Source organism: Salvia hispanica, chromosome 6 (assembly GCF_029641045.1).
Source record: "Salvia hispanica isolate PSC_SH4W2 chromosome 6, Shi_PSC_v1, whole genome shotgun sequence".
NCBI classification, from domain to species: domain Eukaryota; kingdom Viridiplantae; phylum Streptophyta; class Magnoliopsida; order Lamiales; family Lamiaceae; genus Salvia; species Salvia hispanica.
The window spans coordinates 19,475,041-19,543,549 of record NC_142697.1 but is presented as its reverse complement, the minus strand read 5'-3'; the positions used below and the strand labels follow the sequence as shown (position 1 = coordinate 19,543,549).

At 36.0% G+C, this 68,509-nt stretch overlaps 11 protein-coding genes and 1 non-coding gene across 19 annotated transcripts; 5 read left to right on the top strand and 7 right to left on the bottom strand.

The window, feature by feature from the left end:
- The first annotated feature begins 7,066 nt into the window (after positions 1-7,066).
- On the top strand, positions 7,067-10,207 carry LOC125207785 (protein terminal ear1-like). Its single transcript, XM_048107266.2, has 5 exons — positions 7,067-7,938; positions 8,229-8,838; positions 9,052-9,171; positions 9,334-9,475; positions 9,558-10,207. The coding sequence occupies exons 1-5, from the start codon at positions 7,341-7,343 to the stop codon at positions 9,864-9,866; spliced, it is 1,779 nt and encodes a 592-aa protein (XP_047963223.1). The 5' UTR covers positions 7,067-7,340; the 3' UTR covers positions 9,867-10,207.
- Positions 10,208-16,709: 6,502 nt separating this feature from the next.
- TRNAT-UGU (transfer RNA threonine (anticodon UGU)) lies at positions 16,710-16,781 on the bottom strand. The gene has a single exon. It is a non-coding gene; the product is annotated as a tRNA-Thr (tRNA).
- An 11,258-nt stretch (positions 16,782-28,039) lies between these two features.
- LOC125208067 (protein SIEVE ELEMENT OCCLUSION B-like) lies at positions 28,040-31,003 on the bottom strand. The gene is made up of 7 exons (XM_048107615.2): positions 30,590-31,003; positions 30,351-30,506; positions 29,839-30,287; positions 29,646-29,755; positions 29,433-29,575; positions 28,875-29,354; positions 28,040-28,809 (listed from the first exon to the last, which is right to left on the bottom strand). Exons 1-7 carry the CDS (start codon positions 30,932-30,934, stop codon positions 28,180-28,182), a joined length of 2,313 nt encoding a protein of 770 aa, XP_047963572.1. The 5' UTR covers positions 30,935-31,003; the 3' UTR covers positions 28,040-28,179.
- Positions 31,004-33,251: 2,248 nt separating this feature from the next.
- Positions 33,252-35,806, top strand: LOC125203724 (proteasome subunit beta type-7-A). The gene is made up of 8 exons (XM_048102141.2): positions 33,252-33,475; positions 34,280-34,421; positions 34,541-34,637; positions 34,726-34,795; positions 34,879-34,983; positions 35,067-35,165; positions 35,268-35,355; positions 35,484-35,806. Exons 1-8 carry the CDS (start codon positions 33,332-33,334, stop codon positions 35,558-35,560), a joined length of 822 nt encoding a protein of 273 aa, XP_047958098.1. The 5' UTR covers positions 33,252-33,331; the 3' UTR covers positions 35,561-35,806.
- A 1,098-nt stretch (positions 35,807-36,904) lies between these two features.
- LOC125206052 (paramyosin) lies at positions 36,905-41,420 on the top strand. The gene is made up of 5 exons (XM_048105335.2): positions 36,905-38,551; positions 38,703-38,779; positions 39,679-39,790; positions 39,949-40,065; positions 40,878-41,420. Exons 1-5 carry the CDS (start codon positions 37,178-37,180, stop codon positions 41,232-41,234), a joined length of 2,037 nt encoding a protein of 678 aa, XP_047961292.1. The 5' UTR covers positions 36,905-37,177; the 3' UTR covers positions 41,235-41,420.
- A 189-nt stretch (positions 41,421-41,609) lies between these two features.
- LOC125208250 (uncharacterized) lies at positions 41,610-43,804 on the bottom strand. Of its 2 annotated transcripts, XM_089060554.1 has the most exons (3): positions 43,763-43,804; positions 43,586-43,658; positions 41,610-42,860 (listed from the first exon to the last, which is right to left on the bottom strand). In XM_089060554.1, the coding sequence occupies exons 2-3, from the start codon at positions 43,586-43,588 to the stop codon at positions 41,799-41,801; spliced, it is 1,065 nt and encodes a 354-aa protein (XP_088916680.1). In that variant the 5' UTR covers positions 43,589-43,658; positions 43,763-43,804; the 3' UTR covers positions 41,610-41,798. The 2 variants fall into 2 exon arrangements, with proteins under 2 accessions (XP_088916680.1, XP_047963789.1); XM_048107832.2 differs by lacking the exons at positions 43,586-43,658; positions 43,763-43,804 and having other exon boundaries at positions 41,610-42,815.
- On the bottom strand, positions 43,285-46,651 carry LOC125208249 (Pentatricopeptide repeat (PPR-like) superfamily protein). The gene is made up of 3 exons (XM_089060553.1): positions 44,523-46,651; positions 43,763-43,933; positions 43,285-43,658 (listed from the first exon to the last, which is right to left on the bottom strand). Exon 1 carries the CDS (start codon positions 46,378-46,380, stop codon positions 44,836-44,838), a length of 1,545 nt encoding a protein of 514 aa, XP_088916679.1. The 5' UTR covers positions 46,381-46,651; the 3' UTR covers positions 43,285-43,658; positions 43,763-43,933; positions 44,523-44,835.
- Positions 46,652-47,317: 666 nt separating this feature from the next.
- LOC125205928 (coilin) lies at positions 47,318-54,187 on the bottom strand. 5 transcript variants are annotated; one of them, XM_048105144.2, is made up of 17 exons: positions 53,891-54,187; positions 53,264-53,328; positions 53,016-53,155; positions 52,784-52,934; positions 52,533-52,691; positions 51,436-51,505; positions 51,025-51,126; positions 50,876-50,941; positions 50,747-50,812; positions 50,284-50,659; positions 49,729-49,760; positions 48,899-49,093; positions 48,709-48,780; positions 48,475-48,621; positions 48,133-48,298; positions 47,979-48,026; positions 47,318-47,911 (listed from the first exon to the last, which is right to left on the bottom strand). In XM_048105144.2, exons 1-17 carry the CDS (start codon positions 54,083-54,085, stop codon positions 47,586-47,588), a joined length of 2,376 nt encoding a protein of 791 aa, XP_047961101.1. In that variant the 5' UTR covers positions 54,086-54,187; the 3' UTR covers positions 47,318-47,585. The 5 variants fall into 5 exon arrangements, with proteins under 5 accessions (XP_047961101.1, XP_047961097.1, XP_047961099.1 ...); XM_048105140.2 differs by having other exon boundaries at positions 52,784-53,155; XM_048105142.2 differs by having other exon boundaries at positions 50,284-50,653; positions 52,784-53,155.
- Positions 54,188-55,261: 1,074 nt separating this feature from the next.
- LOC125207789 (Ribosomal protein S21 family protein) lies at positions 55,262-56,778 on the bottom strand. Its single transcript, XM_048107272.2, has 2 exons — positions 56,447-56,778; positions 55,262-55,512 (listed from the first exon to the last, which is right to left on the bottom strand). Exons 1-2 carry the CDS (start codon positions 56,734-56,736, stop codon positions 55,503-55,505), a joined length of 300 nt encoding a protein of 99 aa, XP_047963229.1. The 5' UTR covers positions 56,737-56,778; the 3' UTR covers positions 55,262-55,502.
- Positions 56,779-56,896: 118 nt separating this feature from the next.
- Positions 56,897-58,629, top strand: LOC125207788 (Mitochondrial import inner membrane translocase subunit Tim17/Tim22/Tim23 family protein). Its single transcript, XM_048107270.2, has 5 exons — positions 56,897-57,052; positions 57,339-57,507; positions 57,585-57,775; positions 57,876-57,948; positions 58,237-58,629. Exons 2-5 carry the CDS (start codon positions 57,348-57,350, stop codon positions 58,320-58,322), a joined length of 510 nt encoding a protein of 169 aa, XP_047963227.1. The 5' UTR covers positions 56,897-57,052; positions 57,339-57,347; the 3' UTR covers positions 58,323-58,629.
- Positions 58,630-61,278: 2,649 nt separating this feature from the next.
- LOC125203118 (alpha-L-fucosidase 3-like) lies at positions 61,279-63,031 on the top strand. Its single transcript, XM_048101405.2, has 5 exons — positions 61,279-61,582; positions 61,799-62,008; positions 62,088-62,257; positions 62,387-62,657; positions 62,749-63,031. The coding sequence occupies exons 1-5, from the start codon at positions 61,294-61,296 to the stop codon at positions 63,006-63,008; spliced, it is 1,200 nt and encodes a 399-aa protein (XP_047957362.2). The 5' UTR covers positions 61,279-61,293; the 3' UTR covers positions 63,009-63,031.
- Positions 63,032-63,104: 73 nt separating this feature from the next.
- Positions 63,105-65,061, bottom strand: LOC125203117 (putative protein phosphatase 2C 14). Of its 3 annotated transcripts, none has more exons than XM_048101403.2 (5): positions 64,645-65,056; positions 64,387-64,563; positions 63,973-64,143; positions 63,712-63,891; positions 63,105-63,642 (listed from the first exon to the last, which is right to left on the bottom strand). In XM_048101403.2, the coding sequence occupies exons 1-5, from the start codon at positions 64,909-64,911 to the stop codon at positions 63,241-63,243; spliced, it is 1,197 nt and encodes a 398-aa protein (XP_047957360.1). In that variant the 5' UTR covers positions 64,912-65,056; the 3' UTR covers positions 63,105-63,240. The 3 variants fall into 3 exon arrangements, with proteins under 3 accessions (XP_047957360.1, XP_047957361.1, XP_088918183.1); XM_048101404.2 differs by having other exon boundaries at positions 64,387-64,554; positions 64,645-65,052; XM_089062057.1 differs by having other exon boundaries at positions 63,321-63,637; positions 64,645-65,061.
- Positions 65,062-68,509: the final 3,448 nt, after the last annotated feature.

The following is a 68,509-nucleotide window of genomic DNA, read 5'->3' as shown; positions in this document are numbered from 1 at the left end:
TTTAGGTAATGCATTACGTACGAGCTTTCGTGTAATACAAATTATAGATTGTTGTAATGTAAGAATGTCGTGAGTTAAATAAGATAACGTTATAATAATACTATTCTCTCCGTCCCACTTCAGAAGCCGTATTTGTGTTCGGCACGAGTTTTAAGAAATAGAAAGTAAAGTTGATGAAAAAAGATAGTGGAATGTTAGTCATATTTTTATATATTCCCTCCGTCTGCGAATAGGAGTCTCGTTTCTTTTTGGCACGTGTTTTAAGAAATGTTAAGAAAAGTGAGTGGAAGAAAGTTAGTGGAATAGGGGTTCTACTTGTACATATTAATTTTAAATGATATGTGAGGGGAATGAGTTAGTGGAATATGAGGCCTATTTACCATTTATGATAACTATGAACCGGGACTCCTATTCGTGGACGGACCAAAATGAAAAAATGGGACTCCTATTCTCGGACGGAGTGATTATTAATTTTATAATTAAATGTGAGTGGAAACATGTTAGTAAATTTTGAGGTCTATTACCATTTATGGAATATTCCATTCGAAATTCCTATAGTGGAACACCTAAAAATAGTAAACCGGAGCTGCTAAAATGGAACGTAGAGAATACTATTTTTTAAGAAAATAATATAATATTCAACCGAAAAATAGACAAAAATAAAGACTTACCTTATTACTATAATATACTCCATCCGTCCCACTCAAGAGTCCAAATTCTTGAGTAGCATGAGATTTTAGAAGAGTTGTTTCGTACAGTAAGTAGAGAGAAGAAATGGAGTTGAATATTTTAATAAGGAAAGATGGGAGAGTGATTTATTACCAAATATAGAAAGTGGGACTAACTAAAAGGAAATGTAGACATCTTGAGTGGGACAGAGAGAAAACTGTGAATTTAGATCAGTGTGATGCAAATCGCTGGCTGAAAAATAGGATTTAGAGAAAACCAAAATATTATCCATGCATGTAGTTTTCGTAAATAAGGAAAAAACTGAATGCAAAATGAGTCGTGTAACGAATATTTTAGATCAGTGTATTAGCGGGTACCCGATCCCGAAATTCCCAAAATCTCATACCCGATACCCGACCCGATTTTTATTTCGGATACCCGGATATCCGACTCTGGTATCCAGTCCCGAAAAAAGTATCCAGTCCCTATTGAGATTGTGACTTTTTTAAAAAAAATTAACTACAAAATTTTAGAATTTATTTCATATTATTTAGTTAGAATAGGGGCAGTACCTAAGAGGCATGCACCTGGTTGGACTAGAGCTGGTTTTGATGCGGATGGCAGAGGTTGAGAGTGAACACATTCCTTACCAAATTGTGGCACTTGACTATTTTTTAAAACCCATTTCTCGTATATTTTATTGGACTAAATCTAGCAGGTTACCTTGACACAAACTAACAGGTTATAATCTATGTTCCCTTGAATCTTGATCATGAAATATTTGATTTATCCAACATGAATACACTTGTCCATATTTCACAAAAAAACTATCACAATAACATCCTCCCTAATAAACATTAGAATTCAATAATTCAAAAGTTCAATCATTCATCCATAATAACCTATCACAATTCATAAATCTAAATCACTAATATCTTACTTATATGCTAATAAGTATTGACTAAAAGATAATTAAAAAATTAAATTACATTTAATTATAATAAAAATATAGTTTATTAATTTTAAAAAATAAATCGGATATTTCGGGTATACCCATCGGGTATCGGATAATTCGATCCCGATCATCCAAAATTCTTACTACCCGATCCCGATCCGATATCCGAAAAATCGGGTTTCAGGTATCCAATTATCCGACATTTTCGGGTTCGAATATCGGGTATCTAATACCCGATATCCATTTTAACACCCCTAGGCGTTACCATGGTTGTCACGTCGTAGATTCTATTGCATCTGATCGATATAATTAATGGACGAAATAAAACATAAGTATATGTTTAAAAATATTTTATTTTTGAGTCACATTCCGACTGTATTATAGACATATCATTCCTACAGACAGTGTGCTTAATCAAAGACGAAATCTGATACATTGGATCAATAAATTCGAGATTAAATATCTACTACATCATTTTGTACTATCAGATTTAGGTCATTACACTGGTACAATAGAAATGATAATTTTTGGTTAACTAATTCAGTTAAGAAAAAATAAAAAATTAAGAATTAAAATAAACATTTCTTGATTTGGTCTCCAATAAATAATTTTGATTCTCGCCTAGTTTATAACGTGGGACTTGGGAGAATGAGTTATTACAAAATATTCTATAAATATGCAAACAACAAACTAAAATCTTGACCATTAGATTTTAATATTTGATGTCAACTGATGATAAATAATGTCAACAAAAAATGTCATATAAATGTCAACACATTCGTATATTTAAATATCGGTTGCCATTGTGTTAACTTTTTTTATTAACATTATTTGTCATTTTTTGACATTAAATTAAAAATCTAATCATCTTAATTTTATTAGTTTGTAATTTGCAATTAATATACATCAATATATGGATATAGATATATGTGTTGTTAATGATTATCTATATGTGTGTGTGCTTGCATGTCAATGATTGTGTATATATGTATGTCTGAACGTTTGCATGTGAATGATTTTGATTTTTGAAGGAAGAAAACAAGGAAATAGATAAACTAAGAAGATATGTCAAAAAAAGAGATGTGGAATGGTCAAATGCCTTGCCCACATTAAAAAGAGTAGTAGCAGTATTACAACTCTTTAATTACTGCTGCTTCACTTTAATCTTCATTACTCAGTCCTGCTACAATTATTAGTATTATCCATGAAAAATTACTCCGGTAAAGTTTTCAGATATATCCTCTACTATACGAGATATTCTAACTTCATAATATCTCAACACGTGGACGACCAGGGTTTCACTGCCCCTTATGATTTACTAGTAAATTATTACTCCTATTATTTAGTACTTACTACTTATATGCAGATATGCTCTATAATTTTTCAAATTATATTAAAATTTTCTTATTTAGTTAATAATTTATAACTTAATTATTGAATAAATAATATTAAATACTTAAATGTGTAGAATCCTAAAATTTGAAAAAGAAACTTAAAAAAAATGGGAAATAAAATTTTTAGAAAGTTGTAGTACTACTATTTCATATTTTAAATTTTGATGATATTCCTTACTCCCTCCGTCCCACAAAGATTGTCTCAGTTCATTTTCTGCACTCGTTTTACAAGAATAATATAGGTAAGACCATTCTCTATATTATTCTCTCTTTTACTTTACATTCTCTCAACTTTAACTATTTATTATTTTTGCAAAACGAGAGTAAAAAGGAAATGGGACAATCTTTCTGGGACGGAGGGGATATTTAAAAAGAAACAAACTTCCACATTTAAAAATTAAGAAATCATACGTATTACTTTACATAATACTAGTAGTAAATCTTACTAGTAAACAAACATGTCCTATTTCAAATATAGATAAAAAAAAAATTCAAAATATTCTTACTATTACTAATACTATCAGTAACACTTGTGCATACTTGCAATAGCATGATATTTATGATATACTGACATAAATAGATGACAAAAAAAGATCATTAACATTACGAAGTTTTTGTTATACTTCCACCATCCCAATATTAATGGGCCGTTTTCTCTAGGTACATGCCTATTTATTTGGCATACTATATTTAGTCAAGGTTGGATTTGCTAGATAAAATAATAATATTGAGATACAATTTAAAATTGAATGGTGAGATTATTTTCATAGTAAGGGATTAGTTATGACTAATTATACTATGATTATACATCTAGGATTGAATTATGAGATTCAATCTCATGAACCAAACACACTATATATTTAATACGAGATACAATCTTACAACCGAACATTCCCTTAGAGCATCTCCAACAAGGAAGTATAAACAAAAGAGGTATATCATCCATATACCTTTTCAAAAAGTGAAATATACCCTTCCAAAAAGAAAGATACTCTAAAGAAAAAAGGTACTATATAGAAAGGTAAATGATTTTTTAAACAAAAAATAATAGTACAAAATGCATTAAAAAACATAAAGTGTGATACCTTCTCAAATACTTTTTTCCTTGGATAATGATTTTCATGAAAAGAAGGTAAATATGGTAGTTATAAAATTTTACATCTCCATTAATATAGAGGTAAAGATGCCTCTTCAAGATGGGAAAAGGTATAATACCTTCTCAAATACCTCTCCCCTTGGAGAACGATTTTTCATGAAAAAAGGTAAATATGGTAGTTATATAACTTTACCTCTCCATTTACCTCTTCCCTTGGAGATGCTCTTAGAGCAACTCCAAGAGGGAGGGTAAATGAGAAAGTAAAGCATGATAACTGCTAAATTTACCTCTTTTTTATGGAAAAACATTCTCTAAGAGCAACTCCAAGGGAAGAAGGTAAATGAAAAGGGTATATCATGCTTATACCTTCTCAAAAAGTGCAATATACCTTTCTAAAAAGCAATCAACTCCAAGGATAAAAGGTATATAGAAAGGTATATCATTTAAAAAAAACAAAATAATAGTACAAGATGTATTAAAAAACATAAAGTGTAATACCTTCTCAAATACATACCCCCTTGGAGAATGATTTTTTATGAAAAGAAGGTAAATATGGTGGTTATATGATTTTACCTCTCCATTGATGGAGAGGTAAAGATACCTCTTCAAAATGAGAAAAGGTATAATACTTTCTCAAATATCTCTCCCCTTGGAGAATGATTTTTCATGAAGAAAAGGTAAATATGGTAGTTATATGACTATACCCCTTCATTTACCTCTCCCCTTGGAGATGCTCTAAGGGAGAAGGTAAATGGGCATGTATTATACCTTTTCCCATTTTGAGGAGGTATCTTTACCTCTCCATGGAAGATAAGGTAAAATAGAAATAACTGATTTTGAGATTGGCGGGAGAGAGAAGCGGGAAAATCTGTTTTCATTTGCAGGCATTAAGCATAAATTACTTCATGATTACGTCATTCTTTTAGTTTTCATATAATTGGTAATCTTATTAGTTAAAAAATTTAAAAGATTGACTTATATTTGTATTTACACAATCTCTGTGTGATGCAATCTTTAAGTCTAGCATGGGTTCTATACTCTTTTTGTAAGTATTTTATCACAAAAGAAAGAACTTACTCTAAATGATGATTTGCTGTTTGTTTAACACAGAGGATTGACTAAAATATTACCGTTGCATTATTGTAAAATGCGGTTTAGCAACTAACATTATAAAATATAAGCATTTACCTCTTCTATATACCTTCTCCTTTTGAAGTTGCTTGCTTTTTAGAAAAGTATATTGCACTTTTTAAGAAGGTATAAATATGATATACCATTTTCATTTACTTTCTTCCCTTGGAGTTGCTCTAAGTGATTCCAATTAATCTGATCTCAATCACAATTCTCTCATATCGACATCGCGACTATTCCACCTTATATAGTTAGGCATGATGTGAGACTCGGCCTCACCTTGTCAAGATCTCCATGGCTTCTTATCTCTCCAAGGTTTTAACTCCTTCGAAATCCATCCACATTCACGGAGCACAAACACAGTACACTATGGATGAAACCATACTTATATTGAATGTCTTTTTTTATATTAGCAAAGATCCAATCATCAACCACCAACATAAAACAAAAACATTTTTGGAGAAAGTTGAGATGAGGTACACATGATGTGCCCATCAAACGTTTAGAAGCACATGGAGTATTATATATGATAGAGTCCTTCCAAAAAAATCTAGAAAATATTTAGAGAACGGACATGGGAGTTGACACAAGAGAGACAAATATTCTTAACGACGTGACGACTATCAATAAATTAGAGGAAAAGGCCTTTTGATTACATGTTAACTTAGGAGAGGGTTTGGTATTGTGAATAATGTGTGTTCAACGAGCATATGCCCGATCGAAGAGAATAAACACACATCGAGCGATCAATTACAAGGCTCGAATTTTGTGGGACAAGGTGGGTGGGAACATTCCCGATCGAAGAGAATAAACACACTCGAGCGATCAATTACAAGCCTCGAATTTTGTGGGACAAGGTGGGTGGGAACATTCACGTATCGCATTTTGATTGGATATAAGACAACTAAGCACATACTATCCTGAACAGTACATCCCTGCCGTTATAAATCTTTTATAGAATATCAATAAATACTTTAAAAGTATGGATAAAACAAACTACTCCACCATATTTATACTTTTAAAACGAATACCAAAGTCAGTGTAGAATAAATGACACTCATTGGTAAAAAAACACATCCAATTCCTCGCATCTCTCGAAAAATAATTGTGACTCCAAATTTGAATTGGTAGTGTATTTAAAAATTTGGATATGTAGCTTTGTTTAGTTGTGTATGGATTTTAATCGAATTCTTAATTTCGATTATTTACAAATCAATTTATTTAAGAATTCCTCCATTCCATAGTAGTGGAGGCATTTCTGTCGAGATTAAGAAAAAAGTGTGCAAATGTATTAAATAAAAAGATAATTAAAACATAAGAGAATTAATTAACAGAGTGTAAAATGAGAGAGAAGAAAAAGTAGAAAGAGTGTTGTTTCTATTTTTAGAAACGTTTCATTTTAATGTGACAAATCAAAATGGAAAATGTTTCATTTCTAATGGGACAAAGGGATTAGAAAGTAAGAGAGAGGGAAAGGTAAGTGAGAAGAAATGTGTTAACTTTTTATTTCACTATTATCGAACGTACTAAAATGACAAAATGACTCTCGTACCATGGAACGGAGGGAGCGTATATAATTATAAATATTTCTATAATTTGAAATGAGGGAGAATGTTATGAATGCAAAGTGAGGAGGGGATGAAATGAACTTAAATACTAATACAGGTGTGATACATCGGGGATGACTTTAATACGTATAATTCCGAAAAGCACTGTTATAGATAGAGAACATTAGCCTTAATTCGATTTGACCTTAAAATTTATTGCAAAGGCAATTTCGCAAATTTGAAAGGTAGAAAGCAAATTATTTTAGTTGTATATATCTATCTCTACACTCTAGTCTGCCATTATCGTCACACTCTCTCTACTACCACCTAGGCTGAAGATCCAAGTAGAGCCTAGAGAGAGAAAGAGGTGGAGATTTTGTGCTAGTGTGTACAGTAGAATACATCCATGGAATGAAAGCGAGTCAAGTGAGAGAAACCAAGATATGTACTGAACCAAATTATAACAAGATCACCAACCGTCCAGCGCCATCGCTCTTTTTTTAAGGACCAAAATACCCCTCATCGGCGATTCCCCCCTTTTCCCGACGATGAACGACCCCGTTCACCCCCTCGACCCCGCCGCTCAGGAATTCTTCCCCACCGCCCACCCTCAGCTTTACTACACCTCCTATCCCCCTCCTCCACCCATGCTCTACCCGCGCCCGCCGCCGTTCGCTCCTCCGCCTCCGCCGCCGCCTCACTCGGCGGCGCCCTCCCGGACGCTGCTGCTCAGCATGGTGCCGGCGTCCGTGAGCGAATCGACGGTGCGCCGCGAATTGGAGGTGTTCGGCGATGTGCGGTCCGTGCAGATGGAGCGGCGGCGCGAGGGTTTGGTGACGGTGCACTTCTACGACGTGCGAGCCGCGCAGGCGGCGCTGGTGGCGATCCAGGACCAGCACATGCAGCAGCAGTTCCGCCTCGGCCGCCACTACGAGGCCGTGCTCACCAACCCCGCTGCGCCGGTGATGGTGCCCCTCCCCCCGCAGACGGCGCTCGGCCTCATCTCCGGGCGCGTGGTGTGGGCCCAGTTCGTGACTCCGGTCACCGCCGGCCTCCCCGAGGGGAACAATCAAGGAACCCTGGTTGTGTTCAATTTGGGCCCAGGCGTCTCCGCTTCTTCCCTCCAAGAAATTTTCGAAGAATTCGGTAGGCCTATGATTTGTTATCATCTCTTTTGCCCACACACACACACACACACGTGAAGGGTGGTGGTCCGGCAAGACACGATTTTGTCGTATGTATATTCCTTGTATGATGTTTGTTTCAGGGTGCAATAATGAAGATCTAGTGAGATTTTGGTGTGGGGAGAAACGAAGCCTTGTATGGGTCGCTTTCTTGACCATATTTATGTGAAAGAAAATTATTGTCTTTTGTTACTCATCATATTCTTGGTGGTTGCTTTTTAAATGCGTTGATTTTAATTTCCTTTCCAATAGGCCCCGTCAAGGAATTGAGGGAGACGCCACACAAAAGGTTTCAAAGATTCGTGGAGTTTTATGACGTTCGAGATTCCGCAAGAGCCATGGCCGCCTTGACCGGCAAACAAATCCTCGGCAAAAACGTCCTCATCGAATTCAGCCGCCCCGGCGGCCACTGCCGGAAATTCTGGAAATCCCCTCCTTCCAGAAATCTCAATCCAAACTCAAACTCCTCCAGATTTTTGCCTCAGCCTCAGCCTCAGCCTCCGCCACAGCGCCAAGGGTGGAGAGGAAACCCTAGTGGGAGCGATGGGAGCAGCAGCGGATCGTCGCTCCATGGATCGCTCTCGAATCTCTCCATAACTACTGGATTTGAGGAATGCTCTAATAATAATAATAATAACAACCGGCGCATTAAAAGGAGTAGTGGCTCGAGGAAAGACAACGCCCCGGCGTCTAGTAGTAACGGGGCTTCCAAGCTTGGAGGCAAGCCGTGGAAAGGCGGCGGGAATCGGCGGGGAAAGGAGCATGATCCCCGCTTTCTGATTAATGAAGATACAATTGTGGAATCGGATTGCAGGGATTTGAGAACCACTGTCATGATCAAGAACATCCCGAACAAGTATAGGTATTGCTTCCTTCTTTGTTCAAATATTCAAAAAAATCCATTCTTTTCAAACATTCTGCATTCTGCATTCTGCATATTATTAATTGTTACAGTTTCTTTTGGTTTATTTGAAAAAAGGTGGTCTATTTTAACCCTTGTGAGGATGGTCTTCTGCATTCATCTTTGGTGATTTGACTTTGCAAGTATTTTTTTAATGTGAAATGTGTTGTGCAGTCAGAAGCTGCTGCTGAACATGCTGGACAACCACTGCATCCACTGCAACGAACAGATGACCGGCGGCGATGACCAGCCCTTGTCTTCTTATGACTTCGTCTACCTCCCCATTGATTTCATGTGCTTCTCTCTCTCTCTCTCTATCTTCAAGATTTGATTTTTGATTTGTGTGTGTTTGTTGGTGTTCGTATTTAATTAGTACTACTACTAATGTTGAGAAAACCCCAATTTGATTAGATTAATGTGCTGATTGTTTAGTTTATAATGTTTGATTGATATTAGCAACAAGTGCAATGTGGGGTATGGATTCGTGAACATGACTTCTCCAGAGGCAACATTGAGACTCTACAAAGCCTTCCACCACCAAAGCTGGGAAGTTTTTAACTCCAGAAAGATCTGCCAAGTCACATATGCAAGATTGCAGGTTTTATTTTATTTTTTTCCCATATGCTCTAATGTTTGTTTAATTTAGTTGCGGTAGTATATAAATAAATTTCTTTAAAAAGGGACTTGATGCATTGAGAGAGCACTTCAAGAACTCCAAGTTCCCAAGTGAGGCCGAGGAGTACATGCCGGTGCTGTTCTCTCCCCCTCGCGACGGACGGGTGCTGACCGATCCTATCCCGATAACTGGCTGCACCTTGGAGAGCCCAGCTCCATCTTCCGCTGCGAGTTCCAAGGGAAATCTGTCGGAGCCACACAGTGACGAAGGTCTCAACGGCCACCACATTGGCAACGCCATTTATGACTATGACGAGGGCGAGGGCGAGGGCGGCCGCAGTGGTGTTTGCAGTTATGACGAAACTGATATGTGAAGAATTGGTGGAAAAGTAGCCAATGGGCATTGTTGTTAAGCCTCGAGCCCTTCTCTGGCACCCCACATTCATGGCCATGCATAGTGTGTGTGTGTGAGAGAGAGAGAGAGAGAGAGAGTAACCTTAAAAACCACAGTTGAGCTAAGCTTTATAGAATTGGAGAGTGAAGCCTGTCTTTTGTATCATAAATTTACTTAGAACTTTCAGCGAAATAGGTGTTAGGGCTTTATAGCATCTTTGCTTGTTTTTTTAATCTCACTTTTTGCGTCTTTTCTCTTCTCTTTTCCTTGAGTCAGTAACAAAATAGATATGGAGTTTATTGGAAGACAGAATTTGCGACATGTTTTTAATCTCTATTTATTTCTAGTACTTTACTTCGTTTTATTTTTGTTTTTGAAAGGTCATTTAGCATATATGGAATTAATAAAAACGTTGGAAATTACTACTCCACATATCTGTTCGTTGGCAATTCGGTTTGATTGCATCTTTTGTTTGGTTAAATACTCGTTTTAGTCTTGTTCCATCCTCTGATTTCTTCTCCGTAGTAAATTTGATCCCAGCTACACGATATTATATTTAAAGCTTCTTTATTTTTGTTACATGAGATAATTGTATATTTAAGATGCTAGTCTGGCAATGACATTATGTAGATGAGAAAGAAGGTTGTATTTTATCCCAAGACATTAAATGGCATCGATTTAATATTGTTGCTTATTCTTTATTCGATGGATTAGTCGATATTTATTTCTATGCAACCATTCCTAATTCCTAAGGTTAACACTCCCATATGTAGTATGTACCATGTTGTCGATTGTAAAATGTGTTAGGCTTAAAGAGAGACGACGGCTGTTGAAGATTGTGAAGAATTTGAGTTGTGTGTAAAAGTGGTATCAAGTCTATAAATCAAACACAAGGAAAGGTACAAGCATTAATTAGTTTATTTTTTGAATTGCGACTCACACATGACACGTGTTCGTATATGATATTCGTTATTGAATTAATACGATTGAGTTACTATCAAAGATAGACTTATCTTTTATGCTTTATCTTTTATGCTATTTTATGGTGATATTAGGCTAAAAACACCTCTCAGATGATAACTTAATTACTAATCTCAATCATTAAACAAACAAAATTAATGAAAGTGGTTCAATTTTATCGGATATCATCATTACTAAGTTACAATAATCGCCAATCATGTAATATTGTCGTGATCGTAAAAACACTGGACAATTAATTATGTAAGGAGTTACTTAAACCGTTAATTTTATCGGATACCATCAATGCTAAGCTACAAGTATCATCAGTCATGTACTATTGCCGCGGTCATAAAAACACCAGACAATTAGTTATGTATCAATTTCTCAACCAAAAGTTATGCACTTTCTTAATTTAGTATTACTATTTTTGCAAAAAATATAGTATTAATATAATTTTACGAGAATTTTAACAATATCAACTTTGCACACAATATATCATGAACGCTACATAACAATATTATTAACATAACATCGCAATATCATCAACATACAACATAACATCATTAATCTCATTATCACAATATCACCAACTACATATCACAACATCAACAATAGAACAAGATAATACTATTGACCCAACATCGTAATATCATCAACAAGACAACACAACGTAATATTATCAACCCTATGTCACAAATCCATCAACACAGTATCATCAACACGATATCACATTATCATCAATCAAATGTCACCAAATTAGCGGCATAGAAACACACAATATCATCAACAGAATCACCATATCATTAATGAAAATCATCTTTATAATGATCATGCAAATTTCTTTATATGAATTGGTATATTTATAATTTCGTTAGAATCTTTGTAGTAAAATTTTATTGGTCTATTTTTATCTGAAAATAATTAAATAAAAAAAGAAGTGAAATCAAAATTGTAAAATTGACCTTAGGAGAGAAAATTGATTCATATACTACTACATTTTAGTGATCATATGCATAAAATAAGAAATCCTACGTTAAAATGGCTTTAGCAACCTTTTCCTATATGTAAAATGCTGAAATTAGTGGGTCCCGTTGTATAGATAATTAGTTATATAATCCGGTGGATTGCAATTGTAAAGTTAAGACTCAAGAGTATGGAGTAGTTAGTGGAGAAATGATTTTAGTAGAAAAATAATACTGTTAGTACATATTTTATGTCAATATTGTTTTTGTTAAATGTATATTTTGTATTGTTTGTTTTATCTTAGATATAAAGTTTAATTTTAATATATTAAAAAATGTTTGATAATTTTAATTTATAAAATTCATAAAATAAAATATTCATTTTCTCTATTTTCAAATATATTAATAAAATAATAAATTAAGTTTTTATTTTTATAAATTTTATAAAATTAAAAATATTGATAATATTTTTTTATTATATTAAAATCAAAATAAATATATAAATAAAAAATAATACTCATGCATTTTATGGGATAGTGCTCACACAATGTGCTTATATTGTTTCCCCTAGTACTCCACATGTCCTACCTAATGTAACATATTTTTTTGGACAGAAAATATTATACGGAGTATTATCTTTCTTACTTTAACATACAGTAGTTTTTAGGAAAACGATTAGCTTTAAATTGGAATCTAAAAACTATTCTCTTTAAATTGAATGGAAGGAATATATAACTACTATTAATCTCTTTTGGGGTGGATAAGAATTGGAAAAAAAAAAAAGGAAGGAATATATAATTAAGATTCTTCTTTATTAGAGTGGATAAGAGTTGAAAAAAAATAGAAACTCATAATCATTAGTGAGTATTTGGTTATCATGTTGCAATTATTATCATTACCCACTTATAATTTCATTAGTGATTTTCTTACCCAATTATGTGTTTTGGAATAGTCTATTCAATTATGTATTATACCTTTTTTTATTTTGAGAAAAATATCGTTATACTTTCTTAAAACAAAAGGTAAAAGATTAGTTAATTTTGCTTGTCTTTTTAATTTATCTTCTTCCTTCAAGTCTATTTACTTTTCAAGAAAGTACAATTATCTTTTCAAAAAAATATATATAAGAAATATATCTTCTCAATTTTTTTTTTTTGTTTTGGAGATGCTTTACCACCACTTTTCTACCCCACCGCACTAGTATCATTATGGTTATTATTGCATAGAATATGAAAAATATCTGCTTCAATTCGTTAAACCAAGTGGTGTAAAAAGGAAGGAGAGTTAGTATGATGCTATTTGCGGAAAATTGTAATTACTAGCGCCTTACACAAAATATATACATAGAAAGGGGAATTTAGATGATAAATAATTAGAGTGCTGTTTAAATTTTAAATGTAGAGGTGGTCAAGGTCAAACATGTTAGTAGTTGATAGAGCAAATGCAGAATGGCAGCTAATACAAAGTAAAAGCTACAAAATGTGTAGTTGCTTTTGGGGAAAATGTGCAGATATTTTGGGCTTTACATTATTGGCCCCAACTGCAGTGTGTATAAGAGAGCTTCATTGGACTGCTCGGTTATCCATGAATCATAATCTACTAAGCCTCATAATTGTAAATACTAGTACTCCTACGGTTCTACTGCTCTATCCGTCCCGCTTAAGAGGATTCATTTTTTTTTTAATTTATCCCAATTAAGATAATACATTTTCTTTTTTGAAAACTTTCTCTCTCTAATTAATACACCCAACTTGCCCCAAACACTTTTTCGTATTCCTATTAAAATTTTCATCTTTCTTTCTCTCTCCATTTTAATACCTACCCCCACATTTTTTCTCTCCAATTAAACACTTAAACCAATAACTCCTAAAATCTCATGCCGGCCAAGATATTTTCTTACCCACTTATGGTCTTATGGAATAGTAAATCTATATTTTGATGGTTAAAAAACTTCATTTGCCTAGAATTGAAAATTTACACTGGGATCCATAATTTATCGTATGATATTGCATTGCTATTTTATATTCGTTGTTTAACAATTTCTTAGACAGCAGATCTTTTTTTTTTTCTCTGTTTGCGATAAGCTTTTTAAGCCTCGGAAATCTGTGTCTTTGTAAGTTCAACTTCTAAGTTCTTGAAATCCTTTTTGTAATCAAATTTTGCTCTAGATATATATTCTCTCTTTAGTTATTGATTCCTGCGAACTTAGTCAGTTGCCATCCAACAAACGTGCTAATATTTATAATTTGAAAGGAATCTGTATCTTGATGTCATAGTTACAAAACCACGTAACACAAAATAAACGAATTTATAATTTAAGTTATATATGTATATAACACTAATAAAATAATATAATATGAATATTTAAGAAATCCTCGTTTTCTTCAAGTCATGTCCACCCGTGGGGAAAAGAGCTAAGATTCTCTCGGACTCAATTTTTCTTGTTCTTGTGCTTCTACATAGCATGGATTAATTAAATCTTGACCGAATCCACTCGATTTTATGAATCATTGTATAATCTTTTGTTTTCAAACATATAATACTCCATCCATCCCATAAAAATAAAAATTTAAGAAACAACACGCATTTGAAATTTTAATATAAGGAAGAGATAGAAAGAAAAAGGTGTTAGTGAAAAGTCCCAACTCATTATAGAGAATTTTTTCTCCACAAATAGAAAGTTTCTAGTGTTCAGGGACGGAAAAAAAATAAAAGAGTTTCTATTTTTATGGATAATGGAATGCTTAATTGTATTATTAATTCTAAATTAATATATATTTCCTCAGTCTCAGCTCATGTGATTGATTTATTTTCAGCACGCATGTTTTGATAAAATAATAAATAAATAGCTAGAGAAAAAAAAAAATGTAAAAATTGAGAGAGTATAAAATAAAACCTCACCTACATTGTTTTCGGTCCTATTCTATACTCCCTCCACTCCACAACATTGGGCGTTTGACATACACTCCGATCCTATTTGGGTTTTTCCACAATCAATCCAACCAATCAATTTATTACTAGATCATTTAAACTAAAAATTTTGCGAGGACTAACTCGACTAAACTTGCATGGATTGCTGAATTATGTGATCGTTTAAGAGCCTCAAATAATACTACATTTATATGTTGGTGAGTAATTCTTCTTGCATTTAACTCATTTATACTTTAGAGCATAACAAAAACACCTAATTAGATTGGTGGAAAAACATGATAGTGGTGGGGAAGCACTTTTGCCTCCCTTTATTCAGTTTTCTTTTCAAATTTCTATAATTATAGAGTAGAGGTTAAAATAAGTCCTGAATATATAATCATTTTACCTGTTTGGTCATAAACATTATCTTTTGGATTTTTTGGTTCTACACATATAGAAATTTGATCATTTTGGTCATCCGTCAACATTTCCGTTAAAAATTAACGGTCAACGGGTTTAATCCCGATTTTGATCAAATCTAACTTTGAATTCTGATTTTTTACTCCGATAAAATATCAGCGAATTATTTGTTTTCTTTGGCGAAATTGAAGTGTAAAAATAATTAGGGAAATAATTAGCGAGTAAAAAATAAGAATTAAAAGTTTAATTTGGTCAAAATCGGGATTAAACTCGTTGACCATTAATTTTTAACAGAATTGTTGACGGATGACCAAAATGATCAAATTTTCATATGTGCAAGACTAAAAAATCTAAAAGATAATGTTTAGAATAAAAAAAATAAAATAATCAAATATTCATGACCAATTTTAGCTAAAACTCATAATTATATATTCAAATCAATATGATTTGTTCTTAAAAAAAAATAGTAACCCGTATCGAATTGATAGTACTACATTTATTAGTGGCATGCGAACAATCAAACATCAAGTCTATTAATTTAATGTAGTATAATTATTCATTGGGAAAGGAAAAGAATAAGTAAAGTGATATGGCTACATGAATACGTAGTAGATTAAACATAGTGATGGGGAAATCGTGTGATACAAGTAGTAGTAGTAGGTGTGGTCTGTTTTCTTGTCTGTGGCTGTCAAAAGCCATGCCATGCCTCCCACCATCATCAAATTATATTACTGGGAAAGGGTGAATGTGATCAGCCGCCAAAATGGAGAATACAATTTGTGCAGAAAAGCTATCATTTCTCTTTCCCTTCTTAATTAATCCTCACATTACCACACGATACCTCTCTCTCTCTCTCTCTCTGACTCTCCACCTCTGTGTTTGCTATACTATAGTTAGCTGTTAGGGTAATCATTATTTTTTGGAATAAGAATATGGTTTTCATTAATTATTTATTCTCTGCGCACACCATACTAGTTTATAAATATGCAATGCTTATGTACGTGGTGGCTGGATATCTTATAATTTACCAACCGAGTCAGTTCAATTTACGTTCAACTTTTTGTTTAGTTCAAATCGCCCATGAAACTTATGAAAATTAACAATTCGTTGTGGGAAATTGATAGGACTAGTAGTTTTTATTTAATACTATCCGCCTAAATGCACGTAATAAATGTAAAATAATGGATAACATAATTTCGTCCAAGTCCGACAAATATTGGGTAGATGTGTAGAGTAGATGAGCAGATGGATTAGTAGAAAACCAAAGAATACGAGTATTTTGTTAATTTGTTTTTTGTTTAATCATTCAACCTTAAATGGAAGGCGAATGGACATAATGAGTTATAATTAAAAATATATAAAGTCCATGACATAATTCTGCATATTTAAATGGTTGCGGGCCATTGGCCCAGCTTAATCCAAGCCTCGGGCTTAAACTAGAAATTGGGCTTTCGGTAAAATTACAGACGCTGCAGAATTTGGTTGTACTTGGTTGCTTTTCTTATTAGTAGAAAAATAAGTGGGAAAAGAAAGTCAGCCATTCCAAAAAACCAAAAGAAAAGATGCGTGGATGCCCTCACGCAGGATCGAACTACGGACCTTCAGTTTACAAGACTGACGCTCTACCACTGAGCTATAAGGGCTTCATGAGTATCATCATATCTTTGCTCATAAAATATAGTAGGCGGAACACATTGGTAATGCCGTTATGTAATGATACTAATTATTTATACATCTGAAACCAATCTGCGTATATATATTTACGAGATCTAGATTTAAGTAGATGATTTGGTTGTTGCGGACAAAATTAACCGAAATATGATACATAAATAAATAAACAGACTAGGCTGATCACTAGTGATTATAATTAAGAAATAACCTTGGATTGCCTACAACAAATAGGCTTTGAAGTACATGCTTGTCGCCGCATAAAATACTCGTTAAATTTATTTAAAGGCATTTGGTTGTAAGAAACGGTATGCTTCCTCAACTAGTGTCCCACTACATATTTATTTCACTATTTTATTATTTTATAAAAAGAGTTGTTATGGAGTGGAGTATAATTTAAATGGGATTAGTTTAAGTAATTTTAGAATTAAAACAAGAAATTAACCAATTGGAATTATTACTTTGATTTTGCATCATAGACTACATGCGATGTTTGGACTTAATCGCATTTTCAATTCTCAATCAAAATTTTAAAATAATACTACTACTAATGAAAAATGAGTGAACAATTTCTGGATGTACAAACATTGCAAATTGGCTTTTGGAATTTATTCTGATTCGCATTGTACCAAAGCATTAACAATAAAATAAATAAATAAGTAAACATTAATTAACTTTTAAAAAATAAGTCTCGAAATGATTTGGGCCGACTGGACTTAAGTTAAGCTCACAAACTCACTTGCTTTTTTCTGTCACACTCCGACCCTTCCGATGAAGTATAGATTTATAATAAGCAAAATATAAATTAAAATAGAGAAATTACATATTAATTATTTCACCATCCAAAATACTATAATTACAAAATCCATCATTACAAGACTTATTTACAAATACTCTAAATTCGTACATATAAATGACATCAAATATCATAAACATTTCAGATCTATATGCATATGTCTCCTTGTTCAAGTTATAATTTTATGATAAATCAGGCCCGGGGTTTCCATTGTATACAACCCAATGATCCCTTTTGATTATTTGACATTTTCATGAAAGTCTCACTTTGATTTGACAGTTTGAAATAACATTCTAGTCATTTGACTCAGGATGTTTATAGCTTGTAAATCCTTGATATATGACGTGTTAGAAATATTGGGATGAAATTCCCAAGTCATATACAGACGGTACTCTAACTATTACAATCGAAAGGAAAATGATACAATAAGTGGAATGAATTACAACGAAAATAATAAAACAAACCAAACTATAAGTCGAGTCGAGGAAACACTCTTTTCGCAAGATAAATTACGCCCCGGCTAGTGCTTGCGGAATGTCGTATTGTCCTCAAAGATAAAACGACTTCCTCCTAATGTGTAGAAGCACCTCAAACCCGCTAGACACCAACGAACTTGATGGAGTTCCGAAATTCAAGCTAGACAATGCTCATATAATGCATACTAGATGTAGAGAGCTAGAGAAGAATGTTTTTCGTTGTGTTGTTGGTGATTTTCATTCCTCTCCAAATCCATCCTTTTATAGGCACAAAAGGTGTACATGAAAGATCATGGCATTAAGACACCATAACCTATAACATTAAATTGGTGGTTACAAAAGATGAAAAGCCAAAATGCTCCCATTATCCCACACGTTTTCAACATGATGTGTATTGCTTGTAACTTGTATTATGATTACAACTTGTATCGCAGCTAGGCATGCACGCGGTTCAAAAGTTCATTAAACCTGAACCGACCTGCCAAGGTTCTAGGCGGTTCTGGTTCAAAAAACCAGCGGTTCATAGGGTGGTTCAAAACAACCAATTTTTGGCAAAAACCATCGGTTCTAGGCCGGTTCGGTGGTTCAATTTTTTTTCTCGTTTTAGTGTTTATTTCAACGAGACTGCAAGTCAAAACTTATAAGTTACAATTTAGACTTAATGTTGGACTTGAGTTGAAAGATAGTGTATGATTCTCTTTTATAACTACATGTTCTTGGATGTGTTGCTCTTTCTTTCAATGTGGGATAAATGTCATTATTTATAACTACATTATAGATTTCCATCATCTTTATTTATATTATATATCTTGACTATCTTCTATTACTATAATTTAACAACAAATATTAGTATTACATAAAGTATTATTCTTTAATTCTTTATCATTATTGATTCATTTGTGTAGAAGTTTATGTATATGTTAACTAATAAATACCATTATACACATTTAGAGAATAATTATTACAAATTGTATTAATCTAGCGATAACTATTATATAATTATTTAGCTATATACAAATCATATTACTCAATAATTATTTAGTCTTCAAGAAGCTCTTCTCCCGACGTAGTTATCAAACCATCCGTTCTGCGCCTCTGATATCTCACGGCTACGACGACAAGGGAATCCCAACTTTTGTGAATTGGCGGAAGAAAGGTGTCGTCAACCTAGTAAAATATCAGGAGGGTTACAGTATCATACATTCAATTTCTTATGGATTATATTCTTTACCATTAATGTTATGTTTTATTCTTAATTTTGTTCTATATTGAATGTCAAACATGGTTGTGAAACTTCATGTTGGGCCTTCGCAATAGTTAGTGCTGTTGAATCAGATTATGATAGGTTGTCTCTTGAACATGTCCGTTTAGGAGCTTCTGGATTGCAACAGACTCCCAAGTTGCGCGTATGATGGAGGAGGAACAATGTATCATGCCTTGGTGTATATTACCAAGAGCGGAATTCACACGGAGGAGGATAATCCGTATCGGGTGTGTTCCGGGAATTGCATGATAAACAAGGTAAATTTGGTTTGAACTCTTTTTTCTTTCCTTCTCTTTTCTAATATATATATGTATATGTATTTTGATTTTGTAAAAAGCTAAAAGGACGCAAAGTTGTTAAAATTGGTGGCTTTCAAGGGCTACCCCTCACTAACGGATGCATCGACGAGATAGAGCTACAACGGGCTGTTGCGAAACAACCTATTTGTTGCATTCCGTCTGCAACATACTTGGAACACTATTAGGTTAGTGCTCAAAGTGTTTTCTTTTTCAATTATCTTTTTCAGTCTAATAATCTTTTATTCTAATATCTTTCACCTAATATCTTTCACTCACTTTGTATGATGGTTTATTCTATTGCCCTCAGTCAAGTGATGTAACATTCCAAAAATGGGCTTAAACGGAATTTTCTATTTCGATTAGAAAATTTGTGAATTAGAAATTTTTGACAAATAATTTGATCGAAGTTGATAATAGTTATAGTTATATATATCTTAAACTATTTTATAGGCAATAAGTGATTGAATGGAGATATGAATTAAGATGATGAGAATGTACTAGGGTTAGGTCAATACGGTATATTGTACCGAAAATATTGATAAGAAAAAATTTCATATCGTTACCGTATCAAAAGTTTTGGTATACCGAAATTTCGGTATGGATAATATCTATACCGTTATTGTATCAAAATTTCGGTATATCGTACCGAAAAATTTCGTTGTACCATTAATTTCGAACTGAACACCGTTAATTTTGGTTTTCGGTTAACCGATAACCGACCAATTTCAGTTCGGTTCTCGGTTAACCGAATAACCGTTTACCCACCCCTATAAATATGGTGTTATCTTGTGAAATTAGTTATATGATAGAATAATATGCCTATGTGAAGTCTCTTGGTATATGGGTTATATCATAAAATAAGCAAGAAATTGATTTTTTTTTAATTACAGAATTATGGCATTCTCTATTCGGTTTGTCATCAGCCGAGTAAGGGTGTTACAAGTGAACTGAATCATATGGTATTAATTGTGGGGTACGATACGTCTGAAGATGAATATGACTATTGGATCGTAAAGAATTCGTGGGGTCTGAAGATGGATATGACTATTGAATCGTATAGAACTCGTGGGGAACGAACTGGGGAATCGATGGATATACACATATAATACGGAATTCAGGGATCCCCAAAGGTGTATGTTTGATGAACTTGGAAGCATGCTACCATGTCTTATATTAACCCAATTCCTTCTTTGTCAAATGTCTCCCACCAATTCTCTACTACTTTGTTATATGATATGAGTCTCTAATTAATTCTCTACTACTTTGTTATAATGTGATAGACCATTGGTTTGAATCTTATACGTTGGTGTTTTTAATACTATGATATAAACGCAGTGCAAGAGAGAGTTTAAAAATAATATCAATTGGAAGATTGGATTCACTTACAGATTTGAAATATGATGATATGATTTGTTTTAAATATCTATATGTCAGGATTGGAACTTGTTCTAGGATTTAAAATAGGGATAACTTAGTAAGTAGTAATCTCTCCGTCCCAACTAAGTTGAGTCGTATTCCTTTTTGGAATGTCCCAACTAAGTTGAGTCATTTTCTTTTTTGACTAAAAACAAAACACCCAATCACTTTTACTTTATTTCATCACCTACTTAATTCTCTCTTTATTTTTTCCATTTTATTAATCTCTCCTACTTTTTAACACAATTTCTTAATCTCCATGCCCAAAAATTTTGACTCATCTTAGTTGGGACGGGGGGAGTAGTAAATAATAAAATTAGTCCAGCCCAAATAAAAGTTTAGGGCATTATGATTATACAATTTACTCCTTCTGTCTCCTAAATTTTGTCACAATTTGACCGAGCACGGATTTTAAGAAATGTAATGGACAGTGGGTTGAAAAGGTTGGTAGGATGTGGGTCCTACTTTTAAGGTATTAGTTTTATAATAAAATGTGAGTGAGAATAAGTTAGTGGAATGTGGGGTTTACTACTTAAAAATGGTAAAAAATGAAATGTGACAAATTTTGTGGGACAGACGAAAATGAAAAAATGTGACAAAGTTTCAGGGACGAATGGAGTATTTATGTACTTTAATAAATCTCTATTCAATTGAAAATATGTTGAAATAAAACCTAAGGAGCATAATCAAATAATTCACAATTTTTCTTATAAACCTAACTCACACTTTATTTTAATCATTTTACATGAACGAACACCGATACATTTTTCTCTTGTGGCTATAGATCGATCATGTTTTGAGAATGCTTGATGGACACTAGCTTTAAAACCCATCATGAATGGTAGGCATTTCGTCGACATGTTGCTTGCGGGAAGAAGATGGGCAGGAATTCCCAGCCTTGTACTTGGGAGGTGTTAAAGACCTAAATCCCTAACGATCCGATAAAATAGAAAATAACAAATACAGATAAATCCGGCGCCCGTGAGGGTCGGCGGAGATAAGGATCTGGGCGGCTGTGCACGGGTTCCAACCCGTCGGACAACGACTACAGATCAGATATACGTTTCGGCTGTGCGCGGAGGGATTCCGTCGGGCAGCAGGTAGCGTAGGGAATTATGGATTCAAAGCATAACGCGAGGCATTTGGCCAAAATAATATATTCATTGATTCATTGTTGGATGATTAAATATGATTACAAACTCTCCTATTTATAATACTAGAATACTACCCTAACTTATTGAATAAGAAAACTAAGATATGGAAAAGATATGATGAAACAAAAGATAACTAATTAATTGTGATTTCCCTAAGATATGGATCGTATCAACTCCCTCACGGTTAAAATCTGCCTTGTCCTCAAGGTGGTAACCACGAAGCAACGACGATAGTTGAAAGCAAAAGCTTTGGCGAGGCGTCTCCTCCTGGATCAAACACATACCGAATAGTTGAATGTATCACCTCCATAAAAATTCAACCAAGGAGACCTAATGTGGCCGGCAAAATTCTGTGCAAAAAAGAAAAGCTTGTTCACACCTCCAAGAATGCTCAAACATGGCGTGTCATTGCGCGGAGGGATCAACCTTGCATCGGTGTCGAGCGATGTTGATCGATGAGTCATACTTGGAACATCACCGACATTCAAACTCATATAAACACAAGCAATTACGGGCAAACCGGTGTAAGCACCATCTTCTTTCTTGCCCCAACAATTTCCAACAACATTTTTGGATGACACTTGAACGTCATTAAATGAGGCGACGACTATCTTCATTTCATCCTTGGAATCAGTGGCGGACGCAGAAAAAATTATTGGCAGGGGTTATACTGTATACTCCCCGTTCCAAGAAAAATGACCCTTTCTTTGGACGGTATGAGATTTTATATGGTTTCATTTTTATTTTATATGTTAGATGGATAGAATAAAAGTATGAGAGAGGGAATAAAGTAGCAAATACATAAATTTTTATTTTTAGTAATAGGTTATCTTTGGTGGGACAAACTAAAAAGTAAAATGGGTCATCTTCGATAGAACGAAATGAGTATAATTTTAGATAATCCGGAGATAATTTTAAGTCTGATTTCCTGTTATCTAAAACCAAATAAAATGTGTTTTACTTTTGATATCTACGTTATTATTTACAACAAAATTACCAATTTTACAAGAAAGAGATAGGTTATAATAAAACATTTAATAACCCATTTAATATAAGAGAATAGCTAAATGAACTCCCCTATAAGGAAATAAATTTTAACTCCTTTACTAAATAACATTAAATTCGTAAATCTATAGGAATATAGGATTAAGAATTACAGATGCAACGTGTGTAACACGCGAGGAAAGCTGCGTGAGAAAAGCTGAAGACTTTACATTAAATAGCGTATTATTATAATATTATTTATCACTTTCTTCTTCTTTACCAAACGTCGTCAGCCTTCTTCCGCTATTGTTGATACTTTCTTCTTCTCTAGTTTCAAATTTCAGCCCCTTCCACCCAATCAAGTTTCAATAATTTAATATTTGAGGACATATATTGGGAAGGGCTGAACAAGAATTCCAAACAATTTCGAAAATTATAGAAGTAGAAAAAATGATAAAAATAATCTTTTGGCAGGGGCTTAAGCCCCTTGTGCCTTTTTACTGTGTTCGCCACTGCGTGGAATTGTCCTCCTCTACATCATCTAACAATGTCACTTCGCGATGTATTGGCTCAATAAGATCACCAATCTTCTCATCATATACCTCGACGAGCACTTGCAGCGGCATATTGTTGGTCTTGACGATCTCTTCCAGGGACTCGTTGATTGGAACATCAACATCAATATTAGCGCCCCCATTGTGAGCGGCGTTGTTGGGAACATCCTCAAGTAGATTTTTGTCATCAATATTCTCCTCAAACCACGCATTCAACTCGGCGAGAAGGGTAGCTTGCTCCAATCTATAAATACGTAATTTTTCGTTGTAATCACTTACTGCAGCTAGTTGGGCTAGGCAATGAGAACAAACCTTGAGACTGGGAATATTGGACAGACCACGCTGTTTCCCCGAATCAATTAACGGCTGGACTGTTGAGGCGGGTGCGTGAAGCCAGACCGTGGCGAGGCAACAATAGGCAATGGAGTTGTGCGGTGACTCAGCGGTCGGTCAGACTGCGTAGGTTGCAAGGTCTGCGAGCAGCAATAGTCGGGCGGATCCGATAAAATAGAAAGCACCAGTTGTTAAAGACCTAAATCCCTAACGATCCGATAAAATAGAAAATAACAAATACAGATAAATCCGGCGCCAGTGAGGGTCGCGGAGATAAAAATCTGGGCGGCTGTGCGTGGTTCCAACCCGTCGGGCAACGGCTACAGATCAGATATACGTTTCAGCTGTGCGCGGAGAGATTCTGTCGAGCAGCAAGTAGCGTAGGGAATTATGGATTCAAAGCATAACGCGAGGCATTTTGCCAAAATAATATATTCATTGATTCATTGTTGGATAATTAAATATGATAACAAATTCTCCTATTTATAATAATAGAATACTATCCTAACTTATTGAATAAGAAATTAAGATATGAAAAAGATACGATGAAAAAAAGATAACTAATTAATTGTGATTTCCTTAAAATATGAATCATATCACGAGCAGATGCATGTTCGTTGGACCCAAACAATAGATTTTTAATAACTATCAACACACCAATTTACACCAACACAACATGTCTATAATTGACGCTTAGCCATTGATTATTTATACCACCAGGTGAGGTTTGATAATATACACTACATGAAGTGCCTCAAATTCACTCTTTGAGTTATGCCCCATTTGCTAAATTTACTTATTTTTTTAATATTGGATAATACCTTTTTAAAATACTCCCAGTAACAATAAAATTTTGAATCATTAAGGTGGTGAATGAATATATGGTTCAAGAATTTTCACATGTTATAATTATGTATACGTCATAAATCTTCATGATCCAATGACCAAAAAAGATTGTCACATTCATAAGAAAGATTGTTATTTGAATTTCTCTTCATATATAGGCGGGTATAATACAAATATTCGTAAGAACATAAAAAATGCAGAGAATAAGAAATATTATAAAAGTGAAATTTATATACTTCGTCATAATAATAATTAAATAATTGAAGCTAGAGCTTTAATCATACAAATTTTCATATCAAGATCTTATGAATCTAAATTAATATTAATTTTAATTAGATTAAGAATTCTATAATATATGTAATTTTGTTAGGGGCCAAATTCCAAATATTAAACAACTACCTAATATTATGCAACTTGGATTCTTGAAATGTGTTCATTATTTCATTTGTACAATTAATAAAAAAATATTTTAATAATAGTACTTAATTATATAAACTGAAAACTACATTAAAAATTCTTAAAAGATTGAAAACTACTCTGCTATTTGACACACTTCTTTTTGCAATTATGTTGAAAAAATGATATTCCATCCGTTCTACAAGATATACATTTTTTAATTTTAAAAATATTTTTTTTTCTTTAATTAAGTGGGTCTCATTCTCTATTAATAATATTTTAATTATTTTTTAAAACTCTCTCTTTTATTTAATAATTGTGCGTTGAGGCCCGCATGATGAATTTTATATAGACTTGAAATAGGTGGCCCATTATTCTGTGTAGAAGCCCAGCTCTGTAAACCGTTTCTCACACAATTGTGGCCAGATCATGTGGATATTTTATACTAATATATAATTTTATAATCTAAGATACTTATAATTTTCAACCTTAACCTTTTAATTGATAGTAACAAAAAAGAATTCACTCAATTAACAATTCTTTATCCCATTTCTATTCCCTACATACTACGGCCACAGGTGATATTTCAGGTAAGCAACGTTTCCTTCATTTTATTTATTTATTATCCAGCAACTTTTGCTTCACTTTAGGATTTTTACAATGGATATCCAATTTTCCAGTCTCCAAGGCAGCAACATTTTATTTTGTTCTTTCCATTGTTTTTCATGAATTACGGGTTTGTTTAATTTTCATGCTGATTTTCTTCAGTTAACAAAAACATGAGGAGAACACTTTTTGTCTTCAAAAAGCTCCTCTCCGGCGGCGGATATCCGATCTGTGACAACACTAATACCTGGCGATGGTGTCATGCCGCTTGCAACCGGTTTGTTGGATAAATGGTGTACCGAGTATGTAGTGTTTCCCATTTCATTTTGAACAAGAGAAATTGGCTTCTTACTCATTCCGTGAATGGATTATTGACACCAACACACTGGTAAATAGTTAGCATTTTCCTTACAATCATGCGATGGTAATTTTCTCAACATCTTATTGTGAATCTATGTTAGTAGAAAGATCTAGCTTGTGATCTAGTGAAATATATTGGCTGTTAGTGACTAATTTCGATTAGTGTGGATGATAATGGTTTGTATGTGTGTGTGTCTATGTCATTTTATAGTCTTGACATGAAATGTTTGCTGCTAGGTATTGATCAGTCACTTTATGCCGAAGTTAGGTTAGTGTGGTCATTTCGTTCGACACAATGCATATAAAGTCAATCTTGCGGGGATTTGTGTGTGTTGCTCTGTTTGTTCTGCCTTCTGCCGGGATTGATAATTAGCTTCATTGTATATTCTTCTTCTTGGCACGACCATTGATGATGTCAGTATGCGTGTCTGTTTCTGACTTGTTTCTTATGTTTCTTGAGGTTTTAACATGAAATGTTTATTACAAGGAACTGGTGAATAACTGTAAGTTAGTTCTCAATGTAGTAATGTCTTCTTCATCAACTTGGACACAATGGGCCATAAATAATGTCAGTCTTGGGTGTGTGTATGTTTGTGCTTTGTTGCTTAACTATCTTGTGATCAGGTGGTTGTGGAGTTTGGTGTTTCATGGCTGAAGCCTATTCTGGCCGAGATAGCCGAGAAGACACCCCATGTTATATTCTTGAAGGTGGACGGTGATGAGCTAAGTGTATGTAACTGTACTTCCATTCATGTTGTTAGGTTAATCAAAATTGTATCTCTAACTTTATGCAATGGGTGCAAAGGGTTGCTAAGGAGTACAAAATCAACACGCTGCCCTCCTTTGTGTTCTTCAAAGAGGGGAAGGAGATTGACAGGGTTGTGATTAGGAAGGAAGATCTTGCAGCTAAAATCACCCTACATGGTGGTGTTGCTTCCACTGCTTTTGCTTGATCATCATCATCATCATCATCGCCACCATATATGTAGTTGTGGTGAGTGTGTATACGATTTAACTCTTGTCATCGACGTAATTTGAATCGTTTATGTTATGTAACGGATATTCTAATCTTAGATACTTACTATCTCTCTCTTATATTTCTCTTCTAATTTACGTGCCAATTTGCTATGTTGATTTGTCTAGTGCATGTAGTAATTACTTCCTCTGTCCCAGGCCCAGCATAAGTGAGGTTAATGTTTTGGCACATGAATACTAGTTGTGTTTAGTGAGCTATCATTTGTGGGAGAAAAAAGTAGATAAAAAAAGAGAATAAAATACCCCTTGTGTCTTGCTATTTACAACAAATATATATTCCATTTCTGGTTATCTGAAGCTACTTGCTACATTTCTTTTTTTGCCAAAACCTTATCCTATTTCTTCATATATTTCATCTGACTCTTACTTTATTTTATTCCCTATTTCATGTTCTTTTTATTTAATCTTTAAACATCAATTTCTTAAACTTCGTGCTAAAAAATGTGTCAAGGTAGTTTGGACGAAAAGAGTAGTATAAAGTAAAAAAGTGAATAAAGTAAGATATTAAAGAAAATAAAGTAGGAAAAAGAGAGTCAATTATTGCTATAAAATCCAAACCATATGTCTAAAATTTCGAATAAAATTCTCGAATAATTCAAGCTGGTTTGAATATATTATGCCTAAATTCTGTGTGTGGAGAGAGGGACATGCATTTGTGATTTTGGGAAAAATATGTGTACGACTGATCTACAAGGGGTTGATGAACATGATATGTATCACATCATTCATAAAACTAAGTTTATTATAATTCATAATAAAGGTGGAAACAATTAGTACTAGTAGTGGAAGCAAATGCGGAAATAATGGTAGAGAAAGAGATGCTATTAAGTTTATTTAGGCGTAGAGGATAAAAATCAGTCGGTGCAGCAGCGGTACAAGACAAACTTGTCCATGGTCCTGCCACACTCGGAGCAGACGACGTGATCGGGCACGTAGCCAGCGTGGCCTGGCAGGATAAGGCGGTTGCAGTGGTGCTCCGGGTGCGTCCGCCGTATCTCCTCGTCCAGCACCGGCACGAACTTATCCGCGCGGTCCACCTTGTACTCCCACGCCGCATACCCTTCCATAACCGGCAGCACGACGTCGCCCTTCCCCTTGGTGATCTCGTGGTTGCCGCGGCTGAAAACCGCCCAGCCCTCCTCGCTGCTGTCGTATGTGAGGATGTCCATGATCTGCTGCATGATGTGGTCGCTCTCCACGCTCATCCCCACCTGCTTCTTCGAGTTCCACATGCTCCACAGCCGCACCCAGAAGTACCACACGTAGTCGTAGTAGTCCGTCGGGTGGAACACGTGGCTCAGCTTCTCCCTCTCTATCGTCTCATGGCACCTCCGCACCTTCTCCCGCGGGTTCCTCTTCCCCACGTACAGCATCTCCAGCGGCACGTGCATCGCGGCTGCCGCTGCCCTCGCCGCCAAAGTGAACTTCCGGATCCACTCCATGTCCTCCCCGCCGTACAGGCACACCACCCTGTCTCCCCTCATCTACACCGTTTCATTTGTTAGAAGCTCGAAACTGAAGTAGCTAGGTAGTACTAGTATATAGTTACCCATTCTTGAATGCGTGGATCGATGGAGTCAGCTAGGAGCTCGATGTTCCACGTCTTGTCTCTCCACAGCGCCCATTCCTGGTCCTTGGTGAAGGGGAAGGCATCGCTGCCCCAAATCCACATCATGGGCAGAGCATCGGTTTTGGAGGGCTTTCCATGGGGATCCAGAACGATCAGCATCGGCATGTGCACGAACTTGAGCTCCTCTCGGATGTACCTCACCGCCACCGGCTCGATCAGTGCCGGGTGATCCACCGAGTACCAAGGCATGCTGTTGTTGCGGAGGTCGTAGAACACCGTGTTCTCCACTCCAGTCATGGGCGTTGTTGGATTCACTATCGGAAGCCACAGAACCTCGTACTCGTGCCTCCTCGCCTGCTGGTTGTAGATCATGTGGAGCACGTTCAGCTCCTCGTGAGGGATGTCCAGGTCCGAGATCAGCAGCAGCACGTACTTGCTCCTCAACACCTCCAGCCGCTCCTGTAAATAGATACATGCATCTTGTGTACTAACATTGTTTGATTAATGATTAAACCACAAATTGCAGGCAGCACTCACGTTGATCCTCTTGGAGCCATCATAGAGCGGCCTTTGATCGTCTCTTGCGCGGATCATTGCGCGTAAAACTTTCATGTTCTCGATGTGGGTTGATTCGATCAGCTTCTTGAACGCAGTGTACGCGTCTTCGGCCTTCTTTCTCTCTGTCAAATTTACTTACTACATTAGCAATGCTTTTGGATTAATGAATCCAGGAACTAGTACACCACACACCTACTAAGCCCTTGCACACTGCCAGCTGGTCTCGGAGGTGCTCCAGTATGACCGACAGCTTATGAGCCAGGCTCAGTATCTCCCACGATTCAGCAGTTGAGGTAATGTACCTATAACAACAACATAGAGTACATTTTAATTAATACTGTACTACTACATTAAGAGGAGAAATAACTAAAAATCTAAAACATACTCGTGGCCGCTCCCAATGAGGTTGAGGAGAGTGGATGCACAAGCAAGGAGGCTCCTTATGATCCAGTACACAGCAGTTGGGATATGAGCGGTGGCAGCCACGACTTCTGGCGCGTCATGGCTGATGTAAACGGAAGGGAGCTCCTTGAACTCGATGAGGCAGTGGATCACGTTCAACACGGCGTTTAACAGGTCAAGAACTGCTTCAAACTTCTTCTCTAATTTCCCCGCGTGCTCCATCACGTAGGGCAGATCCTTGAGGGTGGCGATGTGCTTGGCGAGCATGTTCCTGGTGTGGTTCTGCTCCACTAGCCAGAACTCCCCGTAGTTGACAGCAAAGGCCGCGAAAATGATCACCACTTTGGCATCCCATGAGTAGTTGGACAGTGATTTGAGGAGGTCCATGGTGACAGAGTGTGCCTCCCCACCAGCAGAGCATTTGCAGATGATCTGTTTTACACACAATGTGAGTTTTGCATCAGGATAAAGAAGCAAGAATGGAGAGAAATGTACCTCACAAGAGATCTTGCTGATTGGAAAGGCCAGCAGTCTAACAATCTCCGAATCGTGTTCGTGATTGTAGAGGACTTTGGCGTCCTGATGGGGTGAGCTCTGTATGGCCTTGCTGCTATCCAAAGTGTCCAAATGTGGTTTAACTTGATTATTCACCTGAAAACAAAGCAAAATGTGTGAATTCGAGATTTAAAGTGCATTATGCTAGGTAGTATTAGCTATGTATGGAGCATGTATACAAGAGAGGTGTGATCAGTCGAGGAGGAAGGTTTGGAAAGACGAAGGATATCCTCAACGATGGAGAGGAGCGGCTTCACATTGAGGTCTTCTATGTCAGGGGCGTGAGTGGCGAGGATCTGCTTGGTGAGGGCAGTGTCGTCTGAGGAGAAGAAGCCGCGGTCACGCTGACGCCCACCTAGAGAAGGAGGGGGAATGGGGTGGCGGACCAGCCTCGAATCTGGCTCATGGCTTGGTCGAAAACTGTGATTGGCGCCTACCATTCCCAAATCATGGGCGGCAGCCGATGGAGGCTTGGCCTTACCGTTGGTCGGTCTGGTGGAAGGCACCGCGTCCCGGCTTGCCATTGCAGGAGGTTGGAGGGAAGGGTGTTGATTTGAGAGGGGAGATGATGTGTTGGTTGTGCATCTTCTGCTCAACTTGTGTAGGCCTTATATAGATACAAGCTCTGCATTCGACAAAAATAAAGATGCGAGGGACAAGAAATGGAATAAAGTATTACTGAATCATGTTCTTTACTTCCTATTGCTCCTAGATTAATTTGGAAGGTTTGGAATTCGTTTCCTATTTGCCCACAAATCCTTTTCTTCACAGTGAAAACATTGCCATTTTGCTTCTTCTTCAACAATATAATGTCCAATATATGAATTTGCATGGAAGCAATAATTCAGCATTATATAACTCATTTCTGAATTTGCAACATACACATGTATGTGATGACTGATGATGAAGATTTCCGAATTATATTTGCAACTCTTTACATTTTTAGGGAATATTTGGAACTAACTTTTTATGACGAAAAACTTTGCGTATTCATGCATGTATAGATCAATCAAACTGAAGAAAACAAAATAGGAGTAAGATTAAATGAGTTAAATTAAAATAAACAAATTCAATGCCTAGAGTTTCCTGTTAAATTGCGAGAATCATGTGAAACTTTACGTTATTCCAACGTCGGACTAAGACAAACCATAGCAAAGCAATTATAACAAGAATATTAGCCAAAGAAGAAAAAAGAGCTTGTCTGTAAGACAAGGACAAAATCCAGATATCGCCTTTATTTTGTATTGTCAGTATTAACGAGACAACAATATATTACCTTGTCAAGTTATGCTTGATTTACTTCCATTTATATCAGCTCTCTCTACTTTATACAACAGCAACTTAATTGATTAGGGGTGTTCGTCATGATTCGCTATGGTTGGTTTAGATGATTTTTATTACTATCTGTTGAAATATATTTTAGTGACCAAACTAAGTCAATAAATTAATTGTTGGATATTAGATGGAGGATGAATTATTTTTGCTTACAGAATGTGAAATTTTGATAGATAGCTTCCTTGTGTTGTGAGTGGCCAAGAGGGAAGGTCAAATAATGGGAGAGAAAATTTTAATGGCAGATCCCACTTTTTCTTTACAATTGCTAAAGTTGTTTATTTATTTTGTTAATTAAGATGACTTAGTATACCTTAAATTCGTAACCAATGGTCCAACTCTAACAAGTAGTACTACTACTTTAATATGGATACTGTGAATCAATGTCGTTCATCCAAATAATTCATTCTTATATTACTATAAATAGGACTTAAGTAAATAACAAGAACCCTCTAAAGCAAGTATCATCTTGTTATTCTTGTTTTAAATACTATATCTATATAAATTTTTAAGAAGTGTATCGAGAACTAAATTATACTCCAACCATCCCAAAAATATTATTATCTTTCTATTTTCATCTTTCTAAAAATTAATTACATACTCATAAAATGAAAAATTACTCTCATTTAATCACTTACTACTTTCTCACTCACACAATAGGAATCACATTTTGATATTTTGATCCGTCCATAATAAAACTCACATTCTATTTTTATCATAAATGATAAATAGGTCTCACATCCCACTAACTCACTTCACCCATTCTACTCATTCAATTATATACTATCAATATAAAAAATTAGACCTCATATTCCACTAACTTTTTCATCTCACTATTCTTTACATTTCGTAAAATTCGTGCCAACATCAAATGTGACTCCTATTATTTGACAGCCTTACTTTTTATCTTTATTTCTTTACTTTATCCACATTTTCTTTTTCCCTCTTTTATTTTCCTCATTTTTTCTCTTTTTCTTACATGCTTTATTAATTTTGCATTAAAACTCAGGCAGTCCTCTAATGAACTACTCCCTTCGGCCCTTAAATTTTATTATACTTTGACCGGGTACGGATTTTAAGAAATGTAACAAAAAGGGAGTTGAAAAAGTTAGTGGAGGGTGAATCCTACTTTTATTTATTAGTTTTATAATTAAAATGTGAGTATGAATGAGTTAGTGGAATGAGTCCGCAATTAAAAATGGTAAAAAGTGAAATGTGTCAAATTTTGTGGGACGGACGGAAATGGAAAAATGCGACAAAATTTAAGAGACGGAGGGAGTAGTATTTGAATGAATTGGGCTATATTTATAGAAATCAAACCCAGCTCAGCCGTTTCAATCGTGGGCCTAGGTCAGATCAGGCCTTAAGCGTGCTAGACGTCCCGACCCAGCCCAGTTGACTAGTCTTGCATCCGAATCCTGTTGAAACCCAAACCCGAAAGAGAAATCACCCGACCCGACACGACTGCCTCCCCTTTCTTCGTCCCCAAGCTCTCACATATACACTTGCACTCCTTTTCCTGAATCTACATAATTTCTAGTTTATTTTTATCCGAAAACGGTCTTAGTGTTGATCATTAGCAATTCGCAATGTCGAGATTCGAGGAATCGGCTCCTGCTAGGGGGGGATTTTCTTTCGATTTGTGCAAGAGAAACGAGATGCTTATGCAAAAGGGTTTGAAGCCATCCTCGTATCTGAAGACCGGAACTACGATTGTTGGGTTGGTTTTTCAGGTACATTTTGATTATGGACCGTCTTTGAATTTCGATTTGGGTATTAACGTTGTGCTTGCTCAATTGGGTTTTCTCTTTTGGCTTATTTTTCATGAATTTGTTTGTTGCCCTTCCCTTTTCCTTCGTGATTACTTGGAACACCGCGATTATGTATTGCTTTGGTTCCATTCAGTTTTTTATTGGAGGGCTTTGTAGTGAATTGAGATGGAAAATGTGGGAATGTGATGTTTTGTTGGAAAAATATGTCATAATGGTATCCTGAGCTTTTTTGTAGTCTAGATGAGATGTTTACCATTTATTCAGTAGACTTTTTCTTGAATACTCGGATTTAAACTTTCTGATCATTTGGGTGAGATGAAGTTGAAGTTTGTTCGACTTTCGAATGACATGATTCGCGGAATTTTATCGGTTGCAATAAAAGGAAATCGGAGTTAAACAGAATTATCACAGTCTTATTGTTTGAGGTAGAGTTGAAGTTCTAATGCTTTAGAACTGTGCTTCATCAAGTACAGGCTCATCGAGCTGAAATAGTCTAGTCAAGCTGACATGGAATTTATAAGATCACCTAGTGGTAATACATTTGTTTCAAATTTTGAGTTGTTTATGAAAATGTGCAAGCCCTACCCTATATTGTAGCCCATGGTATCTGACTTCAGTTAAACTAAGCAAACATCTTCTCAGTGGCCTTATTTACTTCCATGTATCGCGTAGGAGTGTATATGTACTCACTAGCTTATTAAGGTTAATGAATATGTTTGTTATATGCTTGAATATGTTTCCCTTGACAATATTTCTATGCTTTAGGATGGTGTCATTCTTGGAGCTGACACACGAGCCACTGAAGGCCCCATTGTTGCTGATAAGAATTGCGAGAAGATCCACTACATGGCTCCAAATATATATTGTTGTGGAGCTGGTACGGCCGCCGATACAGAAGCTGTTACAGGTATAAATGAATTAGTTCTCATCTCATGTTGTCTTCTTGTTTACTGAACTATCTGACTCTTTATAATGCCTTCTGTATATGGCCAACTTATACTGTCTGTTTGTATTGACCTTCACTAGACATGGTTAGCTCTCAGCTGAAGCTGCACCGGTTTCATACTGGCCGTGAATCCAGGGTTGTGACTGCTCTGACTCTTCTGAAGTCTCATCTTTTTAGGTGCAAACCCCAAAACTCTTTTATAGTGTCATTATCTCGTGTGTAAAATGGGTTACATGGGAAGTTCATTGGTTTATATCTGAATCAGTTATCAAGGACATGTATCAGCTGCCTTGGTGCTTGGTGGAGTGGATGTGACAGGTCCTCACCTGCATACTGTGAGTTACTTTGGCCTGAAGATGTTGCTTTGTTTTCCTTTTCTTTTATCCCTCGGGTCTAACATGTAAGGAGTCTATCCCAGATTTATCCACATGGTTCTACAGATACTCTACCATTTGCTACTATGGGTTCTGGATCACTTGCTGCAATGGCTATTTTTGAATCAAAATACCGTGAAGGGCTCACTGTAAGTTCCTTAGGTCTTTTGTAGAGCATTCAAACACTTATTGTGTGGATTCCTTGAGTTGAGACTGCAAAGCACTTTTGCAGAGGGATGAAGGAGTAAAACTAGTGGCTGAAGCAATTTGCTCTGGTATATTCAATGATCTGGGAAGTGGAAGCAATGTAGATGTCTGTGTCATAACAAAGGTCTGATTTAAAATTTATGATGTTTTCTTCCTATCCACTCATAGGTACTTGTTGCTTGTGATAAACTGGTTTCCATCTTACCCCTTTTGCCTTTTCTTTTAGGGGAAGCGAGAGTACTTGAGAAATTATATGTTGCCGAACCCTCGTACGTATGTGAGTGAGAAGGGATACTCTTTCTCCAAGAAGACTGGTGAGTATCATTAGGAAAATGGAGTATTAGTTTTAACAACTTAAAAATTGCATTATGTGTTTCATGTTACTTGATTGCTTCAGTTTTGATTTTATTTCTACTCATTTTCTTCTCTAATATATCTGCAGAGGTGTTGCTGACAAAGATCACACCATTGAGAGAGCTGGTGGAAGTGATTGAAGGGGGAGATGCTATGGAAGAATGAATGTGATTGAATATGTCATCGTTCTTGGAAACTTCCTGGTCTTCTCATTAACTAGCCTACTGTCTAGCCTCAATGCCTTCACTTTCATTTTCACCAACTTTGTCCATGTTGCAGTTTGTTGGAGATTATAATTTCTACGGTTTACAGTTATCCCCCCTATCTCTCCCTTTCTGTCCCAGTAAACATATGATGGATAAGATCACTATACCTAAATGGTATACAAAATATCATTGTTGCTTTTGCTTCCGAGCTAAGAATAATTAATTCACTGCACCAAACTCCTTCCAGAATTTGGAAAATTTTGAGTATGTGCAGGCTAAATAACCACAGTAGATGAATCAGTAAAATGCAGACAAATTAGGGTTGTGTATAATTGATATAGGTGCGCCTGTGGAGCAACAGTTAATTGTGATTATGTTGTTGTGGAGTCTATGTCTATGTCAAAGCAAACATAAGTGCCATCGTTATGCATCTTAGATTCTGAGATAGCTTCCTATTTTGAACTGACATAACTGCATATTACCCTGAGTTTTCAAGGGTGCCCTAACTAGCCTTCTTGCATGCATAATGCAAGGTTTAGACTTTAGATAGTACTCCTATTATCTTTACGAAAACATATCCCACTATATCTTTTAGTTGATTTATAGTTAAGTTTGCATTCCTTGAATATTACTGTGGCGTGACGCTAAATTTCAACCTATTAATTCGACTTAAATGTAATTACCAATTAAGTTATATTTGATCATGTCACAAGTGAAAGACTTTGTGCGAAGTCCCAATCTGATAAGAGCAATTTTGTAGTTATGGTCCGAGCTAAATATTATTTAAATTAAATTTATAGAAAATTTTCCTCACATTCGTTGATTACTTCGCCATTTGTTTACTTTCAGTTAACTGCATCAGTACAATACAAAATGCGAGTATTACTTCACTTACTTTGGACAAAAAATGCACTTAAAAGTTTAAATTAATTAGATCTACCAACATTTAAAATTACTTTTAGACCATTTCATATCATTAGGGACCAAATAAAACCAAACTTGAAATGTAAACCAAAAATTTATTTTGGCTATCGTGTGCGGATTGATTTGAAATTTTACTCTCGAGTATTAAGTAAACAAATCGATTTGAATAAACGACTTTTGGTAATAAAAGTGTGAGTATTTAGTAAATAAATTGATTTGAATATTCGAGTTTTAGTAATAAAAGTGTGAGTATTTAGTAAACAAATTGATTTGAATATTCGAGTTTTAGTAATAAAAGTGTGAGTATTTAATTAACAAATCGATTTGAATATATATATAATATAATCTGAAATACCAACAATCAAAAGCTACAAATATTGTGATAATGAAATTTTGATTTCCTAATTTCTGTACGCCTGTGGACTCCCTCCAGTTGTCGGGTACGATCCCCCAATTCTCAAGTCATCATCTTCTCCAAATTCAGTCTATTTTATTTATCAATTAAGTGATCAATTTAATTTCTCATACAATTGCGCTCGATCGGCAAAACCAATCAAAAACCCCAATCCTTTTTTCTGCCCTATTTTGATTGATCCCATATCCGATTGTTGGATTCTGAGTTGGTTATTTTAGAGGGAGCTGGTGTAGTATTATGGCAACCTCCGGCGACGATGAAAACGACACCGTATTGAGCGATGTGGAGGCCGATGATCCAGTCCCTATTGTAATTCAGAACCCTGACGATGTGTCCGTCGAGAAGTTTAAGGAAATTCTGGCGGAGCTCGATCGTGAGAGAGCTGCCCGTGAGGCGGCTGAGAATGCGAAAAATGATATGCAAGTTTCGTTCAATAGGCTTAAAGCGCTGTGTCACGAGGCGATCAAGAAACGGGATGAGAGTTCGCGGCAGCGGGATGAGGCGTTGCGCGACAAGGAGGAAGCTCTGAAGAACTTGGAGAGGGTCGGTGGGGATTTGAGTGAGGAGGTTAAGTTAAAAGAAGAGATAAGCAGGCAAAAAGATGAGGTTTCGTTGCAGCTGGAGGAGGCGGGCAAGGCGAGGGATTCGATGCGGGTGGAAATGGAGAAAGGATCATCGATGCTGGTCAGTGGGATTGAGAAGATATCCAGGAAAGTGAGTAGCTACAAGGACTTTGGAGCAAACGGTTTGCCAAAGTCTAATAAGTACTCGGGATTGCCAGCAGTTGCCTATGGTGTGATTAAAAGGACCAATGAGATTGTGGAGGAGCTTCTGAGACAGGTTGAGTCGAGTATCAAGGGGAGGAATGAGGCCCGGGAGTTGGTTGAACAGAGGAATTATGAGATTGCCATTGAGGTTTCTCAACTTGAGGCAGCTATTAGTGGGTTAAGGGAAGATGTGGCAAAGAAAAGTGAGGAGATCGAGACTCTGAAAAAGTCCCTACTTGAGAAGGATGGAAAAGTTGCAGAATTAGAGAGAGAGTCTGCGGAAAAACAGGAAGAGATGGAAGGTGAACTTTCAAGGTTGAGGCTATTAATTTCTGACTATGAGTCGAAGATGGAGATGCAAAGGCCTTTGCTGATTGATCAACTGAATTATGTAACAAGACTGCATGAAGAAATGTGCAAAGCTATGGAGATTGTTGATGCTAACAAATCCTCAGAATTGTCAGAGTCCTTGTTCCTTGCTCAAGAAACAAATCTGGAGGAAAATATAAGGGCATCTTTAGAGGGGATGGAATCTGTGTATGAGTTGAGTAAAATTGTTGTTGAGAAAACCAAGGACCAGGTGGAGGAGAGAACTTGTGAGGTGAAAAAACTAAATGAAACTGTTTCACAGCTGATAAATGAGAAAGAGCATATTGGGTCTCTATTGAGAAGTACTTTGACTCAGAGGATGTCGGTGGATATGTCCTCCAAAACCAACAAATTATTTAAAGTAGCAGAAAATGGTTTAAAAGAGGCTGGGATCGACTATAAGTTCAGCAAATTTGATGCATCCAAAGGTAAAGCGGGTCCTGATGACACAGACGACAATGAAGTTTATGCTCTGGTATGCGAATTTTCTAGCATTAATTTCTGTGTGATTTACTAGCTTTGATCTATGCTTTATCAGCTCTCACTTGCATTATTCAGTTCAAACACTAGTTTCTGATGTCAACTCTGATTTTGCTCCTGGTGGTGACCACTACTCTTGATTGCAGGCCAGTGCACTGGAGAACATAATCAAGCAGTCTCAGATTGAGATCATAGAGCTAAAACATTCAGTGGAGGAACTGAGGTACTTGTTCTGCTATGAAATCATTAAAAAATCATAAGAGGATCCTCTACAATAGTTTTTTTTATTACTGATTGATCTAATGAAGTTACATGGCGCTAATGTTCCTGAGTACAAAGCGTTTGAAACATCATCATACATGCTTGGTTATAATATGCACCCCATTGTGTGTTATTTTCTGGTTCCTAGTGACCTTAATGGGCTTAAGTGCTTGAGGTTGCATAGGAGTTCCCTGTGCTACAGGGAACATTGAAGTTAATTTCGTTTGTTGGTTTGATGCTGGATCAAATCCTTCAACCAAACGCAATCCTAATGTTTAAAATTCTTTAGTCGAAGTGAGCATCATATAATCGTTGAACAATAACTTACATAACAGTTCTTTCTAGTTTTAATAGTCTAATATGGAGTGGCAAGAGTCCAGTTTGAACAACTGTTGTTGCTCACATCCAAGGCCCTCTCTTGGTTCAGTTTGGTGTTGTTTTATGTAAAACTAAGAAGTTATTCTTAAAATATATCATACTTTAAAAGCGTTAATCCACATATATATATTTGTCTCTTTGTCATTAGAGCTTTATTTTACTCTTTGGAGTGTGAGAAGAAGCATGTGATTGTGTGTCTTACTTCAATATACTGCTTCTCTTCTTTGCTAAAGGAAAATCATGTACCCAGCTGTAAAGACAAGCAAAATGAAATAAGTTTTTTAGAAGAAATCATTAAATTCAGTCTTTTTGGTTTTTGGAACAATGTAGCTGCTTCAGATCATGCATCAATGAAAAAGACTACATATCTGAAAATTGATTTCTTATATTCCATTAATGCATAACATCACGTAATTTTACTATTATAGCAATGAAAATTTTTCTTTACTGTCTTGGCTTATATTCAATGTTGCCAAAATGAAGGGCAGAGTCAAATTCATATAAGGAGTGTGTTGATGCCCAAGCTAAGGAACTGATTCAGTGGAAGCAACGTGTAGAAGAGCTTGAAGAGAAAGAAAGAGTGGCTAATGAAAATGTAGGTCGAGGTTTTTTTTAATTGGCTATACCAACCATCTAAAACTTCCAACTTTTTAGTTATCACTCTTCTCATGATGGCTGGGTCCACACATTTGTAATTTTCAATTTTCCATAAACAAGTCTTATTTGATCTGACACTTTATTTTTCTTCACAAGGTTGAGGGGCTTATGATGGATATTGCTGGAGCTGAAGAAGAAATCATGAGATGGAAGGTAGCAGCACAACAAGAAGCGGATGCAGGAAAAGCAGTTGAACAAGAGTATATATCACAAGTAAGTAAAATTTGAGAAGCCAAACAATTTTTTTCACTTATCATTTTCGTCTTCATTGATTGACTGGTTTTCCCGTCTGATGCCTTTTATTCTATGTATGCATCACAATGAAAATTTTACTAGAGCAAATGAAACGTATATAGATGAATCTAGGACCTTTATATGTTGTTTAGGCTTTATCTTTGTTCGGGAAGTAATATCATTGGAACTTTGTTTCTCTTTCGCAGATTTTTTTTTTTTGCTCGTTAAACCACCGATAGATTGTTTGGCATTTATATAGTAGCTCTTATACCAGTAGATTGTTTGCCTGAAGAACTGTGCCATCTGTCCATGTCATAGGAGGTTTGCATATGAATTGACTATAGGGAAACGCTCTATTCGAACCACATGCTTCGTCATGGAGTTTGGCATTGTATGTTGCAACTAACTAAATTCCATTTCTCATTGTGGACATTTAAGTGTGTTTCCTTGAGACATATTGAATCGACCTTGTCTAGGGATGTCATTTTGCTGCTTCATCATTCTATTCCCTATTTTCCCTGCTGATGAATCTTGATGTTTATGTAAATAACCTGCCAGTGGAAAACTTCTGGTACTCTCGTTTTTCTCGTCTGCCAGTGTAAATAACCTACTCTTAGTTATTGTTTTTTTTGTCTTCCTACTCTTAGTTATTGTTTTTTTGTCTTTTTTCCCCCTTTCTAAAGCATTCTGAAGATTAATTCCTAAGATGATTACTTTAATAATGGCCAGTAGAATTAGTCCTCTATGGTTAACATTTGAGTTTATTGAATTTCAATTCTGTGATTCTGCAGCTGGCATCGGTGCACCAGGAACTTGAAGAAGCTAGGCAAGCTGTAATAGAGTCAAAGAAAAAGCTTAAATTTAAAGAAGAAACTGCAGAAGCCGCAATGGCAGCAAGAGATGCTGCTGAAAAGTCATTGAGATTGGCAGATACAAGGGCGTCCAGGCTGAGAGATCGTGTGGAAGAGCTCACTCGTCAACTTGATGAACTTGATACGCGGGAAGCCTCAAGAACCACCAGTCTGAATAGGCCGAGATATGTTTGCTGGCCATGGCAATGGCTTGGCTTGGATTACGTAGGATCCCATCGGTCTGAACCGCCGGAACAAACTGCCAACGAAATGGAACTTTCTGAACCTCTTATTTGATTGTTTTTTGCTTGCGACCTTTCTTGTTTACTTCTTTGTTATTATCGAGTATTGAACGACGGAAAATATATACTCCACTGTTAGTTGATAGCAAAACTTAATCTGGCAAAGTTGTTTGAAATCAGATGTACATTATGCTTACTATTCTTTCTTAGTATTTAATTGTTGAAGGATAAGCTTAACCAATTGATGGTTGTGTAAACATTTGTGTGTGCTATTCTGCCTTTTTGCAATTGCAACTTTTTTTTTTTTTGCAATTGCATTTCATTGGTGAAGGATTGTTACTTAAAGAGTAGAGTTTATAAATTTTAAATTTATAGTATCTTGATATTTGTCAAATGAAAATTGATGTGGCCTATGATGATAGTTTGGAAGTAAATTTAACGGTATTTCATATCAGTTTATTGTAGAATAGAGATACAGTGGAGAAGGATGGAAAGTAGAAAAGAATGAATCGATCAAAACTCACATTTAAATATTCAAGACTAAAACAATGGATAAATAAACCAGAAATGACAAGAAAAATAAGTGTGAAGGCAAGACATTCAAAATGGCCGCACTTGTTCACCTCTTAGTAACACACTTTTTCCTGAGCAAAACTCCGGTGGGAGGGCCGGTGACGACGAGTTGGCAATGCGCATACATCCAATAGGAGTAGTGGAAAATGCCTCCTAATTTAGACCTAGCTCTAAACAATCCTTTAATCTCAAGGTTCACTCTTCCTTCTTCTATCTGTTTCTGCAGCTGCATGCTATGCTTACTCGACAGCTTCACCTGGCTACCCACCATGTGCACGTCGGCAAACCTCGACTCGCCCCTCATCACTGCAAACGGCTTGATGTAACTCGTGGTGAGGTAGTTGTTGTCATAGTAGAGATCCAAGATCACGTAGCTGAAATCCACCTTCACCTTGCTGTTGGGGTTGCTGAAGTTGGCCAGCACCGTCACGTCCGCATTCAGCAGGTAGCCCATGTCTAGGTACGCCGCGTTGATGGTGGCAGTTGAGATGTCAAACCAAGGGCTGCGCGGCCGGAACACCAAGTACACGATGAGGACAATCAGGCCTCCCACAATCACCAATATCCAGAAGAGCATACAGAATGCTGCCACCAGCCAGGTTAACGGCCTGGTCCGTTGGGATGTTGGGGGGTGGATGAAACCAGGGTGGCGGCCGCCTCTTCCGTGCTGAGGACGCGTATGAGAATCAGAATGGGGTCTGGATTCTTGGTGCGGTACCTCAGCGACAAAGGGTGCCACGGGCTTAACATGGGCCGGATGGTGGGGCGATGTTCCGCCATGAGATGGTGGAGGGTGGCCATGAGGCGGTGGAGCACCGTGCGTAGGGGGGACATGAGGTGCAGTGTGCTGTGTAGGGTGGCCATGAGGCGGTGGAGCAACTTGCGTAGGGGGAGAACGAGGTGTGGGGTGGACATGAGGCGGCGCTTCAACCACAACCGGAGCATGGCCACGGTGGCGTGACGGCGGCCTGGAGCGAGGTGGTGGCGTGCGTGAGGGAAACTCGATGATCGAATCGCGTTGACGGGGGAGAAAGTGTGGATTTGTCTCATTGTGGTGGGACATTGTGGTGGCTGAGGATTGGTGCGAAAGTGAAGTGAAGGAGAAAATCTGGTAGCTTACCAATCAAAGGCGGAGAAAAAGAATCAGACATAAGTTGAGGAAGCAAGGCAAGTAAACAAACTGATTCTAAGTGCAAAAGCAGAGTATCCTCCTGTTCACCTCAAAATACAAAAGAAACCCACATATAATAATACTCGATGCTGCTGGTTCCATTTCCACCCATTTTCGGTTCCAGTTCCGGTTCGGCCTAGAACTATGACCAACAGTTCCAAACTAATGGTCCACGGGTCAATTCCGGGCCAATATAGTAAAAAATTGACATCACTACTTCTCATGGCTTTTTGAGAATCTTTACGAAAATTAAAACGGCAAATGAAATTATTTAGTTGAACTAGTAGTTGAACATGGGTATACATCTCCAGTTCTATTGTATAAATCCATATTCATAAACTAAGAGAACAAGAATTCCTAGTTGGTAGCAAAAATGAAGCTTTTGACTCATTTAATCATAGCATGTTTGGCAACAAAATCAACATGCTAACACTATCATATACCTATATTACAACGTTAAGCATGAGCATTCTTACAGCTACACTATCAAACCTAATCCCCCACCCCCTCCCTCTCTTTTCTATTTAGGTTTGTCTAAACTTTCTATTGAGTAGTTATGCTTGAAGCTAAAATGAAAGGCATGGAACTCAGTATCGGCTGCTAGGAGCTAAAACATAAGACATGATTTACGTATCTGCCAATTGTGCAAATTATTTGCTCACCATATCTTCAGCAAGCTTCTCTTACATACGATTCATCCTCAACATTTTACCACATCAATGCTGGGACTATCACCTGAGCAGCAAACAAGCAAAAGAGATTATGATCCTTAACTGGAGGAAGAAGGACCAACATTATGTTCTCAATAAATCAGTATCTTAATATAAAACGTATCATACTTTTTGCCAGTAATTTTCTTTTTTCATTCCCCACCGAGGCTTTCCATGACTCCAGATAATGATGTTGGATGGAGATTCTTCAAGTTTGAACAATGTAACAAAATTCTACCCTCTATTAGAAACAGAGAGCTTGCCCCACATTAGCTAGAGATAATGCCCTCAGAAAAGATCCTGCAATTGCACAAACTTTCCATCAGTAGCAGACACAGGATATAGTAAGTTTGAGTGGAAAGGAGACATTGTTGAGAAACAAGGGTAATTGAGAATTAGGAACTTAACAAGATGAGCAGATATTGAGTAAATAACATTTACATGAATTGCATGCTCCAAATCAGTTGCTTCTAGGAACGTGATAGAGTAAATAACAAAGAAAGAAATAAAAAACAAGCATTTTTTGGTTCAGATGTAATTTGAATTATTACAAGGAGAATGCTTAAAAGTACAAGCTTAAAAGTACAAAGGATTCTGTTGAACTTGATAAAATGGCGACAAGTGGTTTTGCACAGGAGCAGCAAGGATCAATAGTGACATATTAGCATTCGAATGATAGAGGAACATTATTGACTTAAGCTATTTGTTTTGAATGCTAATAGATACCAATAAAAGATGGAGTACGACATAATACTTTTGTTGATGAACCATAGGCAGGCATTCTCCATTAATTTTAGAATTGTAAAAAATATGGCAACGCAATGCCCTAGAAAGCAAAAGGGGAGTATAAGAATGAGCATAAAATTATTAAATGCCTGAATCAGTTCACCTTAATTCAGAACATGGATGCAGATAGATTGTCCCCAACATCAGAACACAGCAGAATCTGTCCATACCCATCTCAGCAGTATCTAAGCAAGTACCAAGAGCCCTTAACGATCCAAAAGACCAGAACTTATGGTACCATTCCCTACTCAGCATAAATGAGTCAACTTGTACCCGCACTCAACACTGACCAATGGAAGCATTAAATCTGGAAACACATACATTCAAAAGAAAGCATTTGGCACCAGTCAGAAGGACAATTGTGATTTCACCAATGGATTCCCGGTATAATGTTTAGGAACATAATTTACAAACTCTTATATTTCTTTTGAGTTGATAGCACCTATTAGAGTCTCTGACAAATAACTATCAAGAGTAAAACCATTCTTCATCATATCATCCCAAACTTCACAAGCCAAAGAAATTTTCTTGTCCTTTATAAGGCCTCGAATGATCAGCTTGTAAGTCACTTCATCTGGATAGGCCCCCCTAGTTTGCATCTCCTTAAATAGACATAGGGCTTCGCTAACTTGATAGGTCTTGCAGTATCCACCAATAAGTGCATTGTAGGATATGACATCAGGCACAATTCTATGTTTTACCATATCATGAAAAATACCATGAGCCATGCTAACTCTACCAGTTTTGCATAGATGGTCAATAATTGTTGTATATAATGCAAGACTTGGAAATAGACCCATGTTTGTCATTTCATCAAGAAGGGCCTTAGCTACAACAGAGTTTCTTTCTTTCAGAAAAGAATCAATGAGAATTGTGAATGTCACCACATCAGGAGCAATTCCTTTCCTTCCCATCTCCTCAAAGAGCTTATAAGCCTTTCTCGTAACACCGGATTTGCAAAGAGCAGTAATAATTGTGTTATATGATACAACATCTGCATATCCCTTGACCTCCATCTTGGTAACTAACAAGACATATGCCTTATCTATTCTATTGGCTTTGCAGAAACCCTTTAAAAGCTCGTTATAGCTGTAACTATCGGGTTCCATCCCACTCCTCTGCATTTTCTCCAGCAATTTCTCTGCCTCATCCAACAATAGTGCATTACAACAATGATTCAACAACACATTGTGTGTAATTAAATCGGGCTCACAACCATTCTTCTTCATAAAATTCTTGAGTGTGAGTGCTTTATCAATCCTACCAACTCGGCAAAAACCACAAATAAGCACATTATAAATCACAGCATCGAAGCAGATCTTTCCCCTCATGTCCCCTACCGTGAGCTCATAAGCCAAATCAACTTTCCCAATGTCGCATAGCCCGAGCATAAGTGCCCTGCACGCCTTATTATCTGGTTTAACATCTCTCTTGATCATGATTTTCCACATGTCAACTGCTTCATCATGTCGTTTGACTCTACAAAACCCACTGATAACAATAGTATAGCTGACTACGTCTGGCTCGGGCCCTCTTTCTCTCATTAATCTCAGCAATATCAATGCATCATCAACTAAACTCTCACCACACAAAAGATTTAAATAAATATTAAACGCCCAAATGTCGGGCACAATCCCAAGCCTATCCATATCCTCAAAAAGCCTAGAAAGAAGGTAAAAATTTCTAACTTGACACAGCCCAGAAATAAATCTAGAGTAAGTAAACGAGCTCAAAGAAAACCCTTTGGAATTCAATGAATCATAATAGTATTCAGACAGCTCAAAACGCTGGTTCTTGATTAAAACACCAAGAAACCTGTTGTAGTCAACCGAAAAAATCCTGCAGTCTGATTGAGACATTTCGTCGAACACCTTGATCGCGTTATCAATGAGGCCGGATTTGACGTAGCTGGCTATGAGAGAACGATATATGAGTCGTTGCTTGCCAAGAGCCTTATACATTTATCAAAATCGCTTCCGCAGAAGCGTATGCATTTGAGCTCCAATTCCGACAAGGAAAAAAAATCTTGGGTGCAAGCAATGGGATAAAAGAAAAGTTATACAAAGTGGTTAAAAACAAGGGGTGAATGTCAGTGGCTCTACACTGTGTATGTGAGTGTTGGAAATCAGAATCAGCTGATTTCGGCGGAAGCGGTGGTGGCGCAAAACCAACTCCACAGACCACACTCTCCACCTTCAGACGAGTAAATTTTTGAGCTATGTATAATTGGGCTTTTCTTTTGGGCCTCACTCTTACTGTTATTTAATCTTTGAAATAATGTTTAACTTTGTTTGACTATATATGACAAGTAAGGAAATTATGAAGATTTTGGTGACACTTATGCTTCATTTATGATTACATTTCTCATACATTGCAATAATGCTCATTTTTATGATTCATACATAGATCCATAATACAGACGATTTCTAGTTAATTCAGTTGATTAAATTGTTTGTACCTCAACTTATATAGTATACATATATATATTCATCGAGAAATTTATGTACATAAGCATTATCGGTAAACACTATTATCAGTTAGTCCGTATTAATTATATATTTATTTTTATTAGGATTATTCAAAAATTCCTGTTGATATAATAATTAATTTTGCAAATTATATAAAAATCAAAGCTCGATTTGTCTAATTTTTTATAATTTGAAATAAATAAATAAAAGAAACTAATTGGGCGTTGATTTTTATTTAGTTCGTAATTTTGCAAATGTATAAAACTCGAAGCTTGATTTGTCTATTTTCTTTATAACTTCAAATAAATAAATAAAAGAACTTTTGAGCTTTAATTTTTTATTTAATTTGTAAAATGAATAATGTCAACAACAAATTTACAGGTATTAAACTCAAACTAAATATATAAATAAAACAGATACTAATGTGGACTAAATATGAAAGGTTGATGGGTTTGTTTACTTTTGGGTAGTTAGTTTGGATGTACGAAACAAATACAGGTTAATTTACCAGATACTTTACCAGGAAAAGGGAACCAAGTACGCAAATGAGTGAGATCCCCTTGGCACCTCAACTATCTAACAAGTTGAACTAGCTTAAGCTTCCTGCATAATTAAGTTATCAAACCAATGGCGATTTACACGGATTGACAAGGACGCACACACTGCCATCATTCTATCAAAAACCTAGCAATCGAGTTTCATTTAGTTTCGGTCTCACATGTATCCCTCTTCGACCTCAGCAAAGCCATCGTTTGACCAAGTCCGCTTCCTCTCAGAGCTTTATACGACCATGATTTACTGCCTATATTCTGCTTTCCCCAACTATTGTCCTGCAACATCTGTGGTTTCTTGTCCAAGTTACTTCCAGGTGATGCTTGCACCTTTTTCTCATTCTTCCCCCGACTATTCTCCTGAGAGACCACCACCTTCTTGGGGGTACTGTCCCAACCATTTACCTTGGATAGTTGCTCCTTTTTGGCTTTTAGAGCCTCGCTCAATTGGTCCCAGATGCCCCCGCCAATTTCTACAACAACGTTACCATTATTGAGTCGTTCGAATGTATCAAAATCAAAACTATATAATGCACTTACCTTCACTAGGCTGCTGTGTCTCTTTACCCTGGTCAGATTCTTGAGTATCTGCAGATGGTGGGTTATTTAGGAAGGAGATAACTTATTTGGGCTTTTTACTAGGAATTATAAGTTTGGTTCTTTGTGCTTCTCTGAATTGCAGTGAACATCATACCTGGGCTGGGTTCGGCTGTTGGTTTACCACTGGTGACAGGCAACGCTTTCTTCAGAGCATTTACATCCTTTGTAGATGCTTCATTCACACATGTCACAGCTTTGTTTCCTGGTTTTGATCCCCCACTGGTGAGGACACGGACGTCAACGAGTGCTGAAAAATCAATCTGCACGAGATGGATCACAGTGAAAACAGTAAGAAGCAAGGCAGCTTTTGTAAATAGTGAAAACAGTCAGGACACAAGGGAGACTTAGTAACCAAAAGTGAATCATGGTCTGCTGGCATACGTCTCTGTGAAAGAAGATGATAAATAGGCTTACTTTACATGCCTACACTGCTTACCTCCAAAGAACCATCTTCTTTATAAAGCGAAGTATCAAGTTGTGCGGCTTCATCCTCATCGTCTTCCTCATAAACGATCGGATATTCTGGTACTGGCAGTAACATTGTTTGGTTGGATTCCGCATTGTACCAAGCCACGTTTCCAACCTATATAAAGAAGATGTCTCACAATCTTTCATTGTGGTCACATAAATAGGGAAAAGAAAAAACACTTCAACTATAGTTGAACTATACTCGATGGGCAGAAAGCTCAGGGGTCCATGTTGATGATAATTCCAGAACTCGATATGCAATGAGATCCCCTTCCTGCAAAAAATGAAAGGACAAATGATTGAAGTTTCTTCCTTGAAGAATATTGCGAGACTCAAATCGTACTCCCTGGAATCATTACTGTTAATGATGTAAGAAGAAATCAAGGAACAACCTTTGGCGAGCCAGGAAGAGGTGGAAGCTTATCAAAGTCGATTCGCTCATTTGGTTGTTTCTTTTTCTCTTTAGTCGGTGTTTCGAAATCCTCTTTGTTTGTTCTGTAGTCATTTATAGAAGTGAATCTACGGTTTTCCTTCCCCCACTGTTGGCCTTTCTTCTTGCTAGTAATTCCATTCCAATTAAAGATTTCCTAATGAAGAACCAGCATATTCATCATGAAGAAATATGTCAGCAGTTTGAACGAGAAAGAAACACCGACGGAAAGAACAAAACTAAGAATAATTGGTTTGCAAGAACAAACATCCATCGACAACTCAATAAAACCTTGAGCTGAACTTTTTCTTCCATACTATTATTAGAAGCTCATTACGTATTGTAAAATTGTTCTATGTTGACATCAGCAGAAATAAAAGGTCAGTTTCATTACATCTCCTTATCTCAAACCTGATGGATCACATATTGGTTGGCATTTGGCAAAAATAGCAAGTTCCCAAAAAAGTAGGCAGCTTAATTAAGAAAGTTAATATCCATGTTGACTAACATCCTATGCCTTGCATAGTGATAAGTCTGCCAGATGTGTCACGGGTTGCAGCCTATGCTTTGCATAGATGAGTCTGACCCATGTTCCACGGACTCACGGGTTGCATCCCTTGAGTCCAGGCCACCCCTAAAGGAACCCAAGGCGGATATATTAATTGCACAATCTCCTAAGTAGCATTTGCTCTGAAGTAATATCGTTTCATGAAAATGGTCCTAAAACTCAGGTACAGAGTTAAAATGATGAAAATATTGTTCAACTAACATCCAATGCATAACAAAAATTACCAGAGGTGCATGGTCTTGCTGCATAGCTTCTTCTGCATCAACAAAAATAATTTCATATGTGAGAAGTACGAAATAGTTCACTGTGTATCATATATATCCAAGTGCAGAATAGAAGATTTCGTTCCCAACTGTGAGGACAGGACATGGAATGATGGAGGGAGAAATTGTTGGAAATCAATTTATGAACAGTGGGATCAGCAAAATAACTTAATATTGCTTTAAATAGCATATTTCACAGATTAATGAATTTGATGATACACAATATAGGAGGTAATCAATTCTAGGCACAAAGCAAATTGGGCTTCTCAGACTGAGAAGTATTGAACTTAGTTCACTGTGTTTTTTTCGACAATAAGAACTGGTGACGAGAGAAGAAAACTAATGAATGCTAGTCCTATTAGGAACAAAAACTAGAAGGCTGAAAAATACGTTGTTGATAACATGATTAACATTATTGAGCAATAAGTCACCCGTTCACCTAGTTAGAAGGACCAAGTTAAATAACGTCATCACAACCATAATCCAAATAAATTGACCAAAGACAGAAAGCAGTACCTTCTTCCAAAGGTTCAAAGCGGATATGTCCTGGCCTTATTTCAATGGGAACAACTTCATCCTCCTCGATACTTTTGTGATTTGATTGCTTTGATGCATCACGTTTTTTATTTGTACATTCTTGTACAGATGGACTAATCTGACCTGATTGCTCATGCAAACTGTGGCTCGGCGGCTCTAATGTGTCACTCATTTGGGCCAGCTGATCATGTTTATCGTTGTTTTGATTTTGCAGCTTTTGTACATCACCATTTTGATTTTTCTGCTTGCATACATCGCCATTTTGTTTTGGAAGTTCAAGAAAGTCATTGTTGTGTTGGTAATGCTTTTTTCCCTTAACAACCCCTTTGCTTGGGGAAGATAGCTTGCACTGTAGCTGGACAGACAACTTAGGTCAATATCAAATGACAATCAGAGGCATCCAGAATAGGCACTAACTTTTTAAGCAAATGAGATAACTCACTAGTCCTTTCGGCTGACCATCTGATTTGTTCCTTTCAGCATCAGCTTGGTATTTTTTCCACTTCTGCTGTAAAACTGAGGTATTCAGTTTTTCAAATTAATCGCAGGAATAAGAAATTAAAACACTAACCTGTCCATTCCATTGGTCATCCGTCTTTTTTCTGTCAGCTTTAGCTTGATCCTCTTTCCAGTTTCGCTGCAAAATTAAGTGACTCAGACTTCAGATTACTGGCACTGGAGGAGTCTTAATAGTCAATACATATATATCTAATAACTCACAAGACCCTCTGATTCACAGGTTGCATTTTTCTTCTGAATGTTTGCCATTTCACGCAACCAACGTCTTTTTTTAGTCTTCCGCCGAGCACTTCTACTTGGAGCCTGCAAATAATCAGAGACATTACCAAATCCAGGATGACTACCAGGGAGAGCGAGAAAGGAGCATTTAGTACAGTCACGGAAAATAGCTTACAAAATTGATTGAATCATATAATTCGAAAAGGTAACCATATATCAAAATTGATATCGCGCATCCACAACAGACCAACTCAGAGTTTGACATCAACCAAGGGATACCAGTATCATATAGTGCCAAAAGTGTAATTTCATGAAACAGCACAATATTGAAATGCTACACATATCCACAGCTTGCAAGATCAATACAATCCATTAAAATGATAGAAAAGACACCTTTTTTGTTTCCTTGGGGGAAATTTTGGCATCATCAGTCTCATTGTCGTTCTCTTGAACATCAACAGTTCTGCATGTGTAGCAACAGTTAGTTAGAATGAATGGATGTGTGATCATTCGAAAAGTTAACAGAAACACATAAGTAAAATATATTCATTGAATGTCTAAAAAGAAAGGAGAAAAACAAAGAAAAGCAAATAAAACTGTATGTGCTACTTACTAGTCTAAGACCGAAGAGTGAAGGATTTTCTTTTTAGTGGCATTAATAGAGATTAAGGTCTTATTTGTTAGTTTCCAGACCTTTAATATACTTGCATGGGTAACTCAAGCCCTTTTGTATATGTTTAGCAACCTTCTACATTAATAAAAAAAAAATTCACATCAAGAAAAGATGTAGTGGCCACTGGCACTGGACCAGTTATATATCTTTGAGATTTTTTAATATCCCAACCTGAAAGACACTATATACCGAGCTAATAAATATTTTAACACATCCCCTGTTCACTTCTTTTCAGCAAAGAAATTGCACAGCAAAAGGAAGGCAGTGGAAATTATACTCCTCATCTACAAACTTGCTTGCCATATCTGCATCCATGATCGGAACTGTATCTTTTTTAATAATAGTAATATTTTTCTCTGCCTGTATTACGAGTATACAGCAACTTACCTCTAGCTCCATACAGCCATGTTAGTTGTTCAAAGATACACTAGCTTTCTCATCACTATCTTGGCAACAATTATGGAGCCTTAAATTATTTGTCTATAATCATTTTAGAGATATACTAAACTAATTAGCACTCCCTAGGCTCAATCATCTGCGGGTAGAAGTTCTACTTGATTGACCAAACTATTATTCACTTAGCAAAAGCTTAAAAGGAATGTCATATTATTCCAAATACTTATAAAATAGACTGGTCAGGCCAGTAGGAAATTTGTAGCTTTATATCCTGTAATTTGTTTGATTGAAGATTATTGACTTCAAATTAGGTTTTCCGGATACAATATACTTTTGGACTTTGTACTTTGATTAGAAGAAAAACAATTCACAGTCAGTGAAAGTAAAATATCCAGAAATAGATCATTTCTAGTACGCATACCTCTCCTCACCAGGCTCCGCCACATCATTATTTTTATCACTACGCTTAGCAGGCCCATCTTTGTTTTCCACGTTATCTCCAGCCACAGAAGCATCTTTTTTCTCTTTACAAACATCACTAGAAGCATTTCCCGTAACCACAGAACACTGTTTCTTCTCCCTAAGAAATAGAGGATTAAGAGCAGAGCGTGTAAGCATGAAAATAGGTAGATTTGAGTAGATCAAGCAAGGAAGTAGCAGGGCACAACATACTTATTGCCTTCTAGCCTCTCCACTGATTTTCTTTTACAGTTTTTCTTTCTTGAATTTCGACATGCAGAATCTTCTACAATTTCCAATGGGACTTCATCATCTTCAGATTCCGCAACTTTTCTTTTGCGGTTTTTCTTTTTTGACTTACAACCTGAAGAATTTTCAACCACATCCAACAGGAATTTATCATCATCTTCAGATACTTTTTTTGATTCATCACTTTCATAACCACCTTTTTCTTTCTCAAACTCCTCATTTGCTAAAAGCAAGACACCACCATCTACAGGTTGCTTCTCCTGAGGTTTCAATTTCTGAACATCATTAGCAGCATCGTTTCCTTCTATTGACAAAATGTGTTTCCTTTTCTTCACACTTCACTCACAAAGCAAAAGTTAAAATGCTAATATATCATTTCCACATACATGCCAGAAAGACAAGCCCCATATGTTGTTTTCAGAATTAATAATCTTTTTTACTAACCTGATAATCTCATTATCTTTTAAAATGCTGGTAGATATAAACGGCGGTAAGGCAAAGCCAGATATCTGCCGGAAAGATTCCGAAACAATACAAAATTAAGCATTTGTAGCACGGGATAGAATGCCAAAACAATGATTCCTAATTTTCATATCTCATCAGCAAATCAATTAAAACAATAACAAAACTAAAGCATGAGTGAATTCGTTTGCTTTCTTTTCTGATTCTCCAAAGTAGCAAGGGCAGCAATTCCTAAAAGTCTAAAACCCTACCCAACTTTTGCACAGAACAAGTTAGCAATAAGCTTCAACTCTTTCCAATGTTTTCTAAAAGATAATCATAGACTCACAAAAATGAGAAGACAGCCAACCAAGAAGCTACAAAAACATAAATTATGAAACATAGAAAATGAAAAATGAGGATCATAATTCATTAAAAATCGAGAGCAGAGTAATTGTACAGTGTGCAATGTGCATGAGCTTTTAGGATCAAGAGATAAATTAGTCTTCTCAGAAGAAGAATTTGCTTCTATCTAGACAAGACAGAAGGGCGGGCAAAAGTGAGAAGCGCATGGATTGATGAAAAGCAATAGAGTTTTGAAGAGGAATAGGTAGGTTGGGAGGTCCATACGGAGAGGAGGAGGCCGTTGGGGCAGGATTGGTGGAGACGGAAAGCGTGGAGCAGATGGGAGGCGAGGTCGGAAACGGCGTGGAGGCGGCGGGGTTGGAGCAGAATCCAGCTGCGGGTCAAGCCCTCCAATTTCTGGGTATCGCTCAAAATGTCGTCATCTTTGAATACCACTCGGATTCTCTTGCACGAGTCCATCACTCATGCAAGCTTCCCCTAATTCTCGCTCGCTGTGAAGGTGTGGACTGTGGAGGGAGAGAGCAGGGCAGGCTGTCACTCTCTATGCTCAAATTATATAGCCTTCCATTTCCAAAGGCCCAAATATGAATTTCACTTAAATTTTTGTAATTGCTTTTTAGTTATTACAAATGATGGCCGTTTATTCCACATATTCTTTTCTTAAGTGATTGATTTCTTTTGACGATTGTATATTTATTTAAGTTAAATGAAAAAGAATAAACAAGAAAGAGAGGTAAATAGAATATAAAGTGAAAGAGTTAATAAGTTATATTTTGCTAAAAAATTGAAATTGATTACTTATAATTATACAGCCAAAAATGAAATATATAAATCTTAATGATATTCAAATATCACACAACAACGTAAGATACATTGTTTATTCGATAAAAATATATAGTTTCCATGGAAAACATGAGTTGTAGGAGAAATTCTCTATGGTACTAGTACTATTTTTTTTTAAAAAGTTTTCTGGATCACTTAAAAAAAATGTTTCTCGTGCACATACATGCACGCGACAACATGTTTACCCTGTGTGCTCAACTTTGTTCTTCAGCATTTTAAGCAGATCATCTCATGCTCAACGACGGTGTTGCAGTTGTCATAAGTATATAGGACGAAATTCACATGAAGCTAATTGCCGCACAACATATGTCGATTTGTACCACTTAGTTGTTGTACGAAAATGCACAAAGAATATGAAATTCATATTCACACAAGATCCGTTTGGTACCATGGACGTGGAATTGTATTGAATAGAAATTATATGGAACAAAATTTAAAGATATGATACTGATATAGATTTCAAATTATTTGTTTGATAAAATTATGTATCTCTGAATTGTTTTTCAATATATCTGAGTTGTTTGGTGTGTATGTATATTGTGTAGTTTGTGCATATGTGAAATATGTCTAATTTCACAACCAACTGAAATTCCAAATATTTACTTGCGGGATTGAAAGAATTTTAAATTGAACATGAATTCATAATGCAAAATTCCACAAGGTCTAGTAGTGTAATTTGTAACATTACCAACTACGTCAAAATTTAACACCCTGTTCCCTCTTTCGGATTCCACAAAAGATGCTGAGAGATTCGTGGTCTATGTTCATTCAACTGGATAAAAGAAATGGCAGTTAACGTAAAACATTCCCCTCTACAAATTCCAGTAAATTTTAAGGTCCACCAGATAATTTGCATACATCAAAATATTTGGCATTGGAAGACTGATTTATTGGTGGGAGTTTTGCCATCAAGAGTTGAGGTCCTGCCCCCCAGGCAATGTACACAAAAAATTACCTCAAGAAACCACTGGAAATTCAACTACCTATAAGTGGCAGATGTAAATGGTTTCCACATAACCCCTTCAAGCTAATCTTATAGACCCCTGCAGAAAGAAAAACAATGACATGTCAGTTTCGAAACTAAATTTTTCTAGGTTGAGAACACAAACTAAATTTCAACAACATCTAATAATTCAAGTGACAGATGGAGCAGACTATAAAATATAAGCATTACACTACTCAATGAAGCATTCTTGTTTTCTTAACTACTATTGCTGATACTAGGAAGCATAAACAGTTCAATTTTGTACACTTTTTCCAACTCCAGATCAATCGAGTATGATGTAACCCAGCTTTCAAACAAGAAAAAAAAAGGAAGGAAATGGTATATTCATACACAAGATATGAAAAATATATGGTTGACTGTAGCCCCCCCTAGTTGCTTAACAGGGGAGATTGTTCATCATCCAACAGTTTTAGGACACTAATCATTCACAAATAATCTCCTCAGTATTTGTGTTCATCCATAATGTCCAGTGACCCTTCTCTGTTACAAAATCTAAAACAAAGCTATTACCTTTTCCTACTTGGAATCAAATTCCCTGAAGACGGGACAGTCACAAGCAACTCAAACGACTCGAGCCGCATGTTTCCAGTAATCAAATAACTTAACACAGGGTTCTTTTTAATTAGTAGTAGTAGTACAAAGTAACAGAGCCACATAAACAGACATACAGAATTAGAATCCCTCTAATATGTGATCATTTCATTTAACTCCACAGCAACAAAAATATCAGTAACAGTTTACTCAACATATCATACCCTACCATTTCAACCTTCAGTATCAGTCTTAAATACAAGTTGTAGTCAAAAGCTATAATTTTCCCGTATACTGATAATTCTAAGATGAATAGTAGTTTGCAGCAAAATCAAATCAATATACTTATTTCAAATCAGACACTGCAAAGAACCCGAACCCTTACACTTACCAAAAAATCAACAAAATATGCATTTCACATAGATCAAAATGAACTTTACCTGACTTTCTGAACGAGAATCGTCTTGAGCTTGCGGGCGAGATCCTGTGCACGAATCTTGCGCTCCAAATTCTTCTTGGCCAAAACGCGCTTCTCGGAATTTTTAACATGGGTGAGCTGTTCCTGCTTTATCATTCGCTCGATGCCGCTGGACTGCATCTTCCGCTGCATTAAGCTCAGAGCCTGATCTAAATTGCTGTTTATAACCTTGACTCGGATGCCCCTGCATTGCTGAAGCTGAGAACTCAAGGAAAAGAAGGAGCTCCGCCGCATCGCCGCCGCCTGAATCATTATATCGGTTGTAATTTGGGAATCAAATGAGGGTTCTAGGCTAGCGGTGTCGTTTGGGATAAATATCACTGGACCTCAATATTGGGCCTGGGCCTCTTGAATTAAAAATGAAAGGCCCATAACAACTGAGAAATTTGAACATTGGAAGCCCTAAAAGCAATCTGTATCACTTCTTCACTCAGTTTGCAGTAGTAGCCTCCACGCCAATCGCCATAGACACGACTCCACCCAGACGGCCTGACGCCGCATTCTCTCTTTCCCAAACACTCTCTGTGTTTCCGCTAAATAGTGTGCCGACGCCACCATTTCCGATTAGGTGAGTTTCTGTTGTTAGATTGCTGTCTTTACGTCAATCATTTAAACTTATTTTTCCTAATCTTCTACAGATTTCTCTTCAATAGCATATTACTTCTTCTGTTTTCCGTGGTGCTGACTATATTGTTCTTCTTGTTAACACATGTATTGCTTGGTTTGTTTTTCATTTCTTGCCAAAACTTCATTTTGTATCGCTAAACCAAATTAGATTGAGCTGTAGATTTTAGCTGCTACCTCATTCACATAAGATGAGAATTCTCCATGTAACCTAATCCTATTACATGTAGGCGACCATCATGACTACAAAGCCAGATAGTGACTTGCCAAATGCTTCTTCATCACAAGAGGAATCAAAGCCCCCAATTGAGACTATACGTTTGCCTACAATGGAGGAAATTCAAGGCCAGGATATATGGAATAATTGTGCTGTGCGCAGTGTTATGAGTGGAGTTATGGGTTTGTTTCTATAATCCCATTTCTATCATGTTTTCAGATGTAAATGGACCAGTTAATTTATGTTTACTAGTCTGCAGGAGGTGGATTGGGATTGGCAATGGGATTGTTTCTTGGATCCTTTGATACTCCACTCTTGCAAGATCAAATGACTGGTAGACAGCAACTGGTCTATCAAGCAAAGCAGATGGGTCAGAGGAGCTGGAGTAACTGCAAGTCATTTGCCCTTATGGGTTTTGTCTTCTCTCTTTCTGAATGCATCGTTGAGAAGGCGAGCCATCTAACTTAAAGCTGAATCATATTGTTGTTGTTTGACCATTTTAGGGGAAAGCTTATAAAACTGTGATTCTAACCATTGGTAATTTATGAAGGCCCGGGCCAAGCATGACATTACAAATACAGTAGTAGCAGGCTGTGTAACCGGAGGTACTATATCTGCTAGAGGTATGTTTCAGTGCTTTTGGTGTGCTTAGGAAGTCCAACTAAAAGAAACCTAATGCTCCAATTTAGCTTGAGCATAACCCTTAGCACAAAAGCTTAGGAATCCAAACTTGAGTTTAGTATGTTATCAGAATTTAAACGATGGATGTGGACACATGATATCGAGCTTTATGTAGAGGAAAGTTAAATATTAAAAGTGAAGTATAGGCTACTCAGTGAGCTGGGGAACTCCTTATTCATTTGATGATCCCTACATCCCTGATTTCAACAATATTTCCTTACCATGATCAGGTGGGCCAAAAGCAGCATGTGTTGGCTGTGCTGGTTTTGCTGCATTCTCGGTTGCTATAGAGAAGGTTTTAGAAAGGTATACTTGAAGAGCCAATGGGTCACTCGGTTCGATCTGCTACACTTGATGTGAAGATGGTAATGTCAGTATACTCATATTTAACTCTAGCTCGCATATAACGCTTTTATCTGGGATTAAATGGTCCCATGATCATCCAGGGATTCCCCCCATTCGCTGGCTCTAATAAACATAGATTATTTTTTGATCATGCTTTGTTTATGAAATTATTCTAGTGTCAGCTGTGATTTTTGTCAATGTAGTTTTATTTATTTTCTCAGATGTATGCGCCTTATTTCTCGTATTTTTCTAAGTATAGTAATAAATAAATTTTTATACATGAGTTTTGCAATGAATTTCATCATATAATTATGAACCATTTGTTCATCAATTTCTCAAAAATTATATGTATCGCCTTAATGAATGAGGAATAGCCATATATTTTATGTAGGGGTGGCAAATCGTGTGTGTTGTGTCGTTATCATGTCGACACGATAATGACACGACACGATAACAACAAACACGAACACGACCCGTTACGAAAACTCCAAACACGACCCGCTATCCTCAGACACGAACACGACACGAACATGACACGACACGATAACAACAAACACGAATACGACCCGTTATGAAAACTCCAAACACGACCTGCTATCCTCAAACACGAACACGACACGAACCACTTCAGGTTAACACGACACGATAACAATACATATACGACACAACACGATTACAACACTATAATAATAATATTATAATATATTAATATTATTTCTAATATGAAAATTTTAATTTAATTTTAAAATTTTAAAATAAATAAAAATAAATAAAAATAAAATTAATATTATATATACTTAACGTGTAACACGAACACGATATGAAATAATATTATAGTATATTTAACGTGTAACACGAACACGACACGAAATTTTAGTGTCATTATCGTGTCGACACGATAAGGACACGAACCCAATAAGTTTTGACACATACCCATTAATTTCGTTTCGTGCCAAAAATTGTCGGCCCTAATTTTATGGGAATAAATATTGTCGAGTGATAATGGAAAAAAAAAATTCCAGCTAATTTAAAGTTACCGGAGCAACCAATGTTTAACTAAAGTTTGTGATTTTTTGTATTTAGCCCTAAAATTATTTGTGGATATTTGCCTTGACAACAACTACGATGATGAATTGCATGTATGTTCAAAATTTCTTTGATAATACACCAGTTGTTTAATTGTCGTTATTTTATCAGAAATTGAAATTACCAAATTTTAAGATGACATGTATATATTTTATATGACTCAAATAATATTTCACGTGATAGAAACAATCAAATTATGGATGTTTACATTATTACAGTACATAGTAGTTATCAAATTATGGATGTATACTATTTTATATGACTCAAATCATATTTAATTTTGTTTGTAAAATAATAATTTTACTTTAAACCATTAGTAAATTATTAAAATTGAACAATAGTGTAATAATAGTGTGGTTTTATCCTCTAAACGATTTTGTGAGAAAAAAAAAAGTAGTAGTCATATCTTAGTACTCAAAACAAACACCGATCACACCTTCCAACTTAAACAATTCACAACAAACAAATATTGACATACCACTCACTACTTTATCAGAGAAAATTTTAAATATTAATATTTTCAAATTTACTACTAGCACACATCAAAGGTTTTACTTTATATTTATAAAATCATATTTAATGGAAAGATGATTGGTTAAATTAATACAGAGATCATCGCGATACATGTATGGATGCAATATTTTTATCAAACAACTTTGCCTCAAATTAATGCATCAATAATATTATTTCAACTTTTTAAACAATACTATATTCTTGTTTAATGAAATTAATACATATGTTTTCTTGTATAACTGCTGTGTATAATTTTACAATCCCCTTGTATGTATTCTAGTAGGAGTATATTTTTTTAAACAACAATACTTTTTCCTCTTATTGCATTCTTGGTTAAATTTTTAACAATAGACACTTTGTGCCAACAACCAAAACTTATGCATTTTAAATTCTTGTGTGCATAATGTATTTCTTGAACAACACAAAAAGTTAAGTCTTAACTAAATGCATTCTTGTTTAAAAAATTTAAACAATAGAAACTTTGTGAAAACAACCGTAAGTTAATATATTCTGATTAAAAAATTACTTAAATGAAGAAAAATGACTTATCAAATTTTAAAGCTTTAACTTTGTATAACCATTTTTCACGGGGAAGGATCCCCTGCCTGCTTTGCACAGCAGTGCTTCAAAACACAACACTTTGCTTCTATTTATCATTTTTCTTTTTTGCTTTTAAAAAAAAATTTAATTGTGTGTGTAGGAAATGATATAGTCCCCCACTGTGCACAACAGGGGATCCATTTTCATTTTCACACCTTTAATATATTGAATATATCAATGTCTCAATGTATGAAAAAGCATTAATTTTAAAGAGATTTTATTGTTTTTGTTTAGTTGTCTAATTTTATCTGTATATGGAATGAAGGTAATTTCACAATCTATAGTAGTAATGTTTTTAGCTCTTAGGTTTCACAAATAAGAATATGGCACGTGCGACTTTTTAAAAATATATACAGTACCTATTAATTACTTCATTCGTCCCACATAATTTTATCCATTTCACTTTTACCATTTATGATAGTGGACCTCATATTCCACTAACTCATTTCTACTCACATTCTATTATAAAACTAATACTTTAAAAGTAGGACCCACATCCCACCAACTATTTCAACTCACTTTCCATTACATTTCTTAAAACCCGTGCCGGGTCAAAGTGTGTAAAATTATGTGGGACAGAGGGAGTAATATATATCCCATCTTTTTTCCCATGTTATTATTATTATTATTTGGCGTAGCACGTTGCGACAACTTAAAAAATTAATCTTAGTAACTGGACCATGAATAGAATCAGACATGTGAATTTGGATGAGCAAGCATATGATTGTCTTTATAGTAGGTACATGATGCCATTTTATCCTTTCCCCTTCCCATCATCTGCTCTGCACTGCTCCTCCTTTTCCCTAATGAATACTTTATCCACTTTTCTTCTAGTATTTCTGTTCTCATTAAGCTTAGCATGTGGTGCAACTCCTTGTGATTTTCCGGCCATATTCAACTTCGGCGACTCCAATTCCGACACAGGCGGCCTCTCCGCAGCTTTCGGCCAGGCTGGCCCGCCCGCCGGGGAGTCCTTCTTCCATGGCCCCGCCGGCCGCTATTGTGATGGCAGACTTGTCATAGATTTTATAGGTAATGCACTACTCACCTCATACTTATGTGTTAGAAGATGTCATATATATTTATGTGTTCTTTCATTCTATGTTGTTGAAGGATTTAAAGGCTTAATAAAATGGAGTATCAGTCTATATTGGAACAAGGAATCTAAGCATGAGATCTGATTCATGTTTCACATTATTTTTGAGTCTATAATAGTTGTAGTGAACTAACTAACATCTAGTCATGCAGCTGAGAGCTTTGGACTGCCATATCTGAGTGCATTTCTAGATTCCGTGGGCTCTAACTTCAGCCATGGAGCCAACTTTGCCACAGCTGGATCCACTATAAGACCTCAAAACACAACTCTACATCAGAGTGGTTTCAGCCCCATATCTCTAAACGTGCAGTTTTACGAGTTCAATGATTTCAAGCACAGATCTCAGCTCGTCCGGAAAAAGGGTTGGCTATATCATCCTAGATTGATCCTATATACAAAAACCAAGAATTTTGATGACTGTTTTTGTCTAACGTCTTGCAGGGGGAGTTTTCAAAAGACTGTTGCCTAAGGCACGAGTATTTTCTCAAGCCTTGTACACTTTCGACATTGGACAGAATGATTTAACCGCGGGTTACTTCCTCAACATGACTACTGATGAAGTTAAAGCATATATACCTGATGTGTTAGGCCAATTCAAAACCTATGTTAAGGTAGCAGAGGTCTAAACTTGAGTGTATTTGATGACACAAACTTCTTTCAAGATTTTTTCCTGCATTATTGTTTCCTAGACACAAAAGGAGGTTTAATTTGAATGAGAAATGGTGTTTTGTGTGATACAGGATATACACCATCTTGGGGGTAGGTCATTCTGGATACACAACACAGGGCCAGTAGGTTGCTTGGCATATGTCCTGGACCGGGTTCCAGTCGAGCCCGGACAAATAGATAAGGCCGGATGTGCAGATCCATTCAACCAAGTTGCCAAATATTTCAACCGCAAATTGAATGAAACTGTTGTGCAGCTGAGGAAGGAACTTCCCTCAGCAGCCTTAACCTATGTCGATGTCTACTCAGTCAAGTATGAGCTTTTCACCCAAGCTAGGAAACATGGTACATCTTGCTCTTTTTTCTAATCATAGTTCAGTAGTGTGTGTAGATGGCATGAGACAAAAAAAGCTCATAATGTTCATTGCAAGCGCAGGCTTTGCCAATCCTCTGCGTTCTTGCTGTGGGCATGGAGGAAAGCACAACTACGACTTGCATGTGGGATGTGGGGCAAAGATCAAAGTGAGAGGAAAAGAAATATTGGTGGGAAAACCGTGCAAAGATCCGTCAGTTGCAGTTGTTTGGGACGGAGTGCATTATACTCAGGCTGCTAATAAATGGATCTTTGATCAGATTGTGAGTGGTGCTTATTCAGATCCTCCAATTTCTTTGAAAGAGGCTTGCCACAGGCATTAAGGGGGCGTTGCTTCCAAGCTCAATCTCAAAATACAGTTGTCAGTTCACTAATGATGTGTTATAGAATTCATCTCAATCATGTAGGCAACAAACAAGTGAGCTCAAGGTAAAAACTAGTTGAATTTGAAAGCAAAACAACTGTTGCTGTGAACATATGTTTAGAAGAAAATGGATGCTAAGCAACAAATGTTAGCATTGTGATCTAGGTTAGCATCTATTGGTAGGGCCTTCACTATCCGTTATAACTACTCAAATCAACGATCATCACTGTAATATCATCCAAACTACCTCTAGCCACCGCAAGATTGACAAGCTCCTTGCAGGCACCAAGGAGCCCAGGATTACTCGATTTATCACCCGAAACATCGTTCTCATTGTTTAGAAACTGAGTCTTTGATGACATTCTTGGAGTACTTGATGCAGGACTTTCGCGTTCACAGCATTTTTCATCTTGTGTTTCTCTGTAGTGAGAGATCCTTTTCGATTTGTGAGATGGAAGTCGCGGTGATAGTGATGAAGGACTCACACTTGCGCAGTGATATAGGCATCCATTCTTTGCTGGAGAGAACCCTTTGAGTTTCTTGCTGCTTGAACATGACTGCATAACAATGTCCACAGCTTCTTGATTGCTAACCTGCGAGTTTTGAATCAGTATCTAAGTTGATAAAAAACATGAGTTAAAAAATTCGGAAAGTTTGTTTACCTCATCCCAGAGGCCATCAGAAGCTAGAACAAGGTATTGCATATCAGGTGTCAAATGTATAAGCTGGGTATCAGGCTCTGCCATCACCCAATCTTTTAAATGAGAGTCTCCTATGCTTCTGGAGACGGCTAGTGTCCCTTGCACTCTCCAAGCTCCGCGATGAATCTCCAAGAACCCACCCTGCATCACGAATGGTACATGATGAAACAAGCACAATCTTGATTCTGCTTATTAACAAGCTTAATGAGTAGTAGTAAATACATTATCCTCTATTCTTCTCCGCTCATCCTCTCGCTCTGGTTTATGATCGGTTGTGATGGCTTCAGCAACCCCGTCTCTGCACAGGACCGCTCTGCAATCACCTAAGTTTGACACTGCCATTTCTTTTCCTTGGATCAACGCAGTCACACAGCAAACACCACTACCCAACCCCTGCAAGTAGCCATTATTAGCCTCAGTCATAAGCATTGAACTATTCTTGAAGTAAAACAACCATACTTGGAATAAGTACATCTAAGCATTGAACTATTCTTCAAGTAACAAGTAGCCATTAGTCACACCATATTTTGTAAAATAATTCCTTGAAAGTCTTAAACAAAAACTAAGTGAACAACAAATGTAAAGCTCAAAACACACATAATTTCAGAAACTTGACAGATAATATAAGATGGATACCTGTTTCAAGAAGTCTTTATCAGTTCTTAAATAAGCTTCTCGGAAAGCCTTTTCCTTTTCATTTCCACAATTATTTTCCAACATCTCAAAAATATTGAGATGCAGATTCTCTGCCACAAACTCTGCAGCTTTGCTCCCTCCATGCCCATCATACACCCCAAAAAAGTCCTGCATTTCCTAAAAAACACTTAAAAATTCCCCAAATTTTGAGGTAACAAAAAAAAGATACTAGTACTATAGATCTGCAGGTAGCAGTACCTTAGTAGCACTGGAAGAATGGAAGATTTTGTGGGAGTCTTCCATGAACTTTTTCTTGCCCTTGGCAGCAAAAACAGCAACCGAAGAAGAAGAGAAACCGTGATTAACAGCACAAGCAGCTTGGGCATTGAAAATATCAGCAGGAATTTCACGTAGAACAATTGGGATATCGATCTTGGGCGGTCTCTTCCTCTTCAAAGAAGCATGATGGAATGTTGACCTCGAAACGGCAGCGTCGATCACTACAACAGCAGTGTCATTTGCCATAGAAAGGATGGAAACTAAGTTGGGATGTGGTCAAAGTGATAGAGAGAAAAGAAGCAAAATCTGGTTTGGTAGTTAAAGTTGTTTGTTGTGGTCAAATGTCAAATGTCAAAGGATTGGTTTGTATGTAAATGTAATGTGGGGAGTTGGAATTTTGAATATTTGTGTCCGCGCCGTTGGGGAAATTCAAGTCAACAACTTTGAATGCCTGCTAGGGCCTGCACCTATGCCTTTCTCTTTTCTTCTTTTTCATTCATATTAATATTATTACCAAAACTATAAGTTGTTTCAATTATTTTTGCAACTTAGATTCACCAAATACACCCATCTTAATTAGTAATTTTGGTGCAAACATATAATATGACTACATGTGTAATTTGAATAATTGTTCTCTTTCAAATTTTTAGGGTCAAATACTGTAAAACTTTTCATTTTACCTTTGTTTTCAATACAAATTTCTTATCTTTATTTTTTATGCATTAGTTGAGGATAGAAAGAGCAAAAGTGTCAACTTTCTTGGTTAACGAATTTTGACGACTAAAGATATAAATCTATGTAAATTGGATTGCAAAAAGTCGTCCCATTCACGGTATGCTAAAAAACATAACATGGGTTTCAATATACTTCCTTTGTCCCACTAAAAATACAACATTTTCCTTTTTTGGTTGTCCCATTAAAAATGAAACGTTTTCTAAAATAGAAACAACTCTATTTCTATTTTTTCATCTCTCTTACTTTACTCTCTCTTCATTAACGCACAAAACAATACTACATAAAATCTCGTGCCGATTCCCAAATGTTTCATTTTAAGTGGGACGGAGGGAGTATTATTCACTTAGTCCTACACTTTTTTATCTGAATCCTAAACTTAACTAATGATTCTAATGGTTAAAATATCTTGTTTTATTTTCTTCAGACAATAAGTTTATCAATTACTACGTCTAAATCACGATATCTATTTATGTAACTATTTTAATAAATGCTTGTTGCCATCCAAATTATGTCGATCTCCACTAATCTAGATTTTGTACATCTCTTCTTAGAAGTTTGGTTTAAATTAGTTCAATATTTATGACAAATTTGCAGTCAAAGCTCTAATATTTTTAACCAATCAAGAATTATGCGCCTACAATCTTATTCCAAAGAGGGTGTCGGAAGAAAACAACTATATATAATTATATGTTTCAAAATACAAAACTTAGAATATGTATGGATGGAGACTTGAAATTTAGAAGAATTTTCTAAAAAAATTCAAGTGAACTGACTCAATTTAATGGATACAAAATTCGGCCGTTCAAAATTTCTTGTCTGTATTTTAGGGTGCATTGATAAAGAAATTTTAGAAAAAAATAACAAGTTCAGGATACTACTACTATTTGAGAATCCTTTTTCTTTTTGTTGAACTTTAGTTGTTACTATTTAACAGCAAATTAGAATAAGAAAATTTAGTTTATGTATACTTTATAAACACGTAGGAACTTATTATGAACATTAATACTTATTCTTTACTTGTTGTATGGAACTATAAATAATTGAATAATTTTTTAGTAAAATTTTATGCATGTGTGGTGTATGTAATATGTATATGTAACACACTGTGTATAGTTTGTGTGGGTTGTTGTTATGAACTTATGATGGTGTCTGCGACTTTAATGCTATTGATTTTAAATGAATGAATTTAAAATGATTAGGTTTCCGTTGGATTTTAAATTTATTCAAATTGAATTGAATGAATGAATTTAAAATGATTAGGTTGCGATGGATTTAAATTTTACTCCAATTGGGTTTTTTTTCAACGAGAGAATTGACTCTTCATCACTAGGGGAATATATATACATGTATGTATAATTATTGGCATATCATTTTTTCTTCAATTCAAATTTCATGACTTCATCATCCTCAAAAATATCTCTTACTACTTCATATTTTTGTCGTTTTATACCTTTTTATTTGGCTTTTAACAATAATTTCTGTTTCCCTTCAAGAAAAAATTACTCGTATGTCTTATGCTGAATGTTTTTATTTTATAAAATCCACGTATGCATCCGGAGATAGTAGCCGAATTATTTAAATTGTTAACGTTGATAGCTGGCATTCAAATTCGTGGAACAATTAATATTTAATGATAAGAATATTTGTTTATAATATGTTATTCTTTATGTAGAAAACAAAAAAAAATAGTAGTAATAAATAAATTTTAAAGTACCATATTACGGGAGAAGATCTTGGTGCATGTAATATAGTGTGGAATTACATTGCACGAAACTATGGTTGATACGATAAAGCTATTCTTTGGGCCCTTTAAAAAGAGTACTAGTACTCTAAAGAAGTTGGGCTTAAAACATCTTTTCTACTCCAAATTATATAACTTGGGTCAGGCTCGTGATTATATAACTAGGCTGGTGATCCATTGTTAACTCACTCTAAAATTTGCCACGTGTAATTTGCTAAGTTGTGATCCATTGCCACGTGTAATTCTTGTTTTTATTAATTAAATCGAAAAAGATAAAAAAAAAAACTATTAGCACGAAAAAATTGAAATTTATTTTTAAAAATTTCAAATTTTGACATCGGAACATATGCGAGCGAGATCTCGTTATAATCCTTATGAAATTATCTTTAAGTTGATATATGTTGTGCGAAAAAATAATTTGAATCGAGAAAGTTATATAAATTTTAAAGTTATGGGATATTTTTCAAAAGTTAGTTACAACTAATTTTTTCGTAAATTGACCTTTATATCCTTATTGACGTTTTTTATTGATTGATTGTATTGACATTCCGGGGCTGATGATCTAGGCCCCTTTATTTGAATATCAAATGGGTATTATTTAATTGTAGTTAGCAATTAAGTATTGAGTTACCAATATAACACTCCCCACTTGAGACATATATAAATTTTTACATCAAATAATTGTGAACTTTAACGGCTTGTTAACAAAGGTAATTTTTTTTTACACAAAGTTTAAGAATAGTGTGTTAAATGGATGGTGGAAAAAGTAAGAGAGATTAAGAGAGAATAAAGTAAAATGGGGAATTGCATTTTGCCAAAAATATTAATGACTCAATTAACTTGAAGCTTCCCAAATAAAAAAATGACTCTATTAACATGGAATTAATAGAGTATAAAATTTTCATAGCATTATTCCGGAGCATAATTAATTGGACTATAGTCACTATATAAATAAGAGTAATGATATGCTACCTACCTGATGTAATAGCGAAAAATGCAAAGTGGTAGTGATTCAAGAAAAATGTGATCATATGGATCATGAAATTGGAAACTATTTCGTGAGGGGTCCTGAGATCTAAATAAAATCTACGGATGCATTCATATTCAATAGCTATACAATTTGGGGACAAAAATGATCTACATCACTCAAGATTTGAGATTTGTTCGTGAATGATGTACCCACAAAATCCACAATGCAGTCGGAATATTATCTATTGAATTGTTATTGTAATTGAGCCAACATGAACAATTTTCAATATTACATACTATAAACAAATTATGCATATTATTTAAATCTTGTACTGGGTTGGTTTGTACTAGGGACGAGGAAAAATATTGAAATATTAATCTTATTGTACAAAAAAAATA

Excerpts from the sequence above, each read along its gene's own strand:
- LOC125205928 (XM_048105140.2), bottom strand. The coding sequence starts at position 54,085 with ATGGACTCGTGCAAGAGAATCCGAGTGGTATTCAAAGATGACGACATT. Across the intron at positions 50,942-51,024 it reads CCTGTGAATCAGAGGGTCTT|CGAAACTGGAAAGAGGATCA; the intron begins GTGAGTTATTAG and ends TTAATTTTGCAG. Across the intron at positions 47,912-47,978 it reads GACACAGCAGCCTAGTGAAG|AAATTGGCGGGGGCATCTGG; the intron begins GTAAGTGCATTA and ends ACGTTGTTGTAG.
- LOC125206052 (XM_048105335.2), top strand. The coding sequence starts at position 37,178 with ATGGCAACCTCCGGCGACGATGAAAACGACACCGTATTGAGCGATGTG. Across the intron at positions 38,552-38,702 it reads ACAATGAAGTTTATGCTCTG|GCCAGTGCACTGGAGAACAT; the intron begins GTATGCGAATTT and ends TCTTGATTGCAG. Across the intron at positions 39,791-39,948 it reads AAAGAGTGGCTAATGAAAAT|GTTGAGGGGCTTATGATGGA; the intron begins GTAGGTCGAGGT and ends TTTCTTCACAAG.
- LOC125208249 (XM_089060553.1), bottom strand. The coding sequence starts at position 46,380 with ATGTATAAGGCTCTTGGCAAGCAACGACTCATATATCGTTCTCTCATA.
- LOC125203724 (XM_048102141.2), top strand. The coding sequence starts at position 33,332 with ATGTCGAGATTCGAGGAATCGGCTCCTGCTAGGGGGGGATTTTCTTTC. Across the intron at positions 33,476-34,279 it reads TTGTTGGGTTGGTTTTTCAG|GATGGTGTCATTCTTGGAGC; the intron begins GTACATTTTGAT and ends TCTATGCTTTAG. Across the intron at positions 34,638-34,725 it reads CTGAAGTCTCATCTTTTTAG|TTATCAAGGACATGTATCAG; the intron begins GTGCAAACCCCA and ends TATCTGAATCAG.
- LOC125207785 (XM_048107266.2), top strand. The coding sequence starts at position 7,341 with ATGAACGACCCCGTTCACCCCCTCGACCCCGCCGCTCAGGAATTCTTC. Across the intron at positions 8,839-9,051 it reads AACATCCCGAACAAGTATAG|TCAGAAGCTGCTGCTGAACA; the intron begins GTATTGCTTCCT and ends TGTGTTGTGCAG. Across the intron at positions 9,476-9,557 it reads TCACATATGCAAGATTGCAG|GGACTTGATGCATTGAGAGA; the intron begins GTTTTATTTTAT and ends TTCTTTAAAAAG.
- LOC125203118 (XM_048101405.2), top strand. The coding sequence starts at position 61,294 with ATGATGCCATTTTATCCTTTCCCCTTCCCATCATCTGCTCTGCACTGC. Across the intron at positions 61,583-61,798 it reads ACTTGTCATAGATTTTATAG|CTGAGAGCTTTGGACTGCCA; the intron begins GTAATGCACTAC and ends CTAGTCATGCAG. Across the intron at positions 62,009-62,087 it reads TCAGCTCGTCCGGAAAAAGG|GGGGAGTTTTCAAAAGACTG; the intron begins GTTGGCTATATC and ends AACGTCTTGCAG.
- LOC125207789 (XM_048107272.2), bottom strand. The coding sequence starts at position 56,736 with ATGATTCAGGCGGCGGCGATGCGGCGGAGCTCCTTCTTTTCCTTGAGT.
- LOC125207788 (XM_048107270.2), top strand. The coding sequence starts at position 57,348 with ATGACTACAAAGCCAGATAGTGACTTGCCAAATGCTTCTTCATCACAA. Across the intron at positions 57,776-57,875 it reads CTGAATGCATCGTTGAGAAG|GCCCGGGCCAAGCATGACAT; the intron begins GCGAGCCATCTA and ends TAATTTATGAAG. Across the intron at positions 57,949-58,236 it reads AGGTACTATATCTGCTAGAG|GTGGGCCAAAAGCAGCATGT; the intron begins GTATGTTTCAGT and ends TACCATGATCAG.
- LOC125208067 (XM_048107615.2), bottom strand. The coding sequence starts at position 30,934 with ATGGCAAGCCGGGACGCGGTGCCTTCCACCAGACCGACCAACGGTAAG. Across the intron at positions 30,507-30,589 it reads CGACTGATCACACCTCTCTT|GTGAATAATCAAGTTAAACC; the intron begins GTATACATGCTC and ends CTTTGTTTTCAG. Across the intron at positions 28,810-28,874 it reads ATCCACGCATTCAAGAATGG|ATGAGGGGAGACAGGGTGGT; the intron begins GTAACTATATAC and ends GAAACGGTGTAG.
- LOC125203117 (XM_048101403.2), bottom strand. The coding sequence starts at position 64,911 with ATGGCAAATGACACTGCTGTTGTAGTGATCGACGCTGCCGTTTCGAGG. Across the intron at positions 64,564-64,644 it reads ATTCTTCCAGTGCTACTAAG|GAAATGCAGGACTTTTTTGG; the intron begins GTACTGCTACCT and ends AGTGTTTTTTAG. Across the intron at positions 64,144-64,386 it reads ATAAAGACTTCTTGAAACAG|GGGTTGGGTAGTGGTGTTTG; the intron begins GTATCCATCTTA and ends GGCTACTTGCAG.